The sequence below is a fragment of the Nelumbo nucifera genome, chromosome 1 (genome assembly GCF_055504915.1).
Source record: "Nelumbo nucifera cultivar China Antique chromosome 1, China Antique-T2T, whole genome shotgun sequence".
Taxonomy (NCBI): domain Eukaryota; kingdom Viridiplantae; phylum Streptophyta; class Magnoliopsida; order Proteales; family Nelumbonaceae; genus Nelumbo; species Nelumbo nucifera.
In genome coordinates, this window is record NC_142649.1 from 166384091 (window position 1) to 166456179 (window position 72089).

Genomic DNA, 72089 nt, shown 5'->3' on the forward strand with positions numbered 1-72089 from the left:
CATTAAAAACCAATATCAATTTAAAATTAATATAAAAATAGGATAAATTTATCAAATAATTATTAGTTTTATAATTAAAATTTATAAATTTAAAACAAACTTGAATTTTACTAAAAAAATTACAAAGTTGATTAAATTTCATAGGGAATTTAAATTTAATAAAAACTTAACATACTTAAATAAATTCAATTTTTACTAATTTAAAAAATTAATAAACATCTAGTTTAATTATTTTAGTATCAATTTAAATTCCTTTTAAAAGTAAGGAAATTATAAAAACCTCCCTGGGTTTTCTAACAATCCTATAAAACTCCCCATTGTTTTGATCTTAACAAAAACCTCCCCTAAAAAAGGTGCAAATATCTTCCTTTCCTAAACATTTCAAATAAAAAAAAAGTTGTTGTAATCATTGTAATGCATTAATTTTACTTAACTTAAACCTTTTGACCTTCCTTACTTTGTCTCAAGAATAAGGAGAATTATTCTTTGAAAGTTCTCAACCAAAATAAATTAGTAGAGGGTAAAGTTGAGAATTTAAATTATGTATGATAATGCCTTAACAATGATAAAGATGTTTTGGTAACTTCAATGTCTTTGTTACGAGAAAGCCAAGGGAAATGAGGTATCTGCACTTTTTTCTCAAAACTATAGGGGAGGCCTTTGTTAGGGTCAAAACATGAAGCCATGAAGGTGTTTTATAGAATTGTTATAAGAGGTTTTCTTTTTATAATTTTATCTAAAAATAATAATAAATCAATAAAAATTAATATTTTCAAAAAAATAGCATTAAGATATAAAAAATAATACAAATTTATCTAGATAAAAATAATTTAGCCACTCTAGTGCAACTTAGGTTGTGATTGGATAAACTAGACATAACCCCAAAAAATAATACTTAAATTCAACTTAGATGAACACCATTTAATTGGAAATATCATAGAGCTCCATCTTCTACTAATCTAAAAAAAATTAGAGTTCCATCTTCAATTTTACTTATAAATAAAGTCCATGCATCATTAAATATTCTTCAATTCCTATAATCGAATTTCTATAATATCCCACATTTCTATAATCATATTTCTAAAATGCTTTTTATATTTAATGCAATTGTTATAATTGCCTTGTAAGGCTGCGTTTGGAAATGATAGAAATTGAGTGTAAATCCCAGTTCAAGGCAAATTTGCACTATGGTTCACTTTTGCCTGTGTTTGGCAACATTACATTTATGTATTATTGACAAATGACAAAAACACATTTTCCAATGCATATATTTACATTGATAATAAGATGTAAAAGTACATAAAAAAAGAAGTAAATTTGCATTCAAGTGGGCTTTTGATAAAAAGGCATATGCTTTATTGGAATTCGTGTTTGCATTCATTACTGCTAAAAATCTATTTAGTAAAAAGATAAATTTGTCGGTGTAAAACTAACCAAACTTTACAATTTATATAAACTGTTTTACACTATATATTTGTATTCACACTTATTTGTGTCGTTTCCAAACACAACCTAAAGGGAAAATTCATGAATTCCCCTATCTTTGACCGAGAGGAGTGCCCTACCTAGTTGTCATTCCCATTGGAGAGACTCCCACCGGAGAGAACCCCCCCCCCCTACCTTGAAACAAAGGGGGGACAACAGTTGACCTACTTGAATTACGTGGCTCTCTAAGGAAATTAACAAGGTTTATAAAACCGACCCGGAGACCGAACCAATCAGGGGTCCAGTTCTTGAGTTGAATGGTCCGATCGTTCAAACCGAACAGTCGGCCCATTCTGACAAAAAAATAAAAACAGTCAAAACCATTGAACAGTTCGAACGGTTCAACCGCCTAGTTCAATGATTTGCTAACTAAATCAACGGTTTTCTGCAAAAATCCAGTTTTGGGGAAAAATAAAACCGGTTCCTGGTTTTCCGATCTGACCATTCGGTCCGATCCAGTTTTGAAAACCATGTCAGGATGTGCATATAAAACAATACAATAGCAATAGATAGCTTTGCTATTTATTGACCATGTGTCAAATGAAGGCATCCAACCACAACTGACATACTTTTTTAGAGTTTTCAACTTTATGATGGTTCAAAAAAGAAAACAAATATTAGCTTTAGGAATTTTCGATGTGTACTCGTGTCAAACATATGTCTTGACACCAGATGTTGGTCCGGCCTAGAGTTGTACTAAAACGGGCCCAACACGATTTTTGGCTAGTTCAGCACGGCCTGACACAACAAAATGTAAGCCGAGGCGGGCTGGGGTTTTATGTCCATGGACCGACATGACACGACACGATACAACTGTATGTGTCGTGCTGCCTACAGTCCACGTGTTGGCACGACTCAGTCCATAGCACAGCCCGTGGCACGACTTGGCACAACACAGCCTGTAGGCTCGAAGAAATTCGAGTGTGGCCCGTTCGAGAAACTAACCGTTGGAGTACCCCTCCCAATGGCTAGTTTCAGCTTTTTTAGGTTTTTTTTTATGAAAATACCCCTCAATAGTTATAAACAACTATATAAGGGGTATTTATGTATTTTGGATTTGGGAGGAGAAAAAATGACAATAATGCTCCCCCAACAGCTATATAATAACTAGTTTGGGGGGCATTTGGGTAAAGTGATAAATAACTTTATAATGGCCAAAATACCTCTCTCAATAACTAAAATGGCTAACTTTTAAGGTATTTTGGACAATTGAATTATTTTTAATTCCTATAAATAGCCCTATCCTCAACCATTCTCATCACACCAATTCAATAATTCTCTTTTCATACTTTCCCAATCTCTTATACATTTTCATACTCTTTCTATTCTCTAATTCTCAACTTTATTGAAGTTTCAACAAGAAGAAGGCTTGCTCAAATATATCAAGTTAGCAATTTGGGAGGCTTGGAGGTTTCAACCATTGAAATCAAGTTGAGATTCCGAATTGACAATTCAAGTAAGTGCAATTAAATTAATTTTTATTTTTTTAGAATTTAAAAAAAATGTTCAGCTCCTCCCAAAACCAATTCCCCAACATCAAATATGTTCAATGCCAATAATATTCAATCACAACATGATAGTGTTAGCACTGACATGGATGCTATTTGACGAAATTTCCACCCCTAGTACTGATACTAGGGGAAAGAAAAAGAAGGCCACTAAGTTGATTAGTTCGGTTTGAAAAATGTTTAAAGTAGAGGAGATTGAGGGGAAGGAAAAAATAGTTGTTTGCCAAAAATGTAAAAAAGACTTTTGCTACTGTAACAAGGATGGTATTGGCCACTTGGATAGACATTTGCTCTCCTATAAGAAAAAAGAAGAAGTAGGGAAAGAAACAAACACAAACACAAATTGGGCATAAGGTTTTTGGTACTTTTAAATATTTTCAAGAAAAAATGAGGCAAGAATTAGCAAAATATATTGTACATGCTGAACAACCATTTTTGTTAATTGAGAATACTAAACTTGAAAGATTTTTACATAATTCTATAAATCCACAATTTAAAAAAATTTCTAAGAATACTATTATATTAGATGCTTTAAAAATTTTTATTCATATAAACAAATTTAATTTATATTTTATCAAATCTTAATTATAAAGTTGCAATTACTTATGATATTTAAACCTCTAAATTTAATATAAGTTATATTTATGTTATCAGTCATTTTATTGATGAAATCTGTCTTTTACAAAAAAGAATTTTAAGTTTACTAGGCTTGAATGGCCACATACTGGCTCAACTATTGTTGCATATTTTAAATACTTTACATGCTTATGGAATTGACAATAAACTATTTTCTATTAGTTTTGATAATATTAGTAATAATGATTCAGCAATAAATATTTTAAAATCTTAATTTAAACCATATTTAAATGGTAATAATGATTGTTTTGGCAGAATAGTGAAGTTGCACTCCAAACCATTAGAAGATACACTTGAATTAGAGATAAAGTATTATTAAATCAATGACCTTATGTTATATGTAGTGGTGTTCAAATTCAGTTATCAAAAGAACTGAACCAAATACAACCAATTAATCAAACTGAGCCAAATTCGGTTATCAATGACCTTTTATTACTTTAATTTTCGGCTCAGTTTAGTTTGAAAAAAATTCCACCAATTGATCAAAACAAATACATACATTTTTATTTTTATTATAAATATTAATATTAACATTAATATATATATATATATATATATATTTTAATAATAATATATAATATGTATTTTAATTATAAATTTTGATATATTTTTACTAACTAAATAATAAATTTAAAACCAAATTAACTGATCTGTATTTGGTTTGATTTGATTCGGTTTTCTAATCTAATTTACTTCAATTCAATTCATGAAAATGGACTAACCGAAATGTCGGTTACATTCTTTTCTTTTTTATACATAGAAAAGTTAACACTAGCAAAGCAAAGTCGTGCCAGCAACATCAAGAAAAACTAAGAAGCTGAAATCCCATGGACTCGAGGCGAGAACTGGTTTTCTTTCTGCAAACCTTTTTTCGTGGCTAGTCAACATCATAGTTACCTTCTACACACATGTGCGAGTACTCGATTCTTGCATGAGTGTCGTGCACTAATTGCTTGCATTCCTTTTAAGGTTCTGTTCGTTTTTCAATAAATTATTTATGTAGATAAGTTTTTTGTAGGAAAGACTTACCCGGGTAAATGTATTTATCCATATTCTTTTATTTGTCATGTAAATAAAGCAATAGTCATTTTATCCATAAAAATCTATTATTGAAAGGGGTATTTGTATCCCATTCAAATGTTAACAACTTTTCCCGTGAAAAAATTATTTACCCACTTAGGAGATGGATAACACTTATCCATGAAAATAAGATTCTTAGTCAATGAGTCCTCCTCTTAAAATCCAAAAAAAGAATGCCCCTTATGGTACATTTCCATGGGGTTTCTATAAGGCCGTTAAAAACCTTGATCACAAGGAGGGAATCTTCTTCTATTATTATCATCGGGCAACTGTAGAGAGCAGCAAATAATAGAGTAAGTTTATGGATGTCAATTGAATGGTTTTGAGTTGGATCCAAATCGATCCAAATTTTATTAAGTCGGTTTTGGATAATTATTGGGTTGAGCCAATCCAAAATAAAATCGCCTGTATTATTATTGGTTGGGTCGGCCCAAAACCAAAACCTAATAATTCAATACCAAAAACCCTACCCATTTGAATCAAAACAGACCCATTTGAATCAAAACCAAAATCGAAACCAGACACCAAAGAAACCATCGGCGCTTGTCTCTCGTCTGAACTCTGAAGCAGCTAAAATTGAAACCAGACACTCAAGAAACCTTCGGTGGTCGTCTCCCGTCTGAACTCTGAAGCAACCAAAATTGAAACCAGACACTCAAGAAATCTTCGGCGGTCGTCTCTCATTTGAACTCTGAAGCAACTAAAATCGAAACCAAACACTCAAGAAACCTTCGGCGGTCGTCTCTTGTCTGAACTATAAAGCAACTAAAATCGAAACCAAATACTCAAGAAACCTTCAGCGGTCGTCTCTCATCTGAACTCTGAAGCAACTAAAATCGAAACCAGACACTGAGACAAGAAACCTTCGGCGGTCGTCTGAACTCTGAAGCAACTATTCTCTGGCATTCTGAAAAACTTATTCGAAGAAATTCTGTGGAAATCACTGAAGCAACTCATCTCCGGTCGTCCGAAGAAACTCTATGGAAATCTATAAGATTGGAACTCTGTGGCTCTTCTCTCTGTGGAAAGAATAATCCCCGGTGGCTCTTCTCTTCGGCGGTTCGAAGAAACTCTGGAAATCAGGATTTTCTTGCTCTTCTCTCTCAGATGGAAATAGGTAATAGTTTGGTTTTCCTTCAAAAAAATGAAATCCTCAATTTTTTGTGTTTGTTACTATTGTTGTTTGTGTTTGTTACTATTGTCGTTATCCCTGAAACTTTTTGGGTTCCTTCATGGCTTCATCAATACAAATTGGTGAGAAAATGGGTTCTAATTTTCAGGGTCATTGATACTTTGAATACTTAGAATTAAGGCTATTTAATAGATTAAAATGATAATATTCTATCTTAATTATGTAACTAATACTTATTGAGATAATTATCTAGCTTTGTCAGACAATAGCCTATTTCTGAAAATTGGATAAGTAGTGCTTGTCTGAAAAGTTCAAAATTCATAAATTTTTCTTTGTTGATAACTTTGTTTCCCTCCATGCCCAAACAGATCTGATTCTCAAATAAAACTAACCTCTTCAATTGTTGATAACCTCTCAAATAAAACTAAATGATAATATTTAGTGGGCAAGAAGGGTCTGAATCCATGTCTGTACCGTAGGTATGTATGAAGCATTAGGATTACTAAACTAAGCTTCTGATTAATTAGTAGGTGCATTGGAGTGGAGTGCACTAATTAATAGCAGAATTTTGTGAATATTAGAAATGTGCTATTACAATTATGTGAATATTTAATTTCATTCTCATTTTCATCTTCTTAGTTGAATATTTAGCTGTTACAATTATGTATCTTATTCTTTTTGTTGTTTTTTTGTCTTTATGCATCAAGGATGAATGAACCTAGCAATGAAAATGCAAGCAATTCCGAAGATGTCAATGAAACATCTATGGCATCAGGATCTAGTAAGAGGAGGACTAGATCTAAAGCTTGGGAACACTTAAAAAAAAAAAGATTGGATTCTGGGGAGGAGAAAGCTATTTGTATATAGTGGAAAACAATATATGGGTGGAAGTAAAGGGACAAGCCACTTGTTGAGTCATTTACCAAGATGTTCTGGAATGAAGGAAATGTGCACTAGTAAACAACAAGCTGAAGTGGAGTTTAAATTTGATCAAGATAGGAGTAGAATAGACTTAGTGAAGATGATAATGAAGCATGGGCATCCATTTAGCATAGTTGAAGAAGAATTTTTTTTCAGATATTTGTCAATAATCTTCAGCCATCATTTAGGTTTGTTTCTAGAAATACAATAAAGAATGATATCATAAAGATTTACATGGATGAAAAGAAGAAGTTGTACAAATATTTTGATGGTTTGGATTGTCAGATTAGCTTAACTACTGATATGTGGAATTCGGAATTGAATTTGGGGTATTATTGTTTAACAACACATTTTATAGATGATGGGGGAGAGCTGAAGAAGAAAGTTATTGCATTTATGGCAATTGAGTGTCCCCATGATGGAAACACTCTATATGAAGTTGTTATGGAGAGGTTGTTGACTTGGAACATTGATAAAAAAATATGTTCTATAATAGTTGACAATGCCTCTAACAACGATGTTATGGTTAGGGAGCTTAGGAATTGGCTCTATGTTAAAGGTTCGCTCTCATTGAATGGTGACCTATTTCGTATGAGACGTGCTGCTCACATCTTGAACCTTATTGTGCAAGATGGGTTGAGAGAAATATCATCATTGTTGCATAAGATTCAAGAAAGTGCTAAATATGTAAGATTGACACCCCATAAGAAGCAAAAATTTGACAATGAAAGAAGCCAAGCAAAAGCATAAGAGAGGGATGGTTGTTGATTGTCCAACATGATGGAACTCCACATATGATATGTTGGGCATAGCTTTAGAGTTGAGGGAAGCATTTGTCGACTAGCCAAGCTCGATCGTGACTATAAGAATCTACCATCTGATGAGGAATGAGAGATGAGGGCAATGGTACGAGATTGTTTGCAAGTTTTTTACATTTGCACAAAAAATTTTTCAAATACTACTTCCCCAACCTCAAATGTATTTTTCCTAATATTTGCACAATCAAGCTTTTATTGCTTTAGTGGCTAGATAGTGAACATGAGTATGTTCATTCAATGGCAAATAGAATGAAGCAAAAATATGATAAATATTGGGATGAATGTTCTTTGGTGCTTGCAATTGCCGTTGTACTTGATCCCAGGTTCAAGATGGAGATTGTAACATATTACTACAATCTCATTTACGGAGAGATTGCTGAGAGACATGTTACAAGAGTTAGAGAGGCAATGAATGACCTATATTCAGAGTATGTGGGTTTTGATACAGAGGATAGGTCACTTGTATGCTCTAGTATTGCATCTTAGCTATTGAGGATTTGGGGTGTTTTAGATTTTTTGAGTGGTTTTTGATCGGTGGTTGATTGTAGAGCATCCGGAATGTTGTCTAGGGACTCAAAAGTCAGACTTGGATCTTTATTTTGAAGAAAAACTATTTCCTAGAGGTGAAGAGTTTGATGTTTTGAGATTCTAGCGAGTTGATGGTTTAAAGTTTCCGAAGCTCTCTAGATTGGCACGCGATATTTTGGCAATTCTAGTATCAATTGTATCATCCGAGGGAACATTCAGTATTGGGGGTAGAATAGTGGACCAGTTTCATACTTCATTACTTCTAGAAACAGTGGAGGCTCTAGTTTGTGGGCAAGACTGGTTAGAAGCTCCAACAACAAAAAGTAAGTTAAAAATTGGATCTTGAAGCAGTTGTTCTCTTTTCTATATGTTTATGTTTATTTATATGTTTTTGTTTCTAATGTGTTTCTGGTTGTGCATTATTATGTTTTAGAATTGGATCTTGAAACCGCTGCTACCTCTCCTGTATGTGTGGCTTCTATAACTGACACTATCCGAACATGTAAGTTATGACAAATGGTCTACGATTAGTTTATTTGATTTGCAAAATGTTCGTGATTATCTAATTTGACTAAGCAAATGTTTTGTTTCAGGATGTTGGAGCATATTCCATGCATCTAGGTTGGACATATTTTTTCTTCATAGGTATTTTTTTCTTATAATATTTTTTTTATAAAATATTTGCTATAATATTTGGATTGGATTGGACCTAGTCCATTTGTAATGGTTCATATTGGTCTAGGATGGGTTGAAGTTTTGGCAGAAGATAAGAGAGGCTGTGAGGCTATCAATGGACCAGGTTTGGGTTGGACACAATCTGAATTAAAACCAAATTGAACAAGTTGGAAAGTCCAATAGGACAGTGGATTGGATTGGACCAGTCCAATCCAGTCCAGGTTGAACATATTGAACAGTCCAATAAGTCAATGGATTGGATTGGACTAGTTCAATTTGGTTCAGGTTGGAAAGTCCAATAGGACAGTGGATTGGATTGAAGTTCTGTTGATCTTTTTTTCCCTGTGACATGCTCTCTCTGTTCTGAGTTTGAGAATCCTGGTGATATTTCCAATTTTCTCATATGAGATTTCGTTTCAGTTTGAAAATGCATCAATTTATTTAGTGGGCCAAGAGTTTACTTTTTACCTGAAATTTGTATTGTAGTCTTGTTATGAGTGATGAAGCTTACAAATCTTGTTTCTCTTGTTAAAATTAATTTCTATGCATATTATCTGAAATAAGGTGACAGAACTGCCATGAGCTGAAGTAATATAACAGATATGCTTGTTGATGCATAAGTTATGCCAAATGGCTTCTGTATGCCTTGTCTTAAATGTTTAAAGTATTAGTTTTCTGTATGCCAAATGGCTTATGTATGCCTTGATCCATCTTGGAATTTAAGCTATGATGGCCCTCAGCTTTATCTGAGTGATAACCACAAGTTATTCTCTACTGGACAGTGTAAGAAAACTTCAATGATAAAAAAATTTTATCTTAGGACAGTTGGTGTTGGACCTTTGGAGCAGTTTTTTCATAGGACAGGTTTCATCCAAGATAGGCAGAGTGACAAAACTCAATTCCTTGCTCCTTGACTACAATAAACTTTCAGATTTGATCCCATTGGAGATAGGGAACCTGGAAGTGGAATTGTGTTGTGGACCTTATGTGAACTGCTGAGAGTTTGTAGAATCCAGGATTTGGGGGCATTTTGATTGAGAGGGGTTAATTAGGAAGTGGAATCAGTTCAGGTAAAATAGAGGTGTTCAAATCATTGAGGACATTTCATTTTTTGTGAAACAAGCACTCACCAAATGCTTAAAAGCTCTGGGTTGAACTTTGCAAATCATAGGGTTGAGAGTGACCTATAGAGAGAGAGAGAGAGAGGTTGAACTTTATGCTCCATGGACCCATTTGACCATTAATTAACCAACTAGCTAGGTGGTGCAACCCTATTTTAATATACCTAATGTAAATTGTTATGTCAGTTACCATTAAAATATAGAGAAATAATAACAACTACAGCTGATTAACTTAGGTTGTGTTTGGTGCCTTCTTGCTTCAATTGGCGCAGCCCCATCCTCTCTACCATTGTCATCCATCTACATGGTAAAAAAGAAGAGATATGCTTTAGCAAGATGAAGATACCAGAAATTGGAGATGAATATGACTCGGTGACAGATGGGTAGAATTTGTTAAACCTTGTGTTATCTTTTTCTCAGTATGGGGTAGTACGAAGCTTTATGATCTCTCTTTATTTTATATTTTAATGAAATTTTCATTAGAGATCAGAAATCCAATGCTCTAGTAGAGTTTGCTTTTGATGGTAACCAATTGCAGGGTGAGCTGCCAGATAGCATCTTTGGCCTTGGGAAGCTTGAATATCTATGTTTAGGTTCCAACAATTTATCTAGTACAATTCCCACGGAGATTGGAAACCTAATGGCTACACCTCTTGGGAGGGATGAAAATTGGATACAGATCTAACACCTTTGGCTTTTGTTTTTTGGCACAAAATGGCTACTCCCCAAATCAAAAACATCCTTGAATCACATTTCATCTCGTTAGGTCAATCCGAAGACCCATATATACTCCAAAAGAGGAGATATTACCCAATGTTGGTCTTGAGTCTTGACTATTTGGGGTGTTAGGAGGGATGAAAATTGGATACAGACCTAACCTTTAGCAAACTTCACACAAAGCAGCCACTCTCAGAATCAAAGCACAACCTTGAGTCAAATTTCATCTTGGGGTTAACTAAGATCTCTTTGATGGTTAAGAACCCACCAACTGTTAGCTAGAAGCTTGTATCGTATTTGGTCAGTGATTTTAGTTTCTAGGTCTGTTTCTTGATATTTTATTAGCAACCTAACTTCATCAAGCCATGGCATGAAAAGTTCCAAATTTAGCCACCAGGGTTGGGGAGGGAGTGGGTGGGTTATGGACTTATGGGTATGGAGTTGGGTTAGCCTCCTTCATGGGCTTGGTTTAGGCTTCTAATTAAGGGGCTGGACAATCACAGTCCAAAGGTGAAATCTTGTGGGTGGTTAATTTGGAGGCTACAATAATTTAACTTTGAAAACTCACTCTTGTTTTAACTTTGAAATTCTTGACAAGTTTCTGAGTCTGTTTCTACATTGACTCTCATCTCACCATGAGAAATTTTAATGAAATAATTTCCTAACAATAATATTTATTTCATTGTAACGTGACCAAGAAAAAATAATTGGAAGTATTTCTGGAACGTGGAGCAATGACCAAGAAATCAATGGTCCAAAATTTCAGATTGAAAGCTATATATATTTTCTTGTATTTGAATTCAATGAGGCCTAAGGAATGTGTTTAAGCCGACCAAGAAGGATTTGAATATGTATGGGTTTGGAATTACCAAATTTGATGGGCAATTATTACTGAGTAAGCTAGCAGTAGATGGTCTCTGCCAAAGTTAGCTCACAGAAATTAGGTAAAGATGGACCTCTGATAAATTTTCATAAGGGTCCCTTTGATTCGTGGGAGTAGAGGTTTAGAATCGGAATTGAAATGGATTATTCCAATTACAACTGTTTGGTTGGGCAGAATCAGAACCCTATTCTCATTTCTGGTGGAATGACATTTCTCTGTTTGAAGGAATGGCCATTTCTTCCTTTTCTCTTGGAATTAAAATCTTATTCCAGCTGATTTTAATTTCTATTCTTATTCTTGTATGAATAAACAGATCATGAGAATATTTTTGAATGCATCAGTTGTTTTGAGCTCACAAACGTTGTGACCATTGCCAAGTCATTTTTTCCGTTTGCCAGTAAAGCATAGACAAACATCCTGTTAAATATTTTGAATGAAGGAAGCTTTCCATTAAAAGTGGCCATAGCCATGGAAAAGGGAAATGTTTTATTGGGTGGGTTTTTAGTGTCTCTATGTTTTATTGGGTGGTTATAAGAAAATGCTGAAAAATGGTTGCAGCAGATGTGAACTCATTTTTCTTTACCTCCTTAACATAGACTGATTTGGTTATTCTGGTGATGTGGCTTTTAGTGAGAGCTCCCACTTTTAAACCTGATTTTTTTAGTGGCTATCTACAATGATCTTGTGAACTTAGCAAACCTACTAATTGCACCCTTTGCTTACTTAATAGCAGATAATCTGTGTTTTTCTTTGCTGATCTCTCTGCATTAAGTTTGTAAATTGTAACATAGATTACCTTGGAACATTTGAGTGTCATATAAACTCAGTTTGTTAAAAGTATCATCTTGTGTTCAATACTTCATGCTTTTGTTGAATTATGTTGTGTTATAGCCACTTATCCATTTGTATATACTTTATACTGCAAATATTATTATGGGTAATTGTTAGGAAACATGGCATGATTGCTTTTGTTTAGATGTCCGTCCCATCCCTTCCCTATAGTAGCTTTTTGTTTCTTTATTAATGTATTATTATCATTACTGCTCAAAAGAATCCTACTTTTCCATTGCTGGAGATATCCAACTTAACCATGTTTGGCATTCTTTTGTTCTTGATCTTTAGGTATATGATTATTTCATATTGATATCATCTGTCATCATGATATTGGCATCTCTCCTAGCACCAACATTGATGTCTTCTGACTTGTGCATGTACTTATTTGCTGAGTTGATTAATTTCCACTTCCAAGTGGAATAATTCCATTTATATTATTGAAAATTCCATTTCCCATTTTCCTGAGTTTTGCATTCATATTTATTTCATCTGAAACTCATGCCTTTAATGGAGTTAAATCTGTGTATAGATATTCCATGATGAGAAGGTTCATTTTGGACAAGATTCAAAGGACAAATGTAGAGATGCTGTCTGGTGCCACAAAAGCTACTTTTGCTCAACTTCTTTTCCGAATACCATCTCTCATACAGTGTTTTCTTATAGTGACCATAGACACATTGGATAATGCAATATATTGGTCAGATCAAAAGCTTGGTTGCTGTTTTGTATATAGTTGGCTCGAATTTCTCAGACCAGTATTCCATTTTAAGGTGTTTTTCCGCATTGTTTCCATGACATCTATCATGTATCCCATATATCTGGCATATTAGATGTAGCAAAGTGGTTTACAGTTATAGCTTGCAAAATACCAAGAAAAGGAACACTGAAATGGTCTCCCAGTTTATGATCCTATCATCCCATCTTACACTGTACAACCAGAGTTCTCTGGTTCTTATCTTGCATATTCAGCTTTTGTTCTTCTCATCTTCACCATTTTTTACAATATATTCTTCATTACAGTTATCAAACCATCTGTGGATGGAACAGAGTCAGCTCCAGCTCCTACTGTCTTCTTCCAACCATCCTATTTCGTTTTTTGGTTTTTGATGAACACCCCTGATTCCAACCATCTATTTCTAGCTTACATTCTTGTCTTCTTCAACATGGCCATACTAGATGGTACGCTCCAAAAGGGGTTATTCTGGGCTAAGCAGAGGTCTGACCAGGCATTCAAACCATGTTTACCTAATCACACACCCGACAGAGATGGTCAAACTAATGGATGCAAGATTCCTGATTCATTTGGGTAAGTAACATATGGTCCAGAAACTTGGGCTATTCAACTGACCGGACCAGGTTTACTGAGAATGTTCCAAGAACCAACCTTTATGCATCCATGCTGCACCACTTATCTAGTCCTAAAATGTGAACGAGTTGGACAATTCAGACAGAACAGGTTTACTGAGACGTTAATGGTAGTGACCCACAACAACTGGCAGATGACACAGTAAATTGCTTGAAATGAAATCATGTTTGACTTTTATGTAGGGAAAACATTTAATTTGGATTGGATTGGGTCCAATCCGGTCCATTTGCATTTCAATTGGACTGAACTGGATTCGGTTTGTATGGGGTTTGGACCGAAGTTGGTTCAATCCATTTGTAAATGGACTAATGTTGGACTGGACCGAATTAGACCAAATCCAGTCCAATTGACAGTCCTAGTTCCAGCTCAATCAGCCCTTTAGAGAAAAAAAAAAGTCAGAGAAAGTTATTAATGGTGTATACACCAATACTAAAAAAAAGTGAAGCCCACATTTCACCTAAACAAAACCAAACCGATCTAATGAAGATGTCATTATCATTATTAAGAGATCACATCTACGCCCCCACAAGGGGCCATCCCACAATGCCTCACAGTATATTTTCACTTTGCATTGGGAACATCTCCTGATAATATACCAGAATCGATCATCGGAAGATATTTTTAATACATGGCAGTAGACCTGTTCATGGGCCGGACCGGGCTTTCACTTGTCATTAAGGGAAATATGCTAGGCTTGAGCCTGAGCCCGGCCCGACCAACGGGCCTATAACTTGGGCCTGAGCTCGGCCCTGATAAAAAGCCCGATGTCCAACCTAATAAAAAAAAACAATTTTCACTATTTAAATTAGAATTAAAAATTTAGATAGTTTTTTTTTCCTATTTAAATGAACAATGGGCCTATAAGATGATTTTTCCCCTTTCTTTTATATTTTAAAACACAGTTATACATTCTTAAATAAAAAAATTTATTCAAATGGACATAATCACATTACTCACTTTAAGTCTAATATTAGGTCGGGCTGCGCTGTGCTATTTTGACAAAACCCAAGCCCGGCTCGAATTTATTGCGGACTAGATTTTTTGGCCCGAATTTAAGTCCACGGGCCTATAACCACGTTCAAGTCTGTCCAAGGGCCGAACCAGGCCGGGCCGGCCCGTCGGGCCACCCGGCCATGAACAGGTCTACACGGCAGGTATGTGCTGTGGGGCGGCCCTTGTGTGGCGGAGATGTAAACTCCATTATTAAAGCCGCCTTCGTTTTTGGGTAAATAAGGGCCATAAATTGATAAATGGGTTCGTTTCGCATTATTGCTGGGGCCCATGTGCGGCCGCAAAAGGTGTGGTTACATCATGGATAATAAGCAAATGCAAGGAATATACGCAGTTACCCGCGAAAATTTTACATGAAAAATACTTGTCCCAACTCCCAATAACTGTATTTACCCGATTAACTAAAAACCAAGATAGTTAAGTGTCCTCTTACCGGTCACTCCTTAGAATGTGAAAAGTCTCGCATATATATATATATATAAACACTTGCATGGAATAGCTCAGGTCGAAGGGGTGACTTAATTATATATATCTAGTTTCTGTTTGTTCTTTTATTTATTAAGTAAAAAAGAAAATAATCATTTTAGTAATAAAAATTTATTATTAAATAGAATATTTTTGTTCTATTTATATGTTGGAATCTTTCATTCAAGGTGAGAAAGTTATTTATTCAAGTAGAAGATGGGTATCAGGCCAGAAAAGTTATTTATTCACGTAATGATACTTGAAAAAATAAATTTTCCTTGATTTCCACAATAATCTAAAAAAAAGAATATGGTATTCTTGATACATGAGAATCAAAATTTCTTTAACCAACTTTTCTTCTGAAAATCCAAAAAAATAACTTCTGGTTGTCTTTTAAAAAATAAAAGGAAAAAATGAAGGAAAATTGATTGTATTTCTAGAAAGTACAGAAAAAAAAAGTCTCATCCGGATTACTTTCGTGGAAGCATCCCTTCCGGTGCGTGATTCCCTCCCTGCTGAATTGATTAAATGGAACGCAATTTAGCGTCATTTTTTGGGCCGGTGGAGGCTATCATGAGTCGTCACTGACCCCTACAGGTCGTTGTCTCCTATGATCATAGGAGAATTTGGTCTTCTGAGATTCGTTGGAGAATTGGGCGAACGGGTAGCTGAAGCCGAACTCCTCTCCTTATTGCAATGTGAAGCATGTGAAGCATGTACCTCATGAAGTGTGTGCACACACACACACACACACCCACCTGTAAAGAGTGGCTCATTGCATGCTCCATTACTGGACACATTTATATAGCAACAAATCAAGAAGCTCTAACAAGAAATGACCTAAAATATTTGTAAAGTTAACAAATGGCTAATCTTCTGTGCCACAACCACAAGGTCATGGCTTAAACTCCCCTTCCTTTAAAAAGAAATATTGTCATACATCTATATATAAAGCTGATTAGTTTTCTATTTTCATTTGACCAAATAATAAACCACCAAATCTTCTAAAGTGCTAACAAACTCTGGTTGATCTCATACAATTAAAAGAAATGCTTAGTTTAAGATGATATATGCATCTAGTCCAGGTACCAATCTAAGAACTTGATCTAACTTGGAGTTATAGTAACATGCTGGGTCCAGTATAAGGGGGTCACCATTCTTGTCAGAGCTGATAAAGGTCCCATGTACTTCACAAGTCTTTGTCCTGTTAAAAATCAAGAGAACAGGGATGAAAATAAATTATCTTCAACATGAATACAAGCCAAACCTAAACCTGTTTGGGTCTATATCTGCCCTAACTTCAAAGCCTATTATGTACAGAATTTATGTGATCCCGGACGAACATCCAATGAGCCCAGCCCCCAAGATATTCGGTTGGCACTTCAGGCTCATAATGAGACCAAGCCAAACCTAAACCTCATGATGAGTGGCAAGTTTGAGAATTGGACACAACTTAGTTTGGCTCAGATTGACTACAGCCAAACCTAAACCTGATGATGACTATGATGGTAACTGCACAAGATTGTTACTGGTGAAGTATGGAAAAGAAAAAGAGCCATCTGCAACACCAATCAGCTATAAATGTTCTGAAAGAAAAAGAACAAAATCTTGCTTGTATCCAAATTTTCCATTTAATTCCCATCATACAGCATCTGCAGAGCTTTGAAAACTAGATTGGTCTCTTTTTAATATAGTTTTTTATTAGCTTGATTTAATTATTTGGCTGATTAGCTGTAGCCATCATTGACTTGCCAAAGTATTTGTCTACCTATCATCAGTAGAATCCTAAATTCCAAACCACCTAACCCAACAATCAATGCCAACCCATATGCTAAATATCCAAAAAGAAAATATAGTTCTAAAAGAAAAAGAAGAAACTTATGAAAATAGACTCTATAAGAAAATTGCTCTAATACCCAAAAAAGGAATATAAAAAAAATTTATAAAGAACACTAAGCTAATAGTTGTATAAACAAACCCGTATGCTGTTTCTTTTCTATAAATTCTTTTAAATCCACATCTGAATGGTCCTCTTGGAGATATAGTTAGAACTTCCTCAAGGTACCAAAATTTTCTTGACATGCAAAGTTTAGCAAGTAGAGTTCAATTAACTATGATATTCAATCTCTTGGCCTGCATCCCTAATTGCACATAAGTCATGAACTTTTACTTCCACATTGATTTTTCACAATTGCCCAGTGCCTTGTTTGTGGGGGTGTGGAATTTCTTGCACTGTTTATGATACTTTGATCTGAAAAGCCAAATGGCATATCTTCAGCATTGAGAAAATTAACTATTGAGAAAATTAACTAAACAGTGGTAAAGTATATATATCAATACATGTATAAAAATTTGTAAGGTATGAATCATTTGAAAAAGTTTATGAATATCAAGTTGTGATTAGAATCATATTTGGATTATTGTGGCATGCCTTGGGTTTTCTCTCGAAATACATTTACTTATCCATTGTAGTGAGACCTTTGTGTTTTGCCTTCACTTGTATAATAATTAGTAAAGTGAGAGTCCAAACCTTTACAACAGATCAAACTGTCTTGTCATTCTTTGGAACATTGTACACAATGTTTCATGTTATGGCATGGCCTATATCCTATACATTGGCAGGATAATATATTTGGTTTATCATGGAAATTCTGAACTTGGACAAAACAGAAGTTTCTCTTTACCATATTAGATTAAATTCTGAGTTTTAGTCAGTAGTAAAGGTCCCTTTGACAGGTTAACCTAAAATTGTACAATATACATTGGTGCAGGACTGGGATAAGAGGGTTTTGCTTTGGTTTGATCCTGAAAATGAATTTGAATTCTGAGGTGATGATGCATTTGGCTTTGTACAGAAGCAGTTGTGTTTCTGAAAGTTAACCCTTGGCAGTGGTGGTTCTGACTATTGCTCTTGAAGAGCAAGGGACTGCAAATCTGAGGATGGTTATTTGATGGTCTGCAGTTTCCATTTCTAGAGTTGATATTTTTCTTCCTCATTCAATTCTCTGAGATATGTCAAGGCTTTGATATCACTTCAGCATTAAAAAGATGCCTATCATGCCCATTTGAATCCAACAGTCTAGAATATGATGCTCTTCTCTTGTTTCTGTAAACTCTACTCTTTGTTCCTTCCCCTTTTCGGCCAGACAGTACCAATGACATGACTGCCAAGAAGCCCAAGACAGAAAGTCCATATACCAACCATCCAAAACCTCAAAGACCTAAAAACCCATTCAGTTGCTGCATGTATAAATGACATTTGTGAAGTAGTGGTCATTGGATCAGGGCTACCTCTTACATAATCTGTAATTTGGCAGCTTTCCTTAACATAGGTTCCTTTTTGGTTTCTCAGTTTGAGGTGGTTTTGATAGTGGAATTGTGGTTACGTAATCTGTTTTACTTTTTGCAGCTATAATTGGATTTACTTTTTGATTAATATATATATAGATTTGATAGCATATTTGAAACTACTCTTTTTTATAAATACATATTGATACTACTCTTTTGCAACTATAATCCAATTTAAACCAAAATGGATTTACCAGGACTAAGAGCTGAAAAACAGGATTGCTGAGGTTGGTCTTTGAAGAATACAACTAATTAGTTGGTAAAAGTCCACGGGTTATCTATATAATTAATTAGTTACAAAATATCCTAGGGGTAACTCTCCTTTCAATTTCTTCCCCAAGATTTCTGAGATTTCATTGATGAGGTTGTAAACCAGGTCAGAATCCATGTTAGCTTCAAGATAAATATGCAGTTATGCATTCAATTCTTTATCAGTCTTATGATAACAACCAAAATGGATGAGCTAAATAATTGACTTATTTGTTTTGTTTTAGTGAATAAAATAATTAAATAATAAAGCACTCAAGGGTATAGTAGTCTACCCAACTCATTTAGTTCAGCCACTTCAGCTGTTATCAAATGGCCCCTGTTGTCACACATGGCTGACGGCATGGAAGTATAGGACCTTAGTTTTCTTTTCTTTTCTCTGCCCATGTGGCAAATTCCAGCCTAATTGGTGATTAGAACACAGCAGTGCATGATGGGGCTGATGTGGACTGTGTATGACTCTAGTGGGACCCTGATTTGTAGACAATCTAAATTTTACATGTCAGACTTCAACATTGTAATCGCTATGAGTTTCAGGGGAAATAGTGAAATAACAAAAGACTTTTGGCTAAATTAATTCTTCCTCAGAATGACAGGGGGTTCTAGGGTAGATGGGGACAGAGCCAGGTGTATTTGAGGCCCATTGGCTGGCCCATACTATACATTATTCAATAGAGAAGGCCCAGATGGAGTTATGTTCGTTGGTGCTGGAAGCTGAGTTTCCAGCAACCAGCATTTCAGTTGGGCCTGGAAGCATGGCGTGTGAACAATGTGAAACATATTACCTCCATTTAGAAGATAATGGTTAGGTCCTAAACATGAATTAGTATTACCTATTATTGGTGGAGTTTTACCTGCAAAGGGTTTATCCAAACACCTGCAAAAGTGAACCATATAATTTACCTTGATCCCCCCCAAACGTGATTAGTGTAAATGGGGCCAACAATCAGTTCCCATTTTACACTCTCATCAAACTGGTTCCCATTTTACGTTAGGTGTAAATTTGCTTTTACACCCCAAACAAACATAGCCCTAGAGAATCCAGACCCAATTCGGTTTAAGCCCATGTTATCATTAACTGAACTCCGGCTTGAATATAATCAGCTGAAACCAGATGCTCCCCCATTCATTTTTGAATGTTGCTCATTTTTCTAGACCTGTCAAATAATCAAATTGGAGGTACGATACCTATTCAACTTAGTGCCAAAAAGATTTAGGACTTTTATGACAAGGTGGTGGTGAAGCCCAACAGCAAAGGAGCTTGTGGTACTAGAGGTAGGGGTTGAAGAGGTAGAGGAAGATCAATAACTACTGGCTAGTCATTTTTTGGCTGAAATGTTTTCAGTGTTTACCGTTGAGTTGTGTGTACTCTAGTTCTGGTTTTGGTCGTTCATTCTCTTAGTCTGGGTGGTTGTTTTAGGGCCTAGTCCTGATTCTATGTTGGAGTGTGATGTGGCTTATTCCGATTGCTCCCTGCTGGAGACGTTCTGGCTGCCAGCAACGACAGGGACTGTATAACCTGCAAGAGAGGAGTCAGAGATCCCGGGGTGGCTAAGTTAGCACTCAATAGTAGAGAGCTTGAAGATGATATCAGAGAATTAGAGAGCTAGAGAGCAAAGATTACGCATCATACTTTCGTCCCTAGGGGTGAGGTCTTTATATAATGGAGTCATTGCGGGTTGGTGGAGTAGTTCCTGGATCCTCACTGTGATGGAATCCGTTTGCGTGTTTGGTGGGTGAAATTCCGTCAACCGGTAAGATTGCCTGCTCCCGTCTGAATCGGGGAGTAGGTGAGCTAATATAGCCATTATAAGTCATAATCCCATAAAATGCGGAGTACGGTGGTGAGCTCCTCGGGGTTGTAACGCGGAAGTCGGCTTGAATGGGAGGCGAGCTTCTTGTAAGGTACCGGGCTGCCTGGCATGCTTTGAATGCCAAAGTGCCTTGATACTGTGGTGATCTTGCATCGAGGTGGGTTTGTCTCGAGGTGGTCCATCTGTCCGGGTTTGATCTGTGGTGGACTTGGTATCGTTATCCTGGTCGCGATCTCACTAGGAGGCGAGTTGCCTAGTTGTCACGAGGCTGCACTTAGTTGTCATGAGGTGCCAGATGTCATAGTGTCATTGGAGGGCCAAATCTGCCCTCATCATTTGCCCCCACTCTCGAGCTGAAAGTAACTCAGCGAAGGGAGTAGATTTCTCCTTTTGGCCCGTAATTCGACGAGCTCGTAAGCGCTGATTCAGTTTCTTAGGCTCTGGGAGTGACTCACAGTCCACTCCTGGATTTTGCCCATGCCAAAGAGGCGAATGGGTCTTATGTGGTGCCGAGGTCTCTACCTGTTCGGGACTTTAGCCCTTAGGCTCTGGGAGCAACTCATAGTCCACTCTCTTTGACTTTGCCCATGCCGAAGAGGCGATTGGGTCTTAAGCAGTATTGTAGCCCTTAGGCTTTGGGAGCGACTCGTAGTCCACTCCTGAACTTTGCCCATGCCGAAGAGGCGACTGGGTCTTGAGCAGTGTTGTGGCCCTTAGGCTTTGGGAGCGACTCATAGTCCACTCCTGAACTTTGCCCATGCTGAAGAGGCGACTGAGTCTTGAGCAATGTTGTGGGCCTTAGGCTTTGGGAGTGACTCATAGTCCATTCCTGAACTTTGCCCATGCCAAAGAAGCGACTGGGTCTTGAGCAGTGTTGTGGCCCTTAGGCTTTGGGAGCGACTCATAGCCCACTCCTGAACTTTGCCCATGCCGAAGAGGCGACTAGGTCTTATGAAGTGCCGAGCTGCCTGTAAGGTGTCGGGCTGGCCAGGTGCCGAGCTGCCTGTGAGGTGCTGGGGTGACTAGGTGCCGAGCTGCCTGTGAGGTGCCGGGGTGACCAGGTGCCGAGCTGCCTGTGAGGTGCCGGGCTGACCAGGTGCCGAGCTGCCTGTGAGGTGTCGAGCTGACTAGGTGCCAAACTTCCTATGAGGTGTCGGGCTGACCAGGTTCCGAGTTGCCTGTGAGGTGCCGGGGTGACCAGGTGCCGAGTTGCTTGTGAGGTGCCGGGCTGACTAGGTGCAAAGCTTCCTGTGAGGTGCCGGGCTGGCCAGGTGCCGAGCTGCTTGTGAGGTGCCGGGGTGACCAGGTGCCGAGCTGCCTGTGAGATGTCGAGCTGACCAGGTGCCAAGCTGCCTGTGAGTGTTGGGCTGACTAGGTGCCGAGCTGCCTGTGAGGTGCTGGGCTGACCAGGTGCCGAGCTGCCTGGGTGTCGAGGTCTCTGCCAGTTTGAGACTTTAGCCCTTAGGCTCTGGGAGTGACTCGTAGTCCGCTCTCCTTGATTTTGCCCATGCCGAAGAGACGACTGGGTCTTACGCGATGAGGAAGTCATTTATCAGTTCGCTAGTTCGTGCCTGGGCCAAGCTGCCAGGTCGGCGCCTGCGCCAGGTCGGCGGGCCCTAGGCCCAACACAGACCAATTGAAAGCAAAGTTGGTAAAGCCGCTTAGTCTGTTAGCTCCCTGCATAGTCTTTGAGTTCATAAAAAATGGAGACTATAAAGTGAGAGCTTTAGTTTCTAAAATGTGAGGGACTTAGCATTCTGGGAGATGAGGACTTAGTTTTTTGTAGCGTTTCCCACATAATCATAGAGGGTTCAGTGAATGTCTCTTCGACTATAGGAGGGAGTGGCGCGTTCACTTGTGCAGTCGCTTGGGGCATCGTCAGCACTGGGACCCTAGCTGTAGTAAGCAGTATGGTGATCTGACCTATGCAGGCAGACGGGAACTGAGGTTGCCCCCCGGAGACGTTTGCTTTGTTGTGTTGTCCGGCGTTGCTGGAAGAAGCCATGGGTTTGGTTTTGAAGATGATATCAGAGAATTAGAGAGCTAGAGAGCAAAGATTACGCATCATACCTTCGCCCCTAGGGGGTGAGGTCTTTATATAATGAAGTCCCTACGGGTCGGTGGAGCAGTTCCTGGATCCTCGCTGTGATGGGATCCATTTGCGTGTTAGGTGGGTGAAATGCCATCAACCAGTAAGATTGCCTGCTCCCGTCTAAATCGGGGAGTAGGTGAACTAATATAGCTGTTATAAGTCATAATCCCGTAAAATGCGGCGTACGGTGGTGAGCTCCTCGGGGTTGTAATGCGGAAGTCGATCTGAATGGGAGGCGAGCTGCCTGTAAGGTTGTTATGGATGCATTCGTAAGAAAGGTTTACCGCCACTGCCAGCAGCAGCAGTAAGGAGCAGGCCCACACGACAGCTCATCAGGGGGCCCACACTTATCTTGTCATGATAGCTCTGCTCGCCAACTTACATTATCTTTCATCCCTTATCCTTATCTTATCTTATGTTCTTAGTAAGAGTTTTGTTTGCCACTAGAAGTAAGAATTTGTTTACCATTGGAAGTAGGAGTTTGAGTTTGATTTAGAGAGGGATTATCCTAGCCTAGCCGAATACATCAAGGAACCCCCTCTTGTAATCTCCTATTTAAGGAGCCTATGAATTGGAATAAGGCATTCAGTTTTTCAGTAAGAGAAGAGTGAGGAGAGTTCGGGTGGTCTCTTGGACAAATCACCCATTCGGTTTCCACAATAGGGTCTGCACACAAGGGAAGGCGCAAGGGGAAGCAAGAGGTTCTCCCCGTGGACCGACCCGTGACGAGATCCTACGCCCGGGCCCATAACATTCTGGTATCAGAGCCTACCGTCATGGGGGAACAGGAGCCGCTGTCTTCCAGGGTCCACGAGTTGGAGCATAGGCTCACTGAAACCAGCATGGAGGTTCGTGAAGTCAAGGATGATGTCCGGGAGCTGCAACGCTTGCTGGAAGTGTTTCTCTCCAATAAGGAAAGAAGTTCTGAGGGAACCACCACCACCAACAGCCACCGTTCGGACTGGGCAGAGACGTCTAGCGAACAGCAGATCGCTGCCCCGACAGCCACTGTTGTTCCCAAGTATAGCCGGCTGGAATTTCTATCTTACAACGGCACCAGAGACCCGTTAGGATGGCTGTATCGCTGCGAGCAGTTCTTCCGTAATCAGCGTACTGATGACAAGGATAAAGTCAGTCTGGCTGCCTTCCACCTATCAGAAGAGGCGCAACTCTAGTTCTACAGACTGGAGCAAGAAGAACCCAGTCTCAGCTGGGGGCAGTTTAGATCATATTGTCTCCTCAGGTTTGAACCCTCATTGACAAGCAACCCGCTAGGCGAGTTGATCAATCTCAAGCAAACCGGAACCATGGCAGAGTACCAACGCCAGTTCCAAACCCTTCTCGCCAGAGCAACCTCGGTTCGTGCAGATCAGTAGTAGATATGTTTACAGCAGGGTTAGTAGAAACTCAAAGAGTGGACGTAGAGATGCAACACCCTCCTAACCTGGCCACAGCGATGAACCTCGCGCATGCTTTCGAAAGGAAAATGCAGCTCTCCCACGGAAACCTCAGTATAGGACGATCGGCAACAACTTGGGCACCTTCGAAGACAGTAGGGGTATCTCCTTCTTCGACAGCCAGCAGGGAACAAAGGCCTCCTTCCGATAACCCCTTCAGATTGGTAGCAAGTGTAGGAAGTAGCAGGACAGTACCCCCCATTAGACGGCTGACCCGAGCCGAGATGGCAGAACGGCGCGCAAGAGGGCAGTGCTTCAACTGTGATGATCTGTACTCCTCTGGGCACAAGTGCAAGAAGTTGTTTTGTCTTCTGGTAGAAGAACCCGAAGAGGATGAGGATGTATCTGCAGCATCAGAACCAGAGATCTCCCTCCACGCCATCACAGGGATCAAAACTTCCCAAGCCATGCAACTAAGGGTGCGGATAGCAGGGCAACCAGTTCGTATTCTCGTAGACTCCGGAAGCACCCACAACTTCGTCAGTGAACAGGCTGCCCGTCGGTTAGAATTACCGATGGAAATCAGGCCGCAGTTACAGGTAGCCATGGTCAATGGGGAAAGAGTTCACAGCCCCGATATCTGCAAAGACACTGAAATTCAGGTCGGAGCAGAATCCTTCCGAGCTGACTTATTTGTACTCTCCTTGGATGAATTTGATGTCGTCCTGGGAGTCAAATGGCTAATCACTCTAGGGTCCATCCTATGGGATTTTAGCGCCCTAACAATGACTTTCCACCTGGATGGGAAACTGGTTACATGGCAGGGAACCATAATAAGAACAAAAACGCAGCTGCACACACTTCAAGGTGAGGATTCATGCGCAACAGATATGGAGAGGCTCCTCACGGAGTTCTCTACAGTATTCAAGGAACCCAAGGGGCTCCCACCTTCTAGAGACTGCGATCATCGGATCCCTCTGATAGCTGGCTCGGATCCCGTCGTCGTCCGACCCTACCGTTACCCACATCGACAAAAGGATGAAATAGAAAGGCAGTGCGCAGACATGTTACAGTAGGGGATCATCCGACCCAGCCGCTCCCCCTTCTCCTCTCCGGTTCTGTTGGTACCTAAGCAAGATGGGACTTGGAGATTTTGTGTAGACTACAGAGAACTTAATAGTCGGACGGTCAAGGACAAATTTCCTATCCCCATCATAGATGAACTATTGGACGAGCTCCATGGCACACAATACTTCTCAAAACTAGACCTCCGGTCGGGTTACTTCCAGGTCCGAATGACTCCCAAAGATGTAGAGAAAATGGCCTTCAGAACACATCATGGCCATTTCGAATTCCTAGTTATGCCATTCGGCCTCAGCAACGCTCCTTCCACGTTCCAGGCCTTGATGAACGAGGTATTTCACTCTCACCTCTGCAGATTCGTCTTGGTGTTCTTTGACGACATCCTAGTCTATAGCAAATCGTGGGTAGAACATGTGCAGCATCTACGGATCGTTCTTGAACTCCTGCAACAACACCATCTCTTCCTTAAGCGATCCAAATGCTCCTTTGGGGAACGCCGGGTCCTTTACTTAGGACATGTGATCAGTGGGCAAGGGGTCACTGTGGATGACTCCAAGATTCAGACGATCAGGGAATGGCCCAGACCGCAATCCGCCAAGGCTCTCCGCAGGTTCCTAGGGCTGACAGGCTACTACCGCAAGTTCGTACAAAATTATGGACTTTTGGCGGCTTCACTAACCAATTTGCTCAAGAAAAATGCCTTCCTCTGGGATAGTTCAGCCGAAGCAACCTTTGTGAGTTTAAGGGAAGCCCTCTCCTCCACACCGGTTCTATAGTTGCCAAACTTTGATCTCGAGTTCACGGTGGAATGCGATGCATTCGGCACCGACATCGACGCCATACTACAGAAGCAAGGACATCCAGTCGCTTTCTTCAGTCGCAAACTGGCCGACCGCCACCTTAAGTTACCCGCCTACGAACGGGAACTGATTGGACTAGCAAAGGCAGTGCAGCACTGGAGGCCGTACTTGTGGGGCAGATCCTTCGTCGTCAAGATGGACCACTACAGCCTCAAATATTTGTTGGAACAACGGCTTACCACCTCGCCGCAACAGCATTGGGTCAACAAGCTTCTTGGGTTCGACTTTCGGGTAGACTACAAGGCGAGAACCTTGAACCGTGTCGCAGATGCCTTGTCTCGCCGAGAAGAAGACAACATGCTGCTCCATGCGATCTCACAGCCCCGGGCCACTCTACTGGAAGACATTCGGAACATATTGCCACAGTCACCAGAGTGGAACGAGCTGGTCAAGAAAATACAAACCGGAACGACTAGCCCAAATTGGTCCACACGACGGGTTGGCACTATACAAAGGGTGGATTTATCTCCCATCCGACTTCCCTTTGATTCCCTTCGTCATCTCTAGCATACACAACTCCACACACGAAGGCATCTAGAAAACATTGCACCGCATCCACGTTGACTTCCACTGGCAGGGTATGAAGGCTCGGTGCGGGACTTCATTTAGAAGTACTCTATGTGCCAACAACAAAAGTGGGAAAACTTGCACCTAGCAGGCCTTCTCCAACCACTGGCACTCCCAACTCAGATCTGGGCAGATATTTCCATGGACTTCATTGAGGGCCTACCCAAGGTTGGAGGGAAGTCGGTCTTATTTGTAGTGGTGGACTGTTTTTCCAAATATGCACATTTCCTCCCCTTATCCCACCCTTACAGCGCGGTTTCAGTCGCTCACGCCTTCTTCACCCACATCTTTCGATTGCATGGGCTACCCGAATCCATCGTAAGTAACAGAGACCCGATCTTTACTAGCACTTTCTGGAAGGAGCTATTTCGTCTGCAAGGAACAGCCTTGGCCTTCTCCTCCGCCTATCATCCGCAGACTGATGGCCAAACGGAGGTGGTAAACCAAACAATAGAGATGTACCTCCGCTATTTTGTGGGAGACCAGCCCCGGCGATGGGTGGAGTACCTTCTGTGGGCTGAATACTGTCACAACACCTCCTACCACTCCTCTCTTGGCATGACTCCCTTCCGGGTTGTTTATGGTCGGGACCCCCCGTCTATTATCTTACGAACCCGGTTCAACATGGTTGGAAGAAGTGGATCGCGAACTACAAGATCGTGATGCCCTCCTGGCCGAAGTCTCCTTGTGCTTACAGCAGGCTCAGGCACGTATGAAGAACGCCTACGATCAGCACCACCGAGAGGTCACCTTTGAGCCGGGACAGTTCGTTTGGCTGAAGCTTAAACCTTATCGGTAGCTCTCCCTCAGACGCAGAGCCCCCCCTAAGCTGGCTCCCAAATTCTACGGGCCCTTCAGGGTTTTACGACAGATCGGGAAGGTTGCTTACCAGCTCGAGCTACTGGAACACTGCAAACTCCATGATACCTTCCACGTGTCCCTACTCAAGCCTTTTACAGGGACTCCTCCTGATCAAGTACCTCCCCTAGCCCCCTTGAAGGATGGCAGACCCATTCTCCAACCTCGGGCTCTTGTCCGATCCCACATCAACCGGGGTACTTTCGAGGTCCTTGTGGAGTGGGACGATCTACCATCAGCAGAGGCCACCTGGATCCCCTGGTCGGATCTTCACAATGCCTATCCTGATCTCGAGCTTGAGGACAAGCTCGTTGCCTAGGAGGGGTGTAATGTTATGGATGCATTCGTAGGAAAGGTTTACCGCCGCTGCCGGCAGCAGCAGTAAGGAGCGGGCCCACACGACAACTCATTAGGGGTTCCACACTTATCTTGCCACGACAGCTCTGCTCGCCAACTCGCCGCCAGCTTACATTATCCCTCATCCCTTATCCTTATCTTATGTTCTTAGTAAGAGTTTTATTTGCCACTAGAAGTAGGAGTTTGTTTACCATTAGAAGTAGGAGTTTGAGTTTGATTTAGAGAGGGATTATCCTAGCCTAGCCGAATACATCAAGGAACCCTCTCTTGTAATCTCCTATTTAAGGAGCCTATGAATTGGAATAAAGCATTCAGTTTTCCAGTAAGAGAGGAGTGAGGAGAGTTCGAGTGGTCTCTTGGACAAATCACCCATTCGGTTTCCACAATAGGGTCTGAATGCAAGGGAAGGCGCAAGGGGAAGCAAGAGGTTCTCCCCGTGGACCGACCCGTGACGAGATCCTACGCCCTGGTCTCTCGTACCAGTTCTCTTTCTCGTAGTGAAGGGTGTGCAGATGGGAGAGACGAGAAGAGAGGCAGAGATGTAGAGATGAGAGGAAACCCTTGAAGTGGGTTTGTTTTCTCTCTCCTTTCCTTCTCTAAATCTTAAATGATGAGGTAAGATCCGGTGTGGCACGACTATACTTTAAACACTATGCCAGTCGGTGCTGCGCTCTGATACCATTGATGCTCCAAGTACATGTAGAGGCGAACGACTGAGATCTTCATGTATCAAACCTGCATGCAAAGAGAGAATAATAGCAGCTGCGCAGTATAGGATCCGAGACACCAACCTCTCGAAGAAAGTCTAAGAGAGAACTGCTTAATCTAATCAGAGCCGAAGCTGAGAGGATATTTTCCCTTCTCAATTAAAGAACTTGTGTTGTGTGTGAGAAGCACTTGGGAGTGATCCCTTATATAGTTGATTCTCCAACGTTAAGTTCCCTGTTATTAGGAACAAACAATAACCAGAATAACCAATTGAGATAAGTGTTCCTCAACAGTAAAATTCATGCTCCATCAGATTTGAAACAAGTGTCTCATGTTGACCAAGGATCTAACCACTTGGTCATCCAGTCTACATTGGGTCAAATGGATATCCATTGACCCAATAAGAGCTGGAATATGGATCCAAATAATCCAACAATATTGGTATTTCCATGCAAAAAAATGTTTTCAAATAAATTTGTTTTTATAGAAAATAAGTAAATAGATAATTATTTAAAATGAATGATTGTGTGTGAGAGTGTTGCATGGAGATAACCATAAAATAATCATCTCCCATCAACATGTGGCTTGTCACATGACCATTGGATATTCTAACATGTTGAGGATTAAACGAGGGCCTATGGCCACTCTACCATCATCTCCCACTTGGCCAGTTAGGCCCAAGATGAATAAGTGCCAACCAACCCTATTGCTTTAATGTGCCTTACATAATCTGTAATTGCAATGGGTTTAGTCAAGGGGTCAGCGATCATATCTTTTGTAGGCACATATTCTACCAAGATCTCATTTCGTTGGTAGACATCATATAAATACTGGTAATGGAGATCTATGTGTTTCCCTTTAGGGCCGATCTCACCATTTTTAATTGTCTTAATGGCAGCTTGGTTGCCATTGAAGATTTTCACAGCTCCTATTGGCACATCAGGAATTCGGAGTTCTTCCAAGAATCTCCTAATCCAAACTACTTTAGATGCCGCGGAACTACAAGAGATAAACTCAACTTCCATGGTGAATTTAGCTACACAGCTTCGTTTCTTGTTTGTCCATGAGACAACACCTCCTCTTAAGAGGAATAAGTACCCAGTTGTGGATTTTCTATCATCCGGGTCACCTGCAAAATCTGCATCACAATAACCCAGTAACTCTAAATCGTTTGCATGATAGGTTAATTTGAAGTGTTTTGTTAACTGCAAATATCTAAATATATTCTTTTAACAGTCTTCCAATGTACTTTACTTGGGTTACTTTGGTATCTACTAACAAGACCTACTGCATATGAGATATCTGGTCTTATGCAAAGCATGGCATTCATCAAGCTACCAATAGCTTGAGCATAGGGTCTATACTTCATTTTCTCTATTTCTTCATCATTAGTTGGAGCCATATCTCTACTTAATTTGGTTCCTTTACAAATTGGAGTTTCAACTTAATTACAATCTTTCATATTGAATTTCCTTAGGATTTTTTCCAAGTAATGCTCTTGTGAAAGAGTTAAGGTTTTAATGTTCCTATCTCTTTTTATTTTAATTCCAAGTACATAACTTGCATCACCCATGTCCTTCATTTCAAAGTTGGTTTTTAACCAATCTTTGGTTTCATTAATCATAGACACATCATTTCCAGTAATAAGAATATCATCTACATATAATGAAAGAACAACAAAACTGCTCCCACTATTCAAAGAGTAAACACAATGATCAAACGGATTAAGTATAAATCCAAGTTTAGAGATTGCTTCATGGAAGGTATGGTACCACATCCTAGAGGATTGTTTTGAATCATATAATGATTTCTTTAATTTATACACTTTATTTTCTTGTCCCTCTATTACATAACCTTTGGGTTGAGTCGTGTATATTTCTTCATTCAGCTTTCCATTCAAAAAAGCAGTTTTGACATCTAATTAGCACAACCTGATTTTTGGGTAAATCAATTAATTCCCAAACCTGATTTTTATTTATTGAGTCTAACTCTTCTTATATAGTTTCACATCACTTTTCTTTATCAAGTGCATCCATAGCATCTTCAAAGTCAAATTGGATCATCAAGAGACTTTTCATTCAAGTAGGTATAATAATCTTTTAATCTTGATGAAGGGAATCTTTCTCTTTGAATTCTACCTAAGGTGTCATTATTAGGTGAAGCTTGTCTATCAGGTGCAGTCTCAGCTTCTATAATTTCTTTATTTAATTCAAATAATTCTAGGTAAATATTTATTATTCTCAATTTGATCTTCTAGAAAAACAACATCCCTACTTTCTATTAATTCAACTGTTCTATCAGATTTATGATTAACAAACCTATACCCTTTGCTATTATCACTATACCCTATAAAGGTACACCGTAGACTCTTGTTATCTAACTTGCTTCTTTGCTGATTTGGCACTCTTACATAGGCACTAGCCCCTTAAATTTTGATGTTAGTTAGGTCTGGTTTTCTACCGATCCACATTTCAGGGGGTGTTAAACTATTAACTTTAGTTGGAACCTTATTTAGGATATACACAGCAATACCTAAGGCCTCTCCCTAAAAGTGTGTTCCTAGACTTGAGTGAGATAACATTGATCTCACTATATCCAACAAAGTCCTATTTCTCCGTTCAGCCACTCCATTCTGTTGTGGCATGAAGGACATGGTTAATTGGTGTATAATTCCATTTTGTGTACAAAAGTCACTAAATAGGTTAGAGATATATTCTCCACCTTTATCACTCTTAAGGGTTTTTATTTTTCTACCCAATTGATTTTCTACAAGTGTTTTATATTCTTTAAATTTCTCTAAGATTTCTGATTTTTCTTTTAATTAGATACACAAAACCAAATCTGGAGAAATCATCTATAAAAGTTACAAAAGGCCACAAACATCAGAGTGTATTATAGTCAATAATTCCTCTGATTTCTTTCATTTCTTAAAGGGAAGCCTAGTCATTTTTCTACTAAGGCATGGTTCATAATAATTGAAATTCATTTCTATTTTGGGAATTAAGCCATTGGTGTTCATTCTCATCATTTTATCTTTGTTTATATGACAATCTCATGTGCCATATGTATGCATTTTCATTCACATGATAAGCACAATCATAACTAGAAAGAGCATCAACTTTATTGATAGTCAAACGATATAATCCATCAGACTTATTCCCAAACATTAAAACTCTACTATGCTTTCCTATGGTCACTTTTCCTCCCTTGAAACGTACATCAAAACCCTTCTCGTCTAATAGAGGTACAGACAACAAATTTCTCCTAAAATTAGGTGTATACAATACATCATTAAGGATTAAATTTGTGTTTTCATTTATGGGGATCTTCACTTTTCCGATTCCAAGTACATCAGTGTAGGTGTTGTTTCCCATAAAAATTTTGTGTTCTCCTGTTTTCATTTCCTTCAATTCCAGGAACATCTTTTTAGTTTTGCAAATATGCTTAGAAGAGCCAGAATCTATGCACCAATAAGAAAAAAACAGAATCAGTAAAGTATGATTCAAAGACTACACAAACTATGTATTTCTTTTCAATTTTTCCTTTTTCATTATTTGATTTATTCTTCTTGCATTCAGGGCAATTATATTTTGTATAGCCTTGTTTTCCACAATTAAAGCAATGTTTACCCTTAGTCTTCTTGAATCCCTTTGAGAATTTAAATTTCTTGTTAAATTTATTCCCATTATTATTTTTGAAAAACTTGCCCTTAGGCTTTTCAGTCAATTGGAAAGTTTCAGTTGGTTTGGGAGTAACCATTAATGATGAAGGTTGGGATTTCTTCCTCTTCCTCTCAGCCTCTAATCCTAACAAGGTAGGTAAGTTTTTTATACTAACTTCTCTTCTAGATAGGTTTAAAGTTGTTACTACAGAATTCCAAGAAGATGGGAGGCTATTAAGAATGGTGGAGACCTGAATTTTCTCAGGAATAGGGTTCCTAGTGGCTGCCAATTCTTTGGCAATCACATTCATTTTACTAACATGATTTACTAAAGAATCATTTTCTCTCATTTCACAGCCATAATATTTTTCAATTAACAATTGAACATAGGTTTTAGTTATTTTTCCATATGTTTCTTTAATGGCTTCAAACATATCTTTGGCATTATTGTATTCTTCAAACACAACTTCTATGTCAGGCTCCATAAAAGTTAACAAACAATTTCTTGCCTTCCTATTATCTTTTTCCCATTTTTGATATTCACGAATTACAGTCAAGGAATCATTATCAGCAGGTTTAGCAAGAATAGATTTATCTAAAACATAATCAACATTTTCTTCATCAAGTATCCTTTTAATCCTATGTTTCCAAAGAGCAAAATTGGTGCCATTCAGTTTCTCAGTTTTATTGAGTTCTTGGAATAATGCAGTAGCAGACATGATTCAAAATAGCAATAGTATTCCAGAAATAAATAAAGCAAGTGCAATATCAGTTGGCTGTATTTTACGAGACTGTTATTCAATTTCGAAGGCCAAAAATAAATAAATAAAGTAAATGCAAATGGAGTACTTAGTTGTTTACGCAAAAAATACTAATCGGTAGCTAAGTTATCCAGCAGATTTAATTTGTCCAGCTCTCACTGCTCTTTTTAATTCAGCAGCAGCTTTGGTATTCGACAATGATGCTTCTAAGTGGTTCAAAAAAATGTATCCTAAAAAAATGACAGCAAATGATCAATAAGATGTATGAATCAACGATTGCAAAAAAAGAACGAACAAAAATCGAAATAAGCGAAAAAAGCAAGTATATAAAACTTTAATACCCGATTTGAGATGCTTGGGTTCGCCTCACTGGTCGAATCTGCCTTATCTAACCAGATTTGTTTTGTAGCGAACGAAAATAGTAAAAAGCCCTAAATTTATTTAGAGTTTCTTGTCTCACTTAAGATTTGAGTAGCTATGGAGATGACTGAAGTTTCTGTAGTTCCTTAAGCAGTAGATTCGTTTATGTATCTGAGAAAACTCGAACTACTAGTGATGCTTTCAAGGTTGCAGTAACATAGGAGTGAAGCCGCTGTCGTTAGAAGCCAATGGTGGGACTGGAGGTGAGAAAAAAACGTTGAACTGGGTTCTGTTGTCTCGGAGTTTCCGGAGCCACCGTTTGTTTGGAGATGGGCAGTCGAACAGGGTTTCGTAGCAGAAACCAGACGAAACTCTCGTACCAGTTCTCTTTCTCGTAGTGAAGGGTGCACAGATGGGAGAGACGAGAAGAGAGGCAGAGATGTAGAGATGAGAGGAAACCCTTGAAGTGGGTTTGTTTTCTCTCTCCTCTCCTTCTCTGAATCTTAAATGATGAGGTAAGATCCGGTGTGGCGTGACTATACTTTAAACACTATGCCAGTCGGTGCTGCGCTCTGATACCATTGATGCTCCAAGTACATGCAGAGGCGAATGACTGAGATCTTCATGTATCAAACCTGCATGCAAAGAGAGAATAATAGCAGCTGCGCAATATAGGACCCGAGACACCAACCTCTCGAAGAAAGTCTAAGAGAGAACTGTTTAATCTAATTAGAGCCGAAGCTGAGAGGATATTTTCCTGTCTCAGTTAAAGAACTTATGTTGTGTGTGAGAAGCACTTGGGAGTGATCCCTTATATAGCTGCTTCTCCAACGTTAAGTTCCCTGTTATTAGGAACAAACAATAACCAGAATAACCAATTGAGATAAGTGTTCATCAACAGTAAAATTCATACTCCATCAGATTTGAAACAAGTGTCTCATGTTGACCAAGGATCTAACCATTTGGTCATCCAGTCTACATTGGGTCAAATGGATATCCATTGACCCAATAAGAGCTGGAATATGGATCCAAATAATCCAACAATATTGGTATCTCCATGCATAAAAATGTTTTCAAATAAACAATCAAATAAATTTGTTTTTATAGAAAATAAGTAAATAGATAATTATTTAAAATGAATGATTGTGTGTGAGAATGTTGCATGGAGATAACCATAAAATAATCATCTCCCATCAATATGTGGCTTGTCACATGGCCATTGGATATTCTAACATGTTGAGGATTAAACGAGGGCCTATGGCCACTCTACCATTAACTGCATCTGGAATGCAGTCTTGACTCTTGAGTCACAAGTGGTTTAACCAATGAACCACATGGATGACCAGGTCCCAATTTTGATAGTTACCGTTCTAGATCGAGCCTATGGGTATCGGTCGAGCTTGGATGCTTGCTTTTTCAATTATTTGATCGGTAGAAGGATAAGTTCAAGATTTGTATTTCTTTTCCAAGTTTCGTACCAGATGACAGTGGTTTAACACAAAAACACTTGAGGCCATGTTGCCAATGAAGTATAAAAGACTCCAATCAATCTGCTATAGATTAATCTGATACAGAGCTTCAATTGTCACTCCAGTATTTGATTTCAAATTAAGGTTAAATCAAATTCCAACTTCAACGCTTCAGCGATCTCCATTCCTAATTGAAAGCCGAAAACTCGGCTTGCAGAGATCCTTGTACCATAGCTCGGCTTGTAGCAAACTTTCCTTTAATTGGCGCACACGATCAACACATTCGAATATTCCCCATTGAATTAAGAGATGCTACAGCAGTACTGAACAGCCCCATCCGTCAATTACAGTTTATTTCTAATCCAGTTCCTTCGGAGGAGGACGCCGTTTAAACGACTCTACAAGAAGTCAATTAATGATGGATTAATTGAAAGTTAATGCACTGCTAAAGCGCTCCTGACTCCAGCAGATGATTTTAGAAAGAGAGCTGAAAGGTTTCTTTCTGAATGAGTATTAATTAAATTTTGATCATTTTGTTATAGTTGGGACAAAGACGTATAATAATGGGTTTCTTGACTACCATATTAAGGGTTTGAGTGCTAGGCAAATAATTGTAAGTATGAGGGAACTTTTTTTACGCCATCTCCAAGGTGGATAAATAATTTTTTACGCCATCTCCAAACTGAACCAAACTAAATTGACCAAATGAATATCCCTAGTTAGGGGCGAGCATGTGCAGGTTCGGTTCAGTTTCATGGCAGAACATGGAACCTACCCTATAGGGGTTGGTTCCAGATTTTTAGAACCAGAACCTACCTTGTGAAAGTTGGTTCCAAGGTCAGTTCTGGCCTTGGTGGTTTTGAGGTTAGTTCCAAGGTCTACCTATGGAACCTATAGTTTAAAATTTTACTATCTTTATTGATTAAATTGAATAAGTTAATATGTAAATTATCATTATATGGTTTAAAATTTATAATTTTATAAATATTATCTTTTACATTACTTATTATATACATTCAAATATTAATATGAAAATAAATGATCAAATCACTTAAAGTAACTCAGTGGTGAAGTGAGACCATGACTTTTATAACCACGAGTGCTTGGATTCAAATCTTTACAATCCCAAAAGTATTCCTGGGTTTATTCTAAAGCAACTTTGGTTGTAAGGCAGGTTCCACCAAGACCAATCAAGGCCGATTCATTGGATTGGTTTGGGTAGAATAAACTCCTAGACCCTGGAACCACCCTAGGAGGAAATCGGTTCCAACAATTTAGAACCAGACCTTACCCTGTAACAGATTGGATAGGATTGGTTTAAGGTCGATTTCTTTTGATTCCGAGTAGAAGCTAACCATGTGCTCACCCCTACCCTAATTATATGTGATGATGAAGAGCCTCTTCCGATCATTTTAGGTAAATAAGGGCCGGTAAATTGATAAACGGGTTTGTTTTGCATTATTTTTACCTGAGAGTATCAATCAGTTTCCCTGGAAATTGATACCTCCAAAAACTTGGATAAATGCCTTACTCATGCCTTCAAAACAGGCGATTGGACTACCCCAGTGTAAAAGGATAAATAAGCAGCTAGCATATGTAAATTCAGGGAATGCAGTTACCAAGTCAAAATTTTACTTGAAAAATTCTTATCTGGATAAGTATATTTACCCGATCGAATAACAAAAAGCAAACGAGACCTACCAAGATAGTCTCCTCTTACTTGGTCACTCCTTGAATGTGAAAAGTCTCCCCAATTTCCTGATCGACCTGCAACTTGCCGATATATATACATAAACACATGCGTGGAATAGTTCAAGTGGAAGGGGTGAATTTAACTATATATCTATATATTTAGTATTATTAATGGATGCATTTTCTTAAAAGAACAAGATAGCTACTTTGAACCGGTTGTCCTTTAAAAAAGAAAAAGAGAAAAAATGAAGGAAAATTGATTGGCTTTCAAGAAAGTACAAAAAAAAAGTCTCCAGATTACTTTCGTGGAAGCATCTCTTTCGGTGGGTGATAAGGCTACCATGAATCGTCGGTCGTTGTCTGCTATGAAAAGAAGCCACTATGAACTTTCGAGGAAGCTTCTGTCTGATCACCAGTTGAAACTTGAAACCACTCTTATGTGATGAAAACAAATGTTGAAACGGTTCATCCTACATTTCGAAGAAAGAGGAGATTTCTGAATCATGGACGGCAACAAGAACCTTCCACCACTTGAGCTGTCTGCTTTTCCGATCCTTCCCTCCTCTCCAGGTATGTCCATTCTTAAGCCTCATGTTTTTTCTCCGTCCCATAAGTGTGCTTTTCGTTGAGATAAAACCTTCTTATTTTATAAGAATCCGATTTGTTCTTTATATTGTTGTTTCATGTTTTGGTTGCAAGCTTTCTTCAAAGTTCAAACTATACCAAGCGCTTAAAACAATTACTTGTAGCTGTAGGTGAGGTGAGCAAATTGTAAAATAGAGAAGTTGCACTTTAAGAGGGTGTGCATCGAATGGATGGGTTTACAACTTTAGATCCATCCATTCGATATGCGTAGTGACCCTACTTCTAATGGTGAAGTTAAGATCGGATGGATTGTTTAGATCAGCCACGTCGTCCCGCCACATGGCATAAATTGATTAAATCGTGTAGGGTTGCTCCTTACTTGAACACCACGCGTAAACGAATCCTGGTTCTCATGATTCGCCAATTATCATTCTTTAGAAGTTTGGAACCACCATTAAATGGAAGCCATATATATGAAGGTTAGCTGGGCCAACAATTAGCTCAAAATACGTCACCAAGTATCATGCTAAACATTTAAATTTCAACGATGGAAAAATAACTCGTGTCCTTAGAAATTAGGGGTTTTTACTATTCGGTCCATCTTAGAAATTTTAGCTTCACCGTACAGGTGGAATGAATTTTGACTATAGATGGACCGAATATGCAGTTTATAGGAGGTTACTAGTAGATTAAGAGGGGATTGTAATTTCAGATTTCTGAGGGAGACTGCAGTCTACTTATCCTTGGAAATTAAAATATCCCATCATCTGCTGATCTTTAATTTGTCGGAGGCACTCTTTTACGAAGAAAACCCTGCAATTACAGGAGTTTTGCCACACTTAGACGCTTCTTTATATATGCATCAATGCTCGTTTATATGAGCTAGCAAATGAACTTATGCGTGTTTGGGGTTGAATAGAAATCTGGTTAGGTTTGGGTTAATAAATTTGGGTTTTGACATAACTAATTTGGGTCCAGGTTTCAGTCAATGTTTACAGGTACAGCAAATTTGATATTAGCATTTAGGTTTCATTCTTTTGCAGGTATTTAGCTGGGGTAAGTCAACCAATGGGTAAGTTGACCACAATATCTGCATTCATTTGCCCCTATATTGGGTCTCACAGTAATACAGGATACCTGAGAATATAAGTTACCCGGATACCTGTGAGGTAGGTAAACAACTTACCTGCCCACTTGTTGAAGCCATTAGGCGCTCTCTCTCACCCATGGTTTTTAAAACCGGATTGAACCAGATGGTCGGATCAGAAAAATCGAGGTGATCGGTTTCATTTTACCCCAGAACTGTTATTTTCCCAAAAACCGTTGATTTGGCCATTAAACCATTGATTCGAACAATCAAACTGTTTGAATCATTCAACGGTTTGGTTAGTTTTTATTTTATTTATTTATTTTTTTGTCAGAATAGGCCGTCCATTCAATTTGAACAGTCAGACCGTTCAACTGGGAATCGGACCCTGGCCGGTTCATTGTCTGATTTGGTTTTAAAAACCTTGCTCTCACCTCTCTTTACCTAGGTAATCGGTAGTGTGCAAGAATGATGAAAACTTGCTTACCTGGGTAAATTTTACCTAAGAAATACTTGCCCAAGACACATGTAAACATATTTTTCCTATGTAAGTAAAAACAAATAGTGCCTTACATTAAAAATATTTAGAGGGTGTCTTAGCGGTCGTTTGTAGCACTAAGGTGACGTTTGATAAATCTGAAATCTGAAGTCTGAAAAGTTAAAAAGATATTAAAAATGTCTGGAATTTGAAAAGAGGCATAAATGCTTTTCTACTTTTTAGAGAATCTGAATAGATAATGCTGTTTGTTTTGGATCAATTCTACATCTGAAATTGCTTTGTTTTACTATTTTACCCATGGAACAGGCTATTTTGTATTGTGAATGTAGTTAGCACTATTTCATATAAAATAACTTATCAAAATTCAAAATAATGTCGAAATTATACAAAAAATTAATAAAAAATTATTCACTAATAAAAAATATTAAAATGTAATAAAAATTAAAATAATCAATAAAATTAATAATGAATAAATAAATAATTATTTATTTACTAATAATATTGAAATAACACGAATAAAAATAATAAAATAAATAATAATTACTAAAAATAATTAATAATTATAAATAATACAATAACAATTAATATAAATAATTAATCACTAATAAAAAATAATTAATGTTTAATAAAAAATATTAAGATAATTAACAATTATTACTTAGTAAAATTATTTATAATTAATAATAATTATTATTATTAATACTCAACTGTCGCCACTGCAACTTGCAGTGGCGGTGGCGGGGAGACAGGGGGAGAGAGAGAATCAGAGCGGGCGATTAGAAATAAAAATGCTCAGAATTTGGCTCACGTAGCCACCAACTTTCGACCGACCCTACATTGTCATCTCCTACACCTCTGTATGACTACTTCTAATTAGCAGCACACCGGTAAAGAAGGCTGAAGTTTAAAAAGAAGAGAGTGTGAAGGCAAGTTTAGTCGCTCCAGTCATTCAGAGGCAGCAGAACCGACCTTCACCACTCTGGTAAAGTAGAAAACCATAAGTTCTAAAACTACTCCAGAGATATTTGAGTGAAAGGGAGAGGGGGTGAGCAGGGAGTCTGGCTCGAGATGGAGGTGAGATGGGGGTGAGGAGGGAGAGGAATGAGAGAGAGAGAGAGAGAGAGAGAGAATTGTTGTTGCAAGTTGCAGCGATGGTGGCGGGAAGATGAGAGAGAGAGGGGTAGCATGCATCATTTCCAAAAGATTGGAAAGGTAATTTCGACAATGCATTGGCTCTAAAACGTGCTTGAGCGCATTAAGAGCCAGTCCGCACACTATTGTTTTCAGATCTGAAAACAAAATTCAGATTGATTTTAGACACAATACCAAATGGGTCTAAGGTCTGAAAACTCAAACATTTGAAAATTGCAATCAAATGCCACCTAAATATTCTTCTTAGGGGTCTCTATTTTTTAATTTTTAATCCTACACAAATTGAAAAATGCCTCCCATGTTCCATTTACATATAATGTGCTAAAGTTAATTATTTAATATTAAAATATTTAAATTTAATTAGTGATTTATAATTATTTAGTATTAAATTTAAATAATTTTAATATTACTTAGTTAATTATTTTATTAATTATTCAATCATTTTATTAATTCTTTGTATTTAGGCATCAAAGAAAGAAGAAAAACAAATTTTTAATTTTTTAACTTTCCTTAAAACTTTTTTTGTGCTTTTGAGCAATCACAGTTTTTTTTGAAAAAAGAGAGCAATCAGAGTTTAGTATTATCAAATTGCATCTTAATTAATAATTCAATTTAATTTAAAAATAAATAGTCACATGTCTGAAAATGAAAAGAGAAAGATGTCCTTGTAAGGATTGAGTAAGATAAACACAGGTTAAGCTTGAAGAGAGTGCTGAGTTTAATTACTACAAATTGTAGGATACAGGTTGGCTAAACGTTTGCATCATTTTAAAGAGGGAATGCTATTTTTCAGAGTGGAACTGAAAGAGCCACAAAATGTGAATGTTTGGAAAAATCTTGAACTTTTCATAAGAATGTGGATGAGGATGGCGTGGCTTTGATACCTGCTGTTGAAAGCATGATTTTGAACATTGGATCAAACCGGACGGCCAGACCAGTTGATCTGAGAAACGGTCAAATAACTGCTTCTGTTTCATCCTAAAACCGTTTTTTACCAAAACTGTTAATTTGGTCAATGATCTGTTGACCCAGGTGGTCAAACCATCAATCCAAACAATAGTTCTTGCCCGATTTTATTTTATTTTTTAAGTTAAAATGATCCATCCATTCAAACCAGACAGTTGGACCATTCAACCAGAGAACCAATCCCCAAAACGGTTCCGTCTTCCTTGTCTTGTGCAGTTTTTAAAAACCTTAATTTGAAAGGGGCATTTCCTTGTTTTCTAATATAACAGAGTAATGATACGCACCAATTGAAAAATATTTGACTGCTTTTACAAAAAGAGGAATGCTCCTTATAACACAAACCACTTTTTGCAACAACAACGTTGTAGCACGGTGCAATCAAAGCCTTTCATATATTGCTAGTCTCACCTTGACTTAGATGAAGTGATTTCTTAATGACGCCATTAAAATACATCTAAGGCCATGATTCTCGACTTCAATCCTATACTATGACATTATCATAACAAAAGTGAATTTTTTTTACTATGGATAAAAGATCACATGACCCATGTTTAATTGAACATTAAGGGGGGTGTTTAACGAAATCGTATTTGCTCCTCAGGGCATACTTCATACCAACCTTACAGTACATCACATCCATGAGAGATATTCTCAATTCATGACTGAAAGCGCTGTGAGATTGGTGTGAGGCACATTCTGTAAAGAACAAATTCAGATTTGTGTTCAACATAATGGTTGGTTTTATTTTTACTGATATGCAGTTCTTTTTATTTTCAAAAATAAAATCAACTATGCTGTCAAACACTCTCTAAACTTTCCAGGGTGACTTTAAAATCGACCACTAAGACTATGTTTGGTTTGAAGCAAAAAGTAAGAAAAGGAAGGAAAAAGTATCAAAACCTATACAAGATTTGTTAAGACTTCCTTACCTTTCCTTTCCTTCCCCTACTTTTTCCTTCAAACCAAACATAGCCTAAAGGAACATTTTTGTGTTCACAAGGAGCAATAGTGAAATTGTACAGGCCGACTGTTTGTACAAAAACCTTGGGCCCAGCTTGGGCCACACCCTTGACCCATGTGTGTATAGCCTGATCCAAGGTTTAGAGAATCAGATTAGGCATTGATACAGAAAAGGGAGAGGTTCAACCTGAGTCAAACCGTGATGATGATGATTACTCAATTTCCATCTACGTTAGCTTCTAAAATTCATAAATAATCCAAGATTTACTTTCAATTTATGTTAGTTTCTAAATTTCAAAATCAATCCTATACGTTGATTTCGGCCTTGTTTCATATTATGACTGTTGATTTCACGTTTTTTATGTATAGCATGATGCTTATATATGAGCAAATGAGAATAAGTGGAATGCAAAGTGAGTGAAAGGGCATTGACTTATTAGGAGTGGTGGAAAGAGAGAGGGAGAGAGAATTAAGGAGATAGCAGCATGAGAGGTTTGGAACAAAGAGAGGCCCTCTCACATGAACCACCTTATAATATATATATATATATATATATATATATATATATATATAAAATAAATATTCTGATATCTATCCTAAAAATCTACTTTTTAAAGTCATTTTATGGGTGGACTGAGGATATTTATGAAACAGGGCTTAGCAGAATTACTGACTGCTTACTGTTTACTGGATTCGGAGTTTCTTTTTTTTTTAAATAACTAGCAGCCCAGACAAATCTATTGGGACAGGTGTCAATCATATGCTTATTCAGTGTGTACACTGAGTGTGTCTATCAGATGTGGTATCGTTCAAACCATTACATGGAAACAAAAGAATGTTAAATGATATAAAAAAACGGATACAAAATATGGACGGGGTTCGGAATTAAGGCTATTGCAATGCAAATAAATTTGTATTGATGTAAAATCATGACAGTGCAAATGATTTGAGTGTGAATTCTGATCTACTTTTATTTCAAATTTTAGTTTATTTTGTTTGATTACAGTACAAATAAAATAAATTAAGACATGAAACAGAATAAAGTAAAATCTAAAACAAAATTAAATAAAAATACATTTTTTATATTTGTACTCCCATGCATTTATACTAATGTAAATAAATTTGCACTGCAATCAAACACAGCTATATTTTCATCTTATTAAGAATAATTATGTTATGGAAAGAAAAGCATGGATAGAGATGGGTTGTAGTAAGCCTGTAAATGGATTGGATTGGTGCAATTTTAATCTAAATCCTATAGTGGTCCAATCCAAGATGTTCAATTCCAATCCAATCTAAGGTGCGCAATTATCCAAGTGGTAATAATCCAATCCAATCCAATCAATCCATCGGATTCAGATTGTTAGAATAAATCCAAATTAGATACACAGACACTCAAAAGTTTGTAACTCGCTCATTGTTATCTCTCTCATCAGAATACTTTTCTTTTATCCCATTACATTACAGTGATAAAAGATGCTATTAAATTGTTACTTTGATTAATGCGGACCAATCCAATACGATTTGTTCAAACCATCCGAACAAATTAGTTTTGATTTGAGTCCGGATCGAGCAGCATCCAAATTTAATTGACAACCTTAAGTGATAAGTAGGGATTAGAGATGGATATAAGTCGAGCTTTTATAAGTTATTTGAGTTCAATTCATGAAAATCTCAATTTAGCTTTGGTTTAAATTGAATTTCGAGCCGAATATAAGTTTAATATATAGGTTCATTTGCTAATTGAGTCAAGACCAAGCTTTTACGCACATACACATAGTTTTTAGATAAATTCAAACTTCTGAATTTTTGAGTTGAGTCGAATTCAAACTCAAGTCTTTATCTCAAATCAAATTCAAGCTTTATAGTTTTTAGACGATCCGAACTCGAATAATTAGATATACGGCTTGGCTGAGCTCGAAACCACCCCTAATAGAGACACCAATGGATTGGATTTAGTGATAAACCCATTTGTACCAACCTTAGTAAGGTTTTGGGTAGGACTCAGTTGTCAAACCAACTTGATAAGAGTACCACCATCGTGGAAAGGAGCCTTCTCTCCTTGAAGAGATGATTGCTTCAAATAAGTTAGGGGTGTTCATTCATAGTTCAGCCGAAGCTTGCACATTTCCGGGGAAAGACCAGGTTTTTGTGTTCAGGTCCGGCCTGGAGCACAATATTTATATATTATATATATAATACATTTTGCTTAATTTTTATGATATTACATTTATAAAGATTACAAAATAGCATATAATATGTATACAATATTTTATATTTGTGCACATTATTAAATATATTATATGTATTATAATATAAAACATTATAAATATTAAAATACTACATAGGCTAGACCTGGGCCTGGACTATCTCTCTTATCATGGGTGTTCAACCTGATCCAGCCTATGATCACCTCTAACTTAAGTACTAATTTGATTTTATATTATATAATATTATATATAATGTGTCATTTTATAATATGTACATATATAATATATCATATGATATAAAATTAAGCATATATAAAACATATTTATGTAATATATAAACATGTGCTTTATATAAATCTATATAATTCACATTCCTGGTTGCTTGAGATCCAACCTTATTCCATACCAATACTAGTAGCTTTGCATACTCGTTAAAAAAGTGATTTATTACAAATTAAAGGGATTAAATGAATTAAGAATAGACCCAAAAAAGATTTGGATGAAAATAATAAATAATGATTTAAGCATCTATAATTCAACAACAGGTGTGTCATTAAACAGAACAAAATAGCGAAACAAGATTTATGTAATTTACCTTATAGTTGGGAGTTGGGACAAGGCTTGGATAATGATGGAGATGACTTTGCAGCTTTGGATCCTCACAATGATCCACATTTGAAAAATAAATTCAATCCAATTCTAAAACAGGGATCCATTTAGAGTCTAAGCAGAGTATGGATCCCATATGTTTGGTTTGAAGGAAAAAAGTAGGGAAAGGAAGAGAAATCTATACAAGTTTTGTAAAGGTTTTTCTATCTTTCCCTTCCTTTCCCTACTTTTTCCTTCAAACCAAATACAGTCTTATGGTTTTCTTTAGAGAAAATTTCATATTAGTACTCTATACTTTAGGGATAGTCTCAATTTAGTACCAGAACTTTAAAAAGTGTCATTACAATCCCCAAACTTTCAAAAACTGTCAATTCAGTCCAAAATATAAAAAGACAAAAAAACCCTTTAGTATCATCTAATTTTCTTTATCTACCACTCCCACATAAACTGATTTAAACAAAACTCGTATAGCTAAAAGTTTAGTAAGAGTAAATAAAGAAAGAGATACTGAAATGCAAATAGAAACTCGAAATTTAGTCAGTACTTAAATCCTCTGGCGATTTTCATTCCTCCCCTTGCTGAACAAAATCTACAGCCACCCATAACTTTATCAACGTATTATTGGAGAATTTGAAATTAATGGGGAACAATAGACAGAGGTAGAGATAATACCTCTTTAGATGTCCAAGTAGACTGTCGTAGATCTGATGTGTGTCGAAGGTCCAGAAGCAATAACTAAACAAGTGGGCAAAAAGTCACGCTGGCATCGATCCGAATCATCATCGAATGATGGATTGCATCACTATTTCGCTTCCTAGGAACATAGTCTAGGTAGTTGCTCTAATAACCAAAAACCCTCTCAATTCAAATTTCTTGATAAAGAGAAAAAAACTCTGGTATTACAATTGATGGGTCGATCCAGGGATCAATTTAATTGAATTAAGGACTGAAGTCCATCAGATTTTCTGGTTAGTCATCCACGACGTCCAGTGGCTTGCCCTTTGACGAGTCGGAAGTTTTGTTTGGCCATGTCCATGTCCCTACCGTGCAGTGATAACCTATTCCATCAGCGTTCACGGGTTGCTGAAGGAACACGGGGATGAAAATGATCAATGACTTCTCAGATCTTGATGCATTGCCAATGGACAATTATGATTTATGAAAAAAAGACCCGTTCTGCATATTTCTCCTCTTCCTCTTCTCACTCTGCTTTCTTTGGTTTGTCAATTTTTCAAAGCCATCCATAAGCAGAGTAGACATGGAGTATTGGGAATTCTCTTTTGGGTTAAAGTAGTTGGGAATCAAATGACAATTGAACTAACATTGTAGAACACACAAAGAAATAATAGGTTCTTCTTGCTGGTTGATATGGAAATAGAAAATATATGGATCAGTGGTATACAACTACCTTGAGTTCAATTTGATACAGTTTTTATTCTAGTTCAATTTTAAGGTAAAAGACAATAAACAGTGTTTTTTAAAGATAATTTTAATATTTTAAAAATTTTAAGTCACACGTATCATCACTAAACGAAATTAGAACTTAACCAAGACTACCCCTAAAGTACAAAGTACCAATCTAGAATTTTCCCTTTTCTTTATGTTTCGACCTGAATCCATAAGTAGATCAAATATGGATGCTCGATGGGATCCAATCAGAATATAATCGGCATTTCATAAAAACGAAAATGTAATCCTTTTTTAAAAATCTGTTCCCCCTACTGCCCCGGGAATGTGGATCTGGGTGATTCCAGGTTCATTCTAGATAACGAGCCTTTCAATGCCCTAATCAGAAAGAGACAATGAGATCAATAACTTGCTACCAAAATCATTACTAGAGGCAAAGGCCTTGATTGGGGGGCCATAAGAACTTGTATCCAGACTTGAAAATACAACGACCCGACATTAAAGGCATCCCACAATTCAGATGTCTAATTGATCAAAGGGAGTGGAGTGCGAAAGGAAAAACTAGGGCTGCAAATGAATTAAGGCTGTGTAAATACTAAATATAGTTAGGTGGTAAGCCTGCACTAACCAGTCTAAATTGACCCTATGAGATTATAGTTGGACCGGCTTTAAGCGTGTTTTGGATCAGGTTCAGATTAAGATGAAGCCGTGCTAAAACATATTATTTAAGTTTTGAAATATTTGTGTATATTAATAAACGTGTATGTGCATTTGCACATGACAGTATCTCTAACACAAAACTATTTATATTTATGGACAGTTTTTGAACAGTTATAACTTATAAGTGGGTAGTTTCTGAAGAGTTGAATAGACAGTTTTTGAAGTGAGAGTAAATGATATATATGCCCTCTTTATGCCCGCTGTGTGCTTAGATAAAAAGGATAAAAAACATCCAATAAAAATTCCAGAAAAAAGGAAAATTCGCTCTTTTATAGATAATATATATATAGATAGGTTTTATTAAGTGTACTATAAATGGGACAAATTGGATTGAGTCAGTTATGGGTTGAAGTCAAGTTGAATCATACCCACACTGAACCCGATTATAATTAGATTGGATATTTCTTTTTTTTTTTTTTCTTTTTTCCATTAAAAGAGGTAAAGCATAATTGGATTGGATATAGATCACTCCAATATATTCTGCAACGATCTAATTTTAAATGTACATGCTCATATGTAATTAAAATTTATATTATAACTATTTCTAAAATGGGTTATTCAGTATCGGAATTTGATTTACATTCAATATGAATCCAATGGATAATTTAAGATTAAGATCCAAATATTAATCAATTTCTAGAATTATATACTCATCCCTAACAAAAACTTCACCCGATGATACAAGGGTTTGATTGTGAAATCAGAAAGACATGATAGCATAAAAGCGTACAATCAACCATCCAGTATCATAAAAGTGATAAGAAATTAAGTGATTATTTATCAAATTCAACATTGCAGGGTTAGATCAAAGCCCCTCCCACATCATGTTTTTCTAACAGCATAGATTTTTTCCTAATATAAATTGAAGATTGTCATAAAAATGGTAACCAATCAAATGGTTATTTATGAAATTCGGGTGAGGGGGTGATAGCCCTTTCAGTATCATATTTTTTCGACAGCATAGGTTTTTCTCTAGAGTTTGGGATTTTCTGCCAACAAAAGACGTTCCAATCCTCTACCTAACTTTGATCTAACACCGCACACCGCACACCGCACACCTCACATCTCACATATGAATTATTTATTCATTCGGTTCTCCAGGTTAAGAAAGAAAGAAAGAATTCACTAGTCAGACGGTCGGTAACTTGCTTCTCTTAATTGTTAATCTAGTTTCCATTGCTCACCAGGTACGTCTAATAAACCTCAACCTGGACAAAGAGATAATGCTTCCAGTTGGTTCCGTTTCAACATTCACGTGCACGCCGAACTAAGCAAATCCCGCAGGAGATGGCGCCTTGCTTTCCTGTATATCTTTGCTTCCAAGGCACTGATCCCTCCTCACCTTGCCAAGGAAATTGAAATTATATCTGTGAACAACAAGCAACTCCCTTCAATGTTTCAACACACTGACTCTTACATCCTCGATATACCTGATGCTGACGAAATTCACCAGAGAGCAATACAGCCCATTGACCTACAAAAGCTGAATCAAATTGTAAAGGATAAGAACCTGGACGATTTGAGGGAGCTTGGAGGAGTGCAGGGAGCTGCAGCAACCCTGCAAATCGATTTAGAGTGTGGGATTCGTGGCAATGAAGATGTTATCCGTCGACGTGATGATTTTGGGTCTAACACCTACCAAAAGCCACCACCCAAAGGTTTCGTATATTTTGTGTTGGAAGCTTTCAAAGATAATACCATTCTCATCCTCTTGGTTTGTGCTATACTATCTCTCGGGTTTGGCATCAAGGAAAACGGCCCAAAAGATGGATGGTATGACGGTGGGAGTATCTCTATTGCAATATTTCTGGTGGTGATCGTTTCTGCAGGGAGTAACTTCAGACAATCTAGACAGTTCGAGAAGCTATCAAGCATCAGCAACGACATTCAGGTTGAGGTCATCAGAGACAGTCATCGGCAAAAGATTTCCATCTTCAATATCGTGGTAGGAGATGTTGTATGTTTGAAGATAGGCGATCAAATTCCTGCAGATGGCTTGTTCTTGGATGGCTATTCCTTACAGGTGGATGAGTCAAGCATGACAGGGGAGAGTGACCATGTGGATGTTGATGCCAGTGAGAATCCTTTCCTGTTATCGGGTGCCAAGGTGGTAGATGGGCATGGTCGAATGCTTGTAACTTCTGTTGGGATGCAAACAGAATGGGGCAAGTTGATGAGCTCAATAAACTGTGATTCCAGTGAACGGACACCATTACAAGCTCGCCTGGACAAACTAACTTCTTCTATTGGCAAAATTGGTTTAACAGTGGCTTTCCTTGTACTTGTAGTGTTGCTGGTCCGTTACTTCACAGGAAATACAGAAGACGAGAATGGAAATAAAGAGTTCGATAGCAACAACACAAATGTCGATAAAATTTTTAATGCAATCCTGCGCATTGTTGCTGATTCTGTTACCATTGTGGTTGTCGCTATTCCAGAAGGCTTACCATTGGCTGTCACGCTGACTCTTGCTTATTCCATGAAACAAATGATGGTTGATCAAGCGATGGTTCGAAAACTCTCTGCCTGTGAAACAATGGGCTCGGCCACTACTATCTGCACTGATAAAACAGGCACATTGACCATGAACCAAATGAAAGTGACTGAATTTTGGCTTGGCCTAGAAAAGATGGGAAATGATGCGTTATCCACAATTGCTACGAGTGTTATTGAATTGCTTCACCAAGGAGTTGGTCTGAACACGACTGGTAATGTGTATCGACCTACTTCAGGAGCAATACCTGAGTTCTCTGGTAGTCCAACTGAGAAAGCCATTCTTTCATGGGCTGTCTCGGAACTGAGCATGGATATGGAAGAATTGAAAAAAAATTGTACCATTCTCCATGTTGAATCGTTCAACTCAGAGAAGAAAAGAAGTGGCATTTCAATGAAGAAGAAGGATGAGAAGACGACCCATGTGCATTGGAAGGGGGCTGCTGAGATGATACTAGCAATGTGTTCAAGTTACCATGAGAGTACAGAAGCCATGAAGCCCATGGATGATGACTGTAGGATGAAAATCAGTCAAATAATTCAAGATATGGCAGCCAACAGCCTCCGATGCATTGCTTTTGCCCACAAGAAAATCATAGATGAAGAGTGCAGATACAGTGAAAACAAGAATGCCCAACAACAGTGTCAAGAAGATGGTCTAACGTTGTTGGGACTTGTAGGTATAAAGGACCCATGTAGACCAGGGGTCAAAACAGCCGTGAAAGCTTGTGAAGATGCAGGAGTAAGCATCAAAATGATCACAGGAGACAATATTTTCACTGCAAGAGCAATAGCCATTGAATGTGGGATTCTTAAGACAAATCAAGATATGAATAATGGAGAAATTGTCGAAGGTGTGGAATTTCGAAACTACACAGAGGAGGAGAGAATGTCAAAAGTTGATAAAATCCGGGTAATGGCAAGGTCTTCTCCCTTTGACAAGCTTCTAATGGTACAATGCTTGAAACAAAAAGGTCACGTGGTAGCTGTAACAGGTGATGGAACAAACGATGCACCCGCTTTAAAGGAAGCTGATATTGGGCTTGCAATGGGGATCCAAGGCACTGAAGTAGCTAAAGAAAGTTCTGATATTGTCATCTTAGATGATAACTTTGCTTCTGTGGTTACAGTGGTAAGGTGGGGGAGATGTGTTTATAACAACATTCAAAAATTCATCCAATTCCAACTTACAGTGAATGTTGCTGCTCTTGTGATTAACTTTGTTGCAGCAGTCTCTGCTGGCGAAGTCCCACTAACTGCAGTTCAGTTGTTGTGGGTGAACTTAATTATGGACACACTGGGCGCTCTGGCTCTAGCAACTGAGCGACCTACCAAGGAGCTCATGGAGAAGCCACCAGTAGGTCGGACTGAGCCACTTATAACCAATGTCATGTGGAGGAATCTCATGGCTCAATCTCTATACCAGATAATTATACTTTTGATATTACAGTTCAAAGGCACATATATCTTTAAGGTAAATGAGAAGGTTAAGGACACCCTAATTTTCAATACTTTCGTGCTTTGTCAAATCTTTAACGAGTTCAATGCTAGGAAGCTTGAGAAGAAAAATGTCTTTGAAGGTATATACAAGAATTGGTTGTTTATGGGGATTATTGGAATAACTCTCATTTTTCAGGTGATAATGGTGGAAATTTTAAAAAAGTTTGCAGATACTGAAAGGCTAGATTGGGGGCAATGGGGTGTATGTATTGGAATAGCCTCTATGTCTTGGCCAATTGGTTGGATTTTCAAACACATACCAGTTCCAGATAAACCATTTTTTAGCATTCTCAAGTTGCAGATTTCCAAATTGCTATAGTGGGTAATTTTTCTTCTTTTCATGGTTGCGATGAAGTGAATCTACAATTAGCAAACTCATCCTCAGGATAAGAGTATTGGATTTGAAAATTTTCACCAAAGGGATCATTAGACTACCTTTTACAGTAGGGAGAGCGCAAAAAGGACAATTTGTCTAACTGTAATAAGGTGTGCCTTGGAAAGGTAGATGGTGTTTGGAGATCCAGAGAGTCAAAGACAAAAAACCTGCTACATAAAATGGTTTTGCAGGCTCGAATAAAACCAATTTCCTTTGGCAATCATTCAGAAAGACAGATGGAGTTTGGTGATCCAGAAAGTCAGACAAAAACCCTACTCAGTAAAATGGTTTTGGACCTGAAAGAAAAGTTACTGGAAGTTTGCACATGAAAATCCGAAAATAGGGACTATTTACCTATATATTGTTCATATGACATATCAGGTATGATGTTGTGTTTAGTCACAACTCACAACTTTACCATTTGGGTGGGGAGCTACGCTCTTTCAACTTTTTCTAATTTCTATTCCTTATTCTTGCATAAGAAAAGGCTTATTCAGTTTATCCACATTTTGGATTTCCTAAAAGCATCATAATTAATGTTTTTAGGTTCTAACTTACTTGGATTAAAGAATTTGGGTTCTAAGTTACTTGGATTTGTTTTCTTGCTCCTTAAAAATCATGATTGCTTGCCATGTGGATATGAATTTGCAGACCCTAACATTCTTTACAGTCAGGTGCATTAAAGAGAACAGAATGGTGGAACAGAGTTCATGTAGTTGAGATAAGGCTTAGAAAAAGATGATGATGATGTATGATGATGATAATGAACATCTTTAGTGTATTTTTTTCTTCTTTTCTCTTTTTCTTCTTTTTTTCCTTTTATGAGGCTCTTTGTGGCTCTTGGAAGATAAGTGTGTTTGTCTTCCTCCTGTAAATTTTCTACTGATGATTTAATGAAAGTGTTATTGATCAAAAAAAAAAAAAATGATGATAATGAACATTCTCTGGAGTATGGGATTTACAAGCTAAATTCACCTCTGGTCATTGGTAAAATGATCGATAGATGGATCATGAATGGCTCAAAAGCTGATTTAACTGGATTTTTCAGCTTAGCTCTATATCATGCCTGGGATCAGCCAGCTTTGAGATGAACACCACCACGTCACTCAACTAAAATATATGTTTTCTTTCACCTTTGGAAACCCAATATGGAAAGGGAATATTAAGTCAATCAATTTCCACACCAAAGGAAAGAGGTACTTGGATATTGAGCTTTCTTTCTGTATTTTTTCATTATCCCAGTGTGTGTGGGGGTTTTTGCTTTCTTTATCTTCATTTCCAATTCTTCCTTTTCAATCAAAGGTATTCTTTTCCCAAAAGCAAGTGATGTAATTAATCATCCAGATCTGATATAAAACTTGCAAATGATTAATTCCTTGATCAACTATTGGATGGAAAATTTAGAAGTTGTTCCTTTTGATAGAACAAATGCAGCAAATTAGTTGTTTTCCATCCAATAGTTGATCAAGGGTTTTATTATTTGCAGGTTTCACATCAGAAAGAAGGAAGATAAAGAAAATGGAGACCACACTCAGGTGTTACTACAATATTCAAATAGTTCAAAATGGAATGAGTTTTATCTATCCAGAGAGAACTGCACAGCTTCTCCTAACTGTGGCCAAACCCAAGCCAGAGAGCGTCCATATGAAACTTACCAGTTTACTAGCAAATGTACATGTGCTTTGCACGTAGCCACTTAGATGACAATAATGATGGTAATAATATGTCTTCAAATTTTTCTACAATTTTTTTCATATTTCTGTGTAAAAATAATTTTTATTTATCCTACTTATTTTTTTTAACAATGATGAATCTGTAATATTAGAGATGTGCACAAAATGTTTTGTACGGATTTTCTGTATCTTTTTGTTTTCTTATTTTTTAATTTTTATTATCTAATATGGCATCAAGAGTTGACACATTTGACTAGGTTGAACCATTAACCTGCAACCAAACAAAAAACAATTTTGTTTTTGGGTTAGTTGAAATTTCATATTCTATTTCCATCATCAATAAAAACAATTCTTTTTCATCACACTTATTTTTCTTTAATATGATTAATATAAAATATTAGAGATCTGCCCAATTTTTTAGTTTTTGTAATTATTTTTATTTTAAAATTTTATTATTTAATTATGACATCATTGGTTGACCCATTAGAGCCAAATTGTTGAATTGCTTACCCACCACTTGGATGGAAGAACAATTTCATTTTTAGTTCTGTTAAAAAAATGGGTTTTATATTGTTAAAAGTATTAAATATAAATCTAATTAGTAAAATTTATTGGTGAGGAAAAAAATACTTCAAAAATAGAATTTAATGGAAGAGAATGGGAATTAATAGCTTAAATATAAGGCTAAATGAAAAGGAATTGAATGCGGTGAAAAGTAATACTTCAATTTACACTTTCTGCCCTCATAATTAGAGGAATCAAATTCAATATAGATACATTTTAGTCATGAAGAAAAATTCCACAAACTCATTCATATTTCATATTTTTGATAGTATTAACAAATGTGTATGTGCTTTGCACACGACATTTTTAGATGATAATGGTGATGATAATAATAGTAAGAATATGTTCCCAAATTTTTCTACAACCCTTTTTTTTATATTTCTGTGTATAAAAATAATTCTTATTTATTACACTGATGTTTGTTTATGAAAAAACTATAATATTAGAGATGCACCCAAATGTTTTTGACAAAGCTTTTGTATATTTTTATAATTTTATAATTTTTAATTTTTATTATTTAATTATGACATCGACCATCAACACATTTGATCTAAAAGGTTGAATTGTTGACTTGTCACCAAACCAAAAAATAAAATTCATTTTTGGGTCAGTTTTAAATTGCGTATTTCATTTCCATCATCAAGAAAAATCATTCTTGTTTATCACATTTATTTTCATTTAACATAACCAATATAAAATATTAAAGATGTGCCCAAGTGTATTCTATAAATTTATCTATTTTTATATTTTTGTGGTTATATTTTCTAAATTTTTATTATTTAATTATGACATCAATTGCTAACACATTTCACCCAAAAAGATTGAATTGTTGACTTGCTGCCAAACAAGAAAACAATTTCACTTTTTTGGTCAACTTTAAATTATGTATTTTGATCTCTTGCATCAATTTTAAATTGTTGACCAGCTGCCCAAAATTTCCTGCATTTTTTGTGTAATTTTTGTATTTATTTCTATGTAAAATTTTTTGTTATTTAACTATGACATCATGGGTTGGCCCATACACTCCACATGGATGGAAGAGCAATTTTGTTCCTAGGTTGGTTAAAAAAACATAGGTTTTGTATTGTTAAAAGTATTGAATTAAGATGTCATTAGTAGAACATACTGATGATAAAAAAAATACCTCCAATATAGGATTTAATGAGAGAATGAGAATTAATATCTTAAACATAAGACTTAATGAGAGGAAATTGAATAAAGTGATAAATAATAGCTCAAATGCCCTAGAATCAAAGAGGGACCAAATTCAAAGATAAGGGTATTTTGGGTATATATATAGTGTTTACATATTCAGTAATCTTCTATGCACAATTACATATAAAGTATGGCAAACTTCTTATTCAAAATTTTATAACAGATTCATATCAAACGTGAATCTAATATATTCTTAGCTTTTTTATACCCATATTGGATTTCTTTAATGGGATGTCATACTGAATTCTTCTTTTGTTCTTGAAATTGATCAAGGTGAGCATTAAGAAAAAATTAAAAAGGAAGTACACACAGTCTACTAATTATAGTAATCTCATAGAGAGGGGAAAAACACAAAACACTTCTCTCTCTATTTCTCCCTTTTTTGGTGTTTTTCCCCCTTCTCTCTCTCGAGCTCTCTATTTCCCCTCTTCTATGTTTTCCTCTCTCTCTCTCTCTCTCTCTCTCTTGAGATCTCTCTAGATCTCTCGAGGATCATCCCTTTCTTTCTCTGTTTCTCTCATCTTCTTTTCTTTTCTTTGTTTGCTTTCTTTCTGTGAGCATTCTGACGTCCTAGTTGACCGAGACAGTGCTAGATGGCCGAGATAGTGCTCAAACGATAGTTTCTCTGACGTCCTAGATGGCTGTGATGTGCTCCGACGTCCTGGTTGGTAGTTTCAGTTATCCGACTTTCCGGATGGCAGTTACAGTTTTTCGGCGTTTTCCGGCATTGTGTATGGATGTTTTGTTCTCCGGCTTGTGGCTGGACGTTACAGTTCTCCAACTTTCTTTGGAAGACAGCTTGTAGTTGGTAGTTCTTCAGTGTACTGGATGGCAATTACAGATGATGTATCTTTTGTAGTTTTTTGGTGTAGTTGGACGTTACAGTTCTTGGCTTGTGGCTATGTAACCTCCTCTATCAATTTTCGGTTTGGTTGGTAACTCCTATTGTCAATTTGCTTGCCAGTTATGGTGGTTTGGAGATGTTCTTATCCACTTCTGTTAGTGAAGTTAACTCACCTTGCTCGCCAGTTATGGTGGTTTGTTGTAGAAGTTATTCTGGTTCTCCTAAATTCCATCTATTTGTTTTGTTCTTCTTGAGAATGTATCTCTGGTCTTTATTTGGCCTGATTGGCATCTCTTTGTACCAATCTCTTGAATGAATGAAACATGATTGAAACCTTCAAAAAAAAAAATATTATAGTAATCTCATGGACTCCTCATCAACAATACGCCCAAGAGTGGGATGAATATGGACAAGATGCATTTGACCCAAAAGCTCATGGCCAGGTCGGTTTCATGAAAGCACGTATAATATTAACATTCAAAAAGAACCATAAGACATCAACAAAGAGTTAAACAAGATGTAAGTGCCATAGGTATGCCACATCAATGACTACATATAGCTTCTAAATCCGCATATCAGTTGCGGTAGTTCATGAAAATTGAACATCCTTTAGTTCCCATAGTAAATCAATTGCAACTCAAGAATGTTAACTGGTTCTTTGAACCATCACGCAGGGAGTGATTGTTATTTTATCATTGTTGTCGCTGATCGAACATACAAAACTACCTTGGGTTCTCGAAATGCTATCTATGACTACACCTCCATGAGTTTGCTTCTATTCACACATAAGAAGCTCCATGTATCCACTTACATGGACATTATTTCTTCTTGAACCCACTCACAGGTTGAACTCTAGGAGCGTTCATAACAATAATGATTATAGACAAGGAGGACATTGGGAAGAAAATGAAGTGAAAAATTATGACAAAATGAACCTGCAACATTTTACTACTAGATCCATCGACCCATCCATCTATCTATATCCATATATATATATATATTTTTTTTTTTTTTTCTGTTTTGATGGATTATTTCCTTCTATATATGGTCCAACTAGATCACTAACGTCAAAAGCCTTCTCTGCATTGCTTCTATGTAACTGGTAATTTTCCATTTAAAGCACTAGTTTCCAAATCCTCAGAGAACATACGACGAATAGTTCGTAGACGACCCTATAGCTCTAAAGGTCAAAAGGAATCAACCGGATCACCTTCTGGGACAGAAAACACTTGAAGTGCCATAACAGTGATAACCGTCCCCTTTATATACCCATAAGTGTGCAGCCTTTTTATTTGTTGACCATATAACTGATCCAAAACGGTGAATATGATCATCCAAAACATTGCCGTACTGTTATTATAATAAAAAGTCCGTAGGAGGAGAATAAAAATCAAGCTCACCTGTTAATCAAGTAGATCAGTTGGAAGATAACGATTGAGAACAAGATCGTACAATCTCAAAGGTGAGCTTTACAACGTCCATGTCCAGTACAGGGAAGAGATGATCACCATTAAACCACCACTTACAATAGCAGTTTTCCTTCAATGGAAACGTGATTTAGGATTCCAAGGAAAAGTTAGCAGAGAGCAAGAAATGCAGCAAATGCTTATATGTTTAGCAAGTAAGCGCATCGTAGGAACCAGCTAAAAGAAAATTTTAGACATCTTCTCACCTTAGCATCTCAGCCGATTCCTGATGAAAATCCCCAGTACTCTAAAAATTTATCTTGAATGGCCGTTCTAAATTTTTTAAGCCATGCCGGACTTAAATGAGTAAAATAAACCTATAAAAATTAAAGAGTAAAGACAAGGGCTTAAAACGGATCGGATCGGATTGCAATCCAACAAAGGTCTGTTTGGGATGGATAAACGTGATTTTGTTTTTGATAAATCCAGAAAAAAAAGGCAACACAGAACGGGAGTAGAACGACCCAGAAATCTAAACAACTAATCACACTTAATGGTCTAGGCACAAACGAGCCAGATACATCACTGTGAGCAGTTTGCCGACCAGTTTGCCACAATGTTTCCCTCCGTAGGTGTACCGTAGGGGTGTTTATGGGTTGGGTTGGGTCGGGTCGGTTTAAGTCATTTTCTTCAACCGATTTGATCTAGTCGGTTTACTTATTGATTAAACCGAAATTAACCAACATAAAGGGTCAGTTTGTGTCAGTTTAGTCGGTTTTATATATATTTTAAACTAAAATGTCTATTTATATTTAAGTTTATTTCTTTTTAGTTTTTATGTAAAATCAAAATATATATTTAAATCGATTAGTTTTTGTGCAAAACTGATTTTTTTGTCAATATATATTTAAATTTATACAAATCTGAATTAAATATTGTATCAATATTATATTTGTATTGCTTTTATGTTTTTAGTTTTTATCATAAATAACCAAATTTTTTTTCAAAGTTCAAGCAAAACACATAAAATATATCAACATTTAACATATAAGATAGGGACTAATTAATAATTACTTAAACATATAGGATCGGTTTGGTTCGATTTAGTTTCAGTTTTCGTACATTAAAACCAAAACTGAAATCGAGTTATTGGTTTATTTTCTCATACAATCCAAAACCGACCGGTAGTTTTGAAAAACCGGCCAACTCGGATTGGGTCGGGCCAGTTTGGTCAGTTTGACATTTAATGTGAACACCCCCTAGGTGTAACGATACTCCACTCTGCTTTCAAAACTCTCGACCAATGATCTATAACCCTTAATGATTGATGCCATTCACCATGGGGGATCCATGAGCTTCCTCAGAACAAGTTTAGAGTCGCCCTCTATAATAATATTCTTGTTTGGGAAGTTCAAGGCCATATTATGGGCTTCCCATAATATGTTTTCTCATTCGTGATTTGTAATTTATAAATGCCACGTTTAGATTCAAAGCTTAGCCAAATGCATGTTTTTTCATTTCTAATGGTCTATTTGCATTGAATTTTTTGAAACTATAATAATTATTTTTAGAGGTGTCTTAGAGTTGCTTAGTTTTTCTTGTTTTTGAAATATGAATGTAGATAATGTTGTTCTGAAATCTGAATAAGTGACAATTGACTATTTTAACCCTAAATATGAAATGGCTTGTTTGACTTTTAACAAATTAGTTATTAATTAAGGGCATTAAATGAATATAAAATAATTAAATTAATAACAATATTTTTATTTTTATCACAATACAAGGACATGGGACTGTCAACAAAAAATCCAAGTGAACCCAATAGATGCTATGTACTCAGCTTTAGCACTAGTCCTTACAACATTTTGTTTCTTCTCCATGTAACTAGGTCCCCCCCCCCACTACAACCACCACAATGGTATAGTAACCACTGGTGGACTTTCGATCATCAACTATTCCAACCTAATCAGCATCTATACATACCTTAACTTTTAAATGTCTGTTTCTGGAACAACAAGCAACCCTTGGAAACTTCTTGAAAAACCTGAGAATTCTTTCAACTACTTCTAAGTGTGAAATCTTAGGCATGCATGAACTGGCTAAGAACACCCACAACATAAGCAACGTTCGGTCAAGTCACGGACAGGTACAACAACTTCCCTACAAGTCTCTGGAATTGCTACACATCCTTGATAATCTAACCACCACAATCACCCAGCCTGTGATTTGGATCAATGGGAGAATCAGTTGGTTTCACCCCCAATGTTCCTGAATCTTATAACAGTCTGGAATGTATTTCCACTAACAAATGAAAATTCTCTTTTGTGAGTGAGCAACTTCAATTCCAAGGAAATATTGCAAGGGACCTAGATCTTTCACCTCAAACTAAGTGGCTAGAAACTACTTTGGTTTTTAAATTTCAGTTTTTCATTCATCAATGATCACTATATCATCAACATAGACTATCAATGCTACAATTTTTCCTTCTCCTCTTTTCACAAATAATTTATGATCCGTCTGACACAGTTTGTAGCCAACCCACTACAAAGCTAAATGAAACTTGCTAAACCAAGCCTTTTGTGATTGTTTTGGTCCATACAAGGATTTCTTTAGCTTGCACACTTTCTGCCTACTACCTTAAGCACAAAAGCTTGGGGGTTGCACCATGTACACTTCTTCAATGTCACCATTCAATAAAGCATTTTTTATATCCAACTGATGGAGGTTCCAATCAAGGTTAGCTGCCAAAGAAAAGAGGACTCTAATAGAATTTATCTTAGCAACTTGGGCAAAGGTAATCTACTCCATATACTTAAGTGGACCTTTTGCCACTAATTGGGCTTTATACCTGTCCACTGTTTCATCTGCCCTATGCTTCACTATAAACACCCACTTACACCAAGGCATAGAAAGAGGGTGAACTATTTTCATAGGAAAAAAATGAGAAATAGGGTTCTTAGTAATCAAGACCTAACTCCCTTTCTTTGAGTAATAGGGATATCTAGGTCATCAATAATAGAAGAATGACAATGGGTTCAAACATATCAAAGGGAATAAGGGTATCTGGTTGGAGAGGACCTACCCTCAGTGAATCTGATGATGTTGGTGGTATAGTTTTTGATTGTTCCACAACTCTTGAACCTGGCTGACCCTTACGATGACGAAAGAAGACACGAAATGGAGGAGGGTCAAGAAAATGAGGAAGCTAAGCCTAAACCTGTTTCTCCTCAGCCCTATACTCCCCTTAAGGAAATAGAGAAGAAGGGATTCACTTCCAAAGAAGACACATCCATGGAAACATAATACTTTCTAGAAACATGATCAAAACACTGGTAACCTTTTTGAGAATGATAGCCCAAGAAAAAAAAAAGAATAGTACGAAGATCAAGCTTACCATGAATTAGAGATAAGGGAGCTTTGAGAAATAAGAGCTCATGTGGAGCCTTGTACTTCAACAATTGAGATGGCATTTAGTTAATGAGATTTGCAGCACAAAAAACAACTTCCATCCAAAAACATTTTGGAACATTCATATGAAGCAATAATCCACAAGCAACTTCAAGAAGATGGTGTTTTTTTCTTTCAACCATGTCATTCTACTGGAGTGTTTTGGCACAAGAACTGTAGTGAAGAGATCCGCACAAAGCAAAAAACTTTTGTGAGGTTGCTACAAAAATACTCTTTGGCATTGTCGAATTGGAATATTTGGATTTCTATATGGAATTGGGTGAATTTAATGCATTGGAAATCCTTTACTATTTTGGACATTTCATCTCTAGGTTGCATTGGTAAGTATATCTAGAGTAATCATCAATAAGTGTAATGAAATATTTATAACCAGTCTCAGAAATTAAAGTAACAGGGCCCCAAACATCAAAATAAACAATATGGAAATGAAATTTAGATTTATTATTTCTTGAAGGAAAATGATTTCCACAATGTTTGCTCAACTGACAAGTTTGACATGTGAATTCAAAGACCAACACTGACTTCAACAACTCTGGAAACAAAATTTTTAATGACTCAAATGATAAATGACCCAAACGACTATGCCACAAATATGCTTAACTCTTACTAAATGCCACACTCTGTAACTACAAGACCAACTTTGTTCTCCAGCACGTATACACCATTTACCATACCACCTCTACAAATTATCTTTCTCGAGGCCAAATCTTGTACCTTACAGAAAGAAGGAAAAAAAGTTACTGAGCAGTTTAACAAACTTATAATACTACGAACAAAAAACAAATTTATAGGCAAATTTGCAACATGTAAGACATTAGAAAGGGTAAGGCCAAAGGGAAGGGAAATGGTTTCTTGACCAACTGTGATGGAGAACGAGCCATCAACTATTTTCACCTTATCCCTACCAAATAGAAGATGATAGGACTAAAAGCAATTTGATTTATCAATCCTATGGTTCAAGGCTTCGGAATCTATTATCCAATGAGAGTCTAAAGAATGAGAAGACACATGGAAAGTTGTGGCAAAGTTACCTGATGTAGATGCAAATGAAGTTGATGGTGTAGAACCAGAATCCATCTAACAAAAGGTCCTACCTTATAACTCAAGATGGTCATGGAATGAATTGATGTTGTTTTCCTTTGGATCAAAGCCAAGAGGATGTTCTTAACTCTTGAGCCCATTTAGGCTCCTAGTGGAGATCCCAACAAGTGTCCCTAGTATGCCTAGACCAAGAATCAAAATATCGACACAGGCCGATATGCCATCTTCTCCATTTTTTTTGTTTTTCTCAATCTAATTAAGAGGGGTCAGTTTAAGGCCCATTTACCCCTTGAACCATGGTTTGACCCGAAACACCCAATATAGGGGGATATCAGCCGATACAGCCTAATATGTATCAAAATTTTGAACCTTGGCCTAGAATTCTCTCATCTTTGTCATCCACTTTCTTTTGGAAATCTCCTCTCTTAACAGAACTTCCATCACTTGCATTTGCACCTCATCTAACTACCAAAGCAACTAGTTCCCCCTCAGAAGAATTCATCACATTTCTCCTATTCTCTTTTGACTACACCAAGACATACATTCTTGAACTGAAGGAAGATCTTTCCTAAAACCCACACCCTGATGGATTCATACATAGGATTCAGTCCCAAAAGGAAGAAAAACACTTATTGCTAAGAAACCATAAACTTATAAGCCTTGGCATTTGCATCACATTTCTAGTCCATATTCAAGTAATGATCCAATTCCCTCCAAATAGATGTTAAATCTAAGTAATAAGATGAGTGACTCTGCTCTCCCTATCTACAAGTAGAAGATTCAAACTACAATTAGTATATTTTTGCATAATGACTTTGCTCAGAATATGTGGATTTTTCTTACTCCCAAATTTCACAAGTTGTCTTTGCCCACATAAAACTTTTCCTCACTTGTGGCAACATGGGGACTAAGAGCCACAACACCACTATACTATTTCTTGATTCCACTTATCATGTTCTACACTCTTAGACTTTATTTCCTTAATTTTTCCATTTATGTAGCCAATTTTTCCCCTTGCAGTTATGTAAAGTTTAATTCCCTCCAACCATTCTAGGTAGTTAGTCCATCTAAGGGAACCACAACCATAGAAAAGTTCATATCAAAACCCCCGCTCACTCCACCATGGCTAATAAACACACCAGAAATGGCTGAATCCTCTGAAGACATGTTAACAAGGACTGTTGTTATGGTTCAACAACACAATAGGCACAAGAAGATAGAGAGACAATCACCAGACCACTCAAGCTTATACAACAGTCCAAAAAAAAATGTTCACCACTGTCCACACACTATGCAGGTATTGGAACACTTCTAGAACTGGTTTGGAAGCCAAAGATAACAAAACACATATCAAGAAAGGGTTGTATAGCCTCTACGAACATCAAACACCCCTCTTCTAGGGCACACAATTACATTTTCATAGGAAAAAGGTGAATAAACCTACTGTCACTGCTTGTACATGTCATTTTAGACCTACAAACCACTACCTAAACATACAAGGGTCACACGATCCACATAGAGGAAGAGAACATACCTCAAACACCCTCACTGCAATCTATCACCACACATACAGGCAATATCTTGGCACACAACCAAGAAGAAAAAGAAAAAAAATTAAGTTGATCCCCTCAAACCTGCCATTGGAGTATACTTTCCTTGATATGGAGGAAAAAACAACAAGAGAGTATAGGAATCCTTGATCGAATAGTCCTTAGAACGAATATCCTTGCTCTGATACCATGTAAACTTTGGAGAAAACCAGTAGAAGATAGGAAGAAGAAGAGAAAAGAAGATAAGGGAGAAAACATTTGAGATTCAAAAGTTCTTGCTGATTGTGCCAGCAATGGTATTTATACTAGGGTGACCCAATACAAAAATAAAGGAGGGGAAATTACAAAAGTTCCCCTATGGAACTAAAGCTTAAACTAGTGGCAGATTCAACAGTTTCTTCACTGTACCAAAGGCTTCAACATGGAGGACTGTGCAACACTGCTTTACTTCATCCATATCCATCTTTAGCTACATAGCCTAAGATAGAATGACTTTATTTGTGGGACTAGTAGAAAACTCTGGCATCAATCCTAAAGTACAATTTCGAACACCATCAGTGGTGTTCAGACAGACTCCTTGTAGTAGCAAGTCAGTAACTTCAGGGCCTATTTCTAAAGTTCCATCCTTCATTGCTTATTTACCAAGACAAAACTCAGCCACCTTCATTTGGTTCAGTATATGTGTGCTTGTTTTGTTTGCAAAGATGACATTAACTAAACTCATAATCTTAAAGGTGGCAAGTTTGTGAACAATCACTTGATCAACCATCATTCTCTTAATACAATAAAATAGAGTGAGAGTAAAAATTAGTGGCAAGCCTTCTGGAATTTATGCAACCATAATGATAACAGTAGCCGTGGTATTTATGGGAAAAAACCCATGGGTGTCCAACAATGCATTTGTTGAATTAATACAATATCCTGTGTACCTGAAGAAGTGCACCAGCATCACCACAAAAAAAGGGAGTGCAACAATAAAACCAATCTTTTGGTAATCTATAGGCAAGCCTATTCTACTGAGCTTGTAGTGGTGTCTGCTTTGCTGAACCATAGGTAGTGGAGCTCATCATCTCACCCCATGTGTTCATGCCTACAAGCATTCACCAATCTCTATCTACCTTCTTGTTCCCAGAGAATAGGAACAGATTCTCACTGGATGCCAAAATGATCACTTTCCCTTGTCAAACTATTGGACCCATCCACTTGTGCATGTGAGAGGGGACCATCTAACAACAATCCATCTACTGGAATCTGACCTCCAATCTTTGGAGAGACAACATCTCCAACCACATTGTGAAAGATGGAGACGTGTTTCCTCTTTCCTCCTCTGACAACATCCACCCCATTTATTGTGCTCTCATCTGAAATACTTTAAATAGTCTTGATTATCAAAACGTATTCATTTCAGAGAGACTTACAACAACTAAAATAGAAAGAATTATACTCAAAAAACTGTATAAACCCATTTTCAGCCCATGTGTGGTAAAAATCCCAAGATAGAAGGGGTTGTAGATTAAAATGATGGGAACAATTGTCTCCTTGAAACATTCCACCAAAAAATGGAAGAAGCCTTTTGCAGGAAGCTTCTCATATGTATTGAAACCAAAGACATTTTGCCTATTGCTCATATAGTTTAACCATGAATTTCATTATCCACATCAGTTTGAAGGAGCTTAGCAAGTCCACTATCCTGACCAAACTAATAAAGATACTCCAGTTTCTTCTCCTTAAACAAATCAACAAGCGTTCTCTGGTCAACAATGGTAAAAGGTTTGATGTTGCCACTTAAACCATTATCATGAGGAGATATACAACTAGTAATGAAGGATGACAGACACAATATGTTGTGGAAGAAGTTTTGATTCTTTATAGCCATGATATCTCCAGAAAGAGAAACCAAAACTTGTCCAGAGTAGATGACTACATAACTCAAGTGCTACCTCTTGTGATATTTGGTGAGGATAGGATTGTTAGGGAAGAACAAACTAGCAATGTCAAAGTCTTGAGCACAAACAGGATTTTTTGACAACCCCAAGATGAAAACAATGAAGAGAACAAGGATAGTAAGTACTTTCTCTGGAAGAAGGAAGAAGTAAAAGAACTCTTTTACATGTGAAAGGAGAATGAACCAAGTTCCCGTAGAGGTGTAATATATGCATTCTCTTCAAGCCTTATGGGAAGAAAGGTTAGTAGGTTTAGTAGGTTAGTACTCACACTAGTTGTGTCATAATTCCCCTCATTCAAAGTTAAAACAATAAATGAATAGTAAACAATAATTACTGAAAAATAAAAGAGAAAAGATTGAAGGAACAATTCGGCTAACCTTGACTAGTTAGGGCCGAGTACCACTTTATTTATAACTACAGTGATTGAATTACAATGGGATTTACAAAGGATAAGAACCAAGATGATAGACATTATCTGGGTTAGCTAAGGGTTATCTAGGATAGCTCTTATCTTGAATGAGGATTAGAGTTATCCTAGTTATTCTAGATAGGTTAGTTATCTACAAGAATCCCAGAGATTTGGGTTAGTCAAGCTCGATGAGCCTGGAGTCTTTAGAGTTTGTCGTGGTTGTGCATGGGCCCATGGACCTCTATGTTATTATCGCCCCGCAACCTGAACGGGGTGACGTGATGCTTGGCCCGAAGGTGAGCAAATCTTGATGTGGAGAGTGGTTTTGTGAAAATATCTGCTATTTGATCTGCTGTGGAAACATATAGGATCTGAAGCTTCCTCTGAGTGACAAAATCTTGAAGAAAATGAAAGTCCACCTCTACATGCTTAGTTTGAGCATGAAAAATAGGATTGGCTGCTAGGTGGGTAGCGCCCATATTGTCGCACCTGAGTATGGGTGGAGGAGCCAAAAAACCAATGTCTTTGAGAAGAGACTGAATCCACAGTAGCTCTGTCACAGTGTTGGCGAGGGATCTAAACTCAGATTCCGTGCTGGAGTGAGCTATGGTCTGCTGCTTCTTGGAGCTCCAGGAAATGAGATTGGAACCAAGATAAATGGCATAACCTCTAGTTGAGTGCCGGTCATCCAGACAACTAGTCCAGTCCGCATCAGTATAAGCAACCAATTGGCGAGATAAGGAACCCCGAAAGTGGAGACTATGAGAGATAGTACCCTTGAGATAGCGAATGATTCACTTGACTGCTGCCCAATGTTCATCAGTAGGAGAGTGGAGAAACTAGCATACTTTATTAACTACAAAGGAGATATCTGGGTGAGTGATGGTGACATACTACAAAGCTCCAACAATGTTGCGGTACTCTATGGGATTAGGCAATGGATTTCTAGAATCCTTGGAGAGTTGGCTAGAGGTAGCCATGGGTGAGCTTGCAGGTTTGGCGCCTTCCAGATTCGTTCGATGTAACAGATCGAGAATGTAATGCTGCTGAGAGAGGTACAAACTGTCAGAGGAATGACTAACTTCGACATCCAAGAAATAATGAAGCGAGACTAAATCCTTTCGAGGAAATACCGAAGAGAGTGATTTAAGAAAATCATCAATGGTAGCAACAAAATTCCCAGTTAGAATTATGTCATCAACATACACTAGTAGGATCAGTACTGATTGTTTTGAGATGAATATAAAAAGAGACGGATCAGCGACAGAGTTGTGAAACCCCATTTGTTTGAGGACTGAGCTCAAACGTGAGTACCAGGCTCGAGGTGCTTGCTTGAGGCCATAGAGAGACTTTTTTAATTTACAGACATGAGTTGGGTGTGTGGGGTCAACAAACCCTTTGGGCTGATGCACATAGATATCTTCCTCAAGTATGTCATGAAGAAAAGCATTATCTATATCCAATTGATGGACAAGCCAGTTGTGCGCAAGGGCAATTGAGAGAATCATCCATATAGTGATCGGTTTGACAACTTGACTAAAAGTGTCAAACTAATCAAGTTCCGGGACCTAATTAAAGCCTTGGGCAACCAGCCAGGCTTTCTAGCAATCAATTGATCCATCGGCATTCTTCTTTATTTTATAGATCCACTTAGTTCCGACGGTGTTCATGGAAGGATCATATGGAATTAAGTGTCAAGTATCATTTTTAATGAGAGCCTGATATTCTTTTTGCATAGCCATTTGCCAATTAGTGGATTTTGCAGCTTGATTAAAATTTTTTGGTTCTTGCTCTTCGAGGAGAGTAAGAAGAGCAGAGGGAATTGGATACATTGTCGCAAGCAGAGATCGAGGAAGGGTACCATCCATAGATCGGGTACGCAGGGAGTGAGAGTGTACCGGCTGTGACACTGGAGTTGTAGTATCCAAAAGATCCTGAATGCTACGGTACCTTTGTGGTTGATCAAAAGAAGCCTGATCTGAAGGTCCTGAAACTAGAGAGGTAGTAGCCAAACTAGAGCTGGATGCAGGAGAAGTTAGGGTGTGATGCTGCTGCGATGAAGATGGCAGGCATGAGGGTTCAGAATTCCGAGGAGCTGGTACTGAGATGAAAGTACCTGAAGAAGCAGGAGATGCACAAGGGGTTGCTTCAGCAATTCCCGGAAATATGCTCTCATCAAACACAACATGTCAAGCTATGAAGATACGCCCTGAAGGAATATGCAGATAGCGATATCCCTTGTGGGAGGTACTGTAACCAATGAAAATGCACTAAAGTGACTGAAACTGGAATTTATTCTTGTTGTAGGGTCGCAGAAAAGGATAACAAGCATAGCCAAAGCAACACAGCAAAGAATAATCAAGAGAGGACTGAAAAAACTTCTCATAAGGGGACATAATGTTCAGTACCTCAGTTGGCATTTGATTGATAAAAAAAACTATAGTTTCAACCACATCAGCCCAGAAGGAGAAGGCAAGTTTAGAGGAGGGTAGTAGAGACAAGGCAGATTCAACCACGTGTCTATGCTTCCATTAAACTGACCCATTATGCTCATGTGTGTGAGGTCATGCCAATCGATGTGTGATTCCTTGAGAATCAAATAGAACCTCTACATGTCTCTTGAATTTAATAAATAAATCAAATACATCTGATTTTCGAACCATAGGATACACCCAAGAAAATTTTGAAAAATCATCCATAAAAATAACATAATAAGAAAATCCACTATTTAATTTAACAAGAGCAGATCCCCATACATCTGAGAAAAAATAAATCTAATGGACGCTTTGACTAAGAACTAGACGACTTCATGGGCAATCTATGACTTTTGCCCATTTGACATGACTCACAAACTAACTCACTAACACTAGATCTAGTAAACGGAAGACCAAATCTAGAAATAAATTTTCGTACATTACGCATGGCTGCATGACTGTACCAAAGATGCCAACCATGAAGTGGCATGCGTTCCCCAAGAAGTGTTTCAGGAGTGACTTTGGTTGAAGCAGGAAAGCTGTACAATCTGTCTCTACTGACCCCTCAAAGCAGGATTCTCCCCGTATAATCCTTCACATAGCAGTAGTCATGGTGAAACTCAAAGAATAAATCATTTTCTTTTGTAAATCGACTGATAGATAGTAAATTTTTGAAAATAGAGGGAACATGGCTGATATCTTTCAAAGAAAAAGCATGCTGATTAAATTTCATGGAGGAAGACCCTGTATGGTGAATATTCAAACCTTGACCATTGCCAACTTTCACCTGACTCGGTCCAGTATACTTAGTGTGATTCTACATATTTTCTAGATCTGGAGCTGTGATGAGTAGCTCTAGAGTCTGGATACCAATTGGGATCGAAATTATTTTCATACTGATACTGAAGGGTATTGACGCCTCCATGGAAAGCAGATGGTTCATTGTAGGAATTATTAGAAGTAAAACCAAAAGCATATTTTGCTTTCTGACATTGTAGAGCACTATGTCCAAATTTATTACAGATCTGGCAGGTAACATTATTCTTACCTCCATGTCCTCCAGAAAACTGATGAGGTTGATTTTGAAAGGACTGGCGATTGTATTGTGGAGATCCATGTCCACGCCCCTGCCTCTATTATTATTGAAATTTGGAGAAAATTGTTGAGGGGTCTTCTGAGGATTACCTTTCTTGGGAGGAACGCCTACCAGATTTGCACTTCGAGAGTCAAAGGCGAGAGCTAAATCTTCAAGCCAACTTTCATGATTCAAAAGTGCTCCCATGATGTTTGCAATACCAAGATCTACTACATCTGGTCAATTAGTAAGTGTTGTAACCACAGACTCGTATTTGCTTCCTAAGCCAGAAAGAATATAAAGTACTAATTCTGATTTGAGAACTGGTTCAGAGAGGCTATCAACAATAGATTTGGCTCGTTGTATATATGCAGAAATAGAGAGAGAGATCCCTTTTTGAGATTTTGCAGTTGTCGCTGCAACTACAGTACCCTGGAACAGGAGTGGATGGAATAACTATGAGGAAGGGAAGTCTATACCTCTGATGATGTTGATAGACCTACCATTTGTGCCATAACTCCTTTAGTGAGAGAGGAGATCAGCCAACTCAATACAAGTCGATCTATGTCTGTCCATTTTTCAAATTCATGGTTAACAATCATTCCCGTACCATCTAGATTTGGTGTAACTTCAGGTGGAGGTTTCTTCTTCCCTTCCACAAGCTCCAATAGATGATGATGTCGTAGAATAGGAAGGAACTGGGTGCGCCACAACAGATAATCATCACTTCTGAGTTTGATAAGAAGGTAATGAGTAACATTCTGGATTGAAGGGAGCGAACTGCTCATTGTTGAGCTACTGTTGGAAGCTGCTGGACTGTTACCATGAGTACCCGTCTCTGTCGACATGGCTCTAATACCAAGTTAAAACAATAAATGAATAGTAAATAATAATTACTAAAAAATAGAAGAGAAAATATTGAAGGAATAACTCGGTTAACCTTGACTGGTTAGGGCCGAGTACCACTCTATTTATAATCACAGTGATTGAGTTACAATGGGATTTACAGAGGTTTGGATTACTCAAGCTCGATGGGCCGAGAGTCTTCGTGGTCGTGCATGAGCCATGCATGGGCCCATGAACCTCTACGTTATTATTCACTGACATGCCAATTTGCGGAAGCATTACTGATGGCAAGGAACATCTTTATACATAATAAAAGCCAAGAACACAAGCACATGCGGTTAAAAAATTTGTACTTTTACACTCAAGTTAAGGTTATTCAGCCAAACAAAGTGCACTCTTATTTCGTAATCCATGTACAGCAGCAAGGATTTTGACACGTCTGACAAGTTAAAAATATGTGTATGTGCGTGCGTGCGTGCGTGTGAATGTGCCAATATGGTATGTAGATGGTTATAAATGCTTGGCATTCCCATGTTGGACAAATACTTGATCAGTACAACACAATATACTGACAGACACTAATTTATAACATGAAGCACTTCTAAAATATGCAATAGAATATACTTTAACAAATCAATACTACGAAAACTGTAGACATTTGCAGCAAAATTAAATTTTGCAAGATTTAACAAGTGAGAAGAACTGATTTGGGGTATGTCCCATTTCCAATAAACTGGGCACATCCCATTGAATAGATAAAAGATACCCGTGTTTATAGTGATAAACAATAATTAGGAAAAAATGTGTCTTTCAAAGATGTATAGTTTGACAAGTTATTAGGATTTTTCACCACTTTGCTAAAATTGAGATGCACCCAAATCACAACCCTTGAGAATGATTTTTTTTAGTTGGAAAAGAATGATGTACAAGAGGGATATTTCTAACACCCTGCAGAAACGAAGGCTAGTCCCTACCGTACAAGAGGGTTTTTATTTTTTAGTTTATTGTAACAGAGCTGCAGTTGGTTAGGCTGCGTTTGGAAGAGGTTTAAAATCTCATTGGTGTAAAACCTCACCACCAGTTTAGTTTTTCCAATGTTTGTTTGGAGGGTAAATCAAGGTCGATGTAAAACTCCACTCCAGTTCAGATTTGTAGGTATTTGGATTGAGTGGAGTTTTACATCATAAATCAATGTAAAACGTCGCTTACGATGAGGTTTTACATCAATAAGCACATTTTTCTATGCTCAGTAAGCACTTTTACATCAATGACATTTTGCACTGCTTCTAAACGCAACATTATGTTTTGATTAACATCAATGACAGGGTGGTTGCAGCAGTAGACAGATCTGTAAGTAGGGTTGCAACTTGGGCAGGCCCAGATTGGGCTTTTGTCAATTGAATGGTCCCAAGCCCAAAGCAGTGTAAAATGCTAACTTGGGCCAACCCGAGTTGCACTCCTGTCTCATCTGTAAGGCCCAAGATACCAGGGAAGCTGAATGGCAGGCACTCATCCAAGGTCTTTTCACAGTTAAACAAAGAGACCTCCTTGAAGTGAATAGAAGTTGAAGCTAGGTTGCCAAGACTAAGGAGAAAATTTTGGAGGATGTTCAGGCTGCATTTGGCATTCCTTATTTTAAGGATTTATCTTTTTCTCGCAGCTAAAAACTCTAATGTTCATAGGAGCATTTTAACTGCAAAAAAGAGATAAATCCTTAAAATAAGGAATGCAAATGCAACCTCAGAACCTTAGACAAGAGGTTTCTGCTACAAGAGGTTTTTTGCATGAACTTTCTTCAACCAAATCAAACATACAGCAAGAAATGGCTTCTTTCAAGCAGTTGTTCTTCATAGAAATGAGAGGCCTAGACTCGATGCAGAGAAAAAAATTGTTGCTACTGCAAGAAATTTGAAGGAGGCTGTTGGATACCTAACTACTAAAGTAAAAGCACCGACTGTTGAAAAGGAAGGCATACAGGCTGAGATGGGAGACAGCTACTCTAAAGCTTGAGAAGATAGAGGAAGAGATTAATCGTACTGCGAGTGGGCTCCAAGAGATTGAAGCTCTAATTTTATCGAAGAAAAAAGAGGCAGCGATGATAAGGTGTGGGAGACTACGGTTACTTGTTGATGCAGCTATGACAAAAAGTTTAGGAGCTATAGAATTGGGTGACATTGAAGAGGCCAGTATTTTAATCAGAGGCTGAAGAAGCAAACTCTGTGTTAGAGATTGTGTCTCAGATGCATGGTTTTCAAAACCGGATCAGACTGGACGGTCGGACCAGAAAACTGGAAATCGGTTATCGGATCGGTTCCGTTTTCTTCCAAAACCGTTATTATCTTCAAAATCGTTGATTTTGATCAATAAACCGCTGAACCGGATGATTATCGTTCGAACAGTTTTGACCATTTTTCAACATTTTTAATTTTTTTTTATCAGAACAGGTCGGCCATTCGGATCGAACGATCGAACCGTTCAATCCGATAATTAGACCTCTGACCGATTCAATCACCGATTCGTTTTTAAAAACCATGCTCAGA

At 37.6% G+C, this 72089-nt stretch overlaps 1 protein-coding gene, 2 long non-coding RNA genes and 2 pseudogenes across 9 annotated transcripts; 2 read left to right on the forward strand and 3 right to left on the reverse strand.

The window, feature by feature from the left end:
• Window positions 1-5019: 5019 nt before the first annotated feature.
• LOC104613249 (zinc finger BED domain-containing protein RICESLEEPER 2-like) lies at window positions 5020-13066 on the forward strand (annotated as a pseudogene). The gene is made up of 4 exons (XR_016080568.1): window positions 5020-5826; window positions 6549-8431; window positions 8542-8610; window positions 8702-13066. The product of XR_016080568.1 is annotated as a zinc finger BED domain-containing protein RICESLEEPER 2-like (transcript).
• On the reverse strand, window positions 12864-34920 carry LOC148804116 (uncharacterized). 3 transcript variants are annotated; one of them, XR_016080572.1, is made up of 4 exons: window positions 34792-34920; window positions 33295-33948; window positions 33054-33183; window positions 12864-17431 (listed from the first exon to the last, which is right to left on the reverse strand). It is a non-coding gene; the product is annotated as an uncharacterized LOC148804116 (long non-coding RNA). The 3 variants fall into 3 exon arrangements; XR_016080571.1 differs by having other exon boundaries at window positions 33042-33183; XR_016080570.1 differs by having other exon boundaries at window positions 33042-33948.
• Window positions 34921-36856: 1936 nt separating this feature from the next.
• Window positions 36857-52982, forward strand: LOC104613244 (calcium-transporting ATPase 12, plasma membrane-type-like). Of its 2 annotated transcripts, XM_088895110.1 has the most exons (3): window positions 36857-37044; window positions 47857-50636; window positions 51709-52982. In XM_088895110.1, the coding sequence occupies exons 1-3, from the start codon at window positions 36978-36980 to the stop codon at window positions 51778-51780; spliced, it is 2919 nt and encodes a 972-aa protein (XP_088751236.1). In that variant the 5' UTR covers window positions 36857-36977; the 3' UTR covers window positions 51781-52982. The 2 variants fall into 2 exon arrangements, with proteins under 2 accessions (XP_088751236.1, XP_010279282.1); XM_010280980.3 differs by having other exon boundaries at window positions 47857-52982.
• LOC104613246 (uncharacterized) lies at window positions 40537-57267 on the reverse strand. 3 transcript variants are annotated; one of them, XR_737920.3, is made up of 4 exons: window positions 57007-57254; window positions 56735-56873; window positions 45215-45625; window positions 40537-45131 (listed from the first exon to the last, which is right to left on the reverse strand). It is a non-coding gene; the product is annotated as an uncharacterized LOC104613246 (long non-coding RNA). The 3 variants fall into 3 exon arrangements; XR_016080569.1 differs by having other exon boundaries at window positions 40537-45625; window positions 57007-57242; XR_737919.3 differs by lacking the exons at window positions 40537-45131; window positions 45215-45625 and having other exon boundaries at window positions 55752-56873; window positions 57007-57267.
• Window positions 57268-63169: 5902 nt separating this feature from the next.
• LOC148804117 (calcium-transporting ATPase 12, plasma membrane-type-like) lies at window positions 63170-66662 on the reverse strand (annotated as a pseudogene).
• Window positions 66663-72089: the final 5427 nt, after the last annotated feature.

Coding starts and splice junctions, on each gene's coding strand:
- LOC104613244 (XM_010280980.3), top strand. CDS start 36,978: ATGGACGGCAACAAGAACCTTCCACCACTTGAGCTGTCTGCTTTTCCG. Junction 37,045..47,856: donor GATCCTTCCCTCCTCTCCAG/GTATGTCCATTC, acceptor ATTGCTCACCAG/GTACGTCTAATAAACCTCAA.